Source organism: Glycine soja, chromosome 10 (assembly GCF_004193775.1).
Source record: "Glycine soja cultivar W05 chromosome 10, ASM419377v2, whole genome shotgun sequence".
In the NCBI taxonomy this organism is placed as follows: domain Eukaryota; kingdom Viridiplantae; phylum Streptophyta; class Magnoliopsida; order Fabales; family Fabaceae; genus Glycine; species Glycine soja.
Genome location: NC_041011.1, coordinates 22,173,319 through 22,245,407, shown reverse-complemented (window position 1 = coordinate 22,245,407; position 72,089 = coordinate 22,173,319). Strand labels below are relative to the sequence as shown.

The 72,089-nt window shown below is 39.0% G+C and overlaps 1 protein-coding gene and 1 pseudogene across 1 annotated transcript; both read left to right on the top strand.

The window, feature by feature from the left end:
* Nucleotides 1-18,694: 18,694 nt before the first annotated feature.
* LOC114371524 lies at nt 18,695-50,687 on the top strand (the record flags this gene model as incomplete). Its single annotated transcript, XM_028328939.1, has 11 exons — nt 18,695-19,084; nt 19,373-20,227; nt 20,537-20,685; nt 21,244-21,471; nt 26,254-26,398; nt 26,504-26,626; nt 46,715-47,779; nt 48,165-48,411; nt 48,859-49,494; nt 49,627-50,401; nt 50,558-50,687. Coding segments are annotated over exons 1-11 (4,743 nt in total), but the record flags the coding sequence as incomplete, so codon positions are not given.
* A 2,085-nt stretch (nt 50,688-52,772) lies between these two features.
* LOC114371165 lies at nt 52,773-56,708 on the top strand (annotated as a pseudogene).
* The last annotated feature ends 15,381 nt before the right edge of the window (nt 56,709-72,089 follow it).

Genomic DNA, 72,089 nt, shown 5'->3' with positions numbered 1-72,089 from the left:
AGCGGACGTACATTGAAAATTTTATAGGTGACACTAACAACAAAACTTCCATTACCGTTAAAAAATATCATCGTCCAGCGTTTGTAAAAAAGCTTGCGCAATGTCGGCTGAAAAATAGCAATCGAGGCTTTTTAACTACCGATGTCGGCTATTGTGTTTTCTATTCAATCCCTGAATAATATTCGACTGATATCTATTAGGAAATGTTCGATCGGCATCATCCGGTGATGCTTCTTTTTTAAACCTCGATCGATCATCTTTCCTGGCCGACGTCGACTAGCATGTTTTACGATCAATATCAGTGAATCATGTTATTTTGCCGAGGTTGGCTAATGTTTACCTCGCCAAGCAAATGAAAACATGCTGATGTCAGTCGAAACACAACTTCGGTTGAGCTCGAACGAAAAAACCTAGCCGACCTACATTGTAAATTTTTACCGCAGCACCGAACAAAAAAGGATCCTCTACGGTAAAAAAAAGATTATACGCCAGCGTTTGTAAAAAAATTGCGCAATGTCGGCTGAAAAATATCACTCGCGGCTTTACAACGACCGATGTCGGGTATTGTATTTTCTATTCAATCCCTGAATAATATTTGGATGATCTCAATTAGGAAATGTTCGATCGGCGTCATCCGGTGATGCTTCTTTTTTAAACCTCGATCGGTCATCTTTCCTGACCGATGTTGGCTAGCATTTTTTTCGATCAGTATCGGTGAATCAAATTTTTTTTTCCGAGGTTGGCTAATGTTTTCCATGTCGAGCAAATGAAAAGATGCCTATCTCGGCCGAAACACAACTTCGGTTGAACTCGAACGAAAAAACCTAGTCGACCTACATTGTAAATTTTAACCGCAACATCGAACAAAAAAGCATCCTCTACCGTAAAAAAATATTATACACCAGCGTTTGTAAAAAAATTGCGCAATGTCGACTGAAAAATATCAGTCGCGGCTTTACAACAATCGATGTCGGCAATTGTATTTTTTATTCAATCCTTGAATAATATTTGGATGATGTCGATTAGGAAATGTTCGAACGGCGTCATCCGGTGATGCTTCTTTTTTAAACCTCGATCGATCATCTTTCCTGGCCGACGTCGGCTAGCATTTTTTTCAATAGGTATCGGTGAATAATGTTTTCCTTGTCGAGTAAAGGGAAACAAACCAGTGTCGGCCGCAGCACAACTTAGGTTGAGCTAGCAAAAAAAAAGCTAGCGGACGTACATTGAAAATTTTATAGGCGACACTAACAACAAAACTTCCATTACCGTTAAAAAATATCATCGTCCAGCGTTTGTAAAAAAGCTTGCGCAATGTCGGCTGAAAAATAGCAATCGAGGCTTTTTAACTACCGATGTCGGCTATTGTGTTTTCTATTCAATCCCTGAATAATATTCGACTGATATCTATTAGGAAATGTTCGATCGGCATCATCCGGTGATGCTTCTTTTTTAAACCTCGATCGATCATCTTTCCTGGCCGACGTCGACTAGCATGTTTTACGATCAATATCAGTGAATCATGTTATTTTGCCGAGGTTGGCTAATGTTTACCTCGCCAAGCAAATGAAAACATGCTGATGTCAGTCGAAACACAACTTCGGTTGAGCTCGAACGAAAAAACCTAGCCGACCTACATTGTAAATTTTTACCGCAGCACCGAACAAAAAAGGATCCTCTACGGTAAAAAAAAGATTATACGCCAGCGTTTGTAAAAAAATTGCGCAATGTCGGCTGAAAAATATCACTCGCGGCTTTACAACGACCGATGTCGGGTATTGTATTTTCTATTCAATCCCTGAATAATATTTGGATGATCTCAATTAGGAAATGTTCGATCGGCGTCATCCGGTGATGCTTCTTTTTTAAACCTCGATCGGTCATCTTTCCTGACCGATGTTGGCTAGCATTTTTTTCGATCAGTATCGGTGAATCAAATTTTTTTTTCCGAGGTTGGCTAATGTTTTCCATGTCGAGCAAATGAAAAGATGCCTATCTCGGCCGAAACACAACTTCGGTTGAACTCGAACGAAAAAACCTAGTCGACCTACATTGTAAATTTTAACCGCAACATCGAACAAAAAAGCATCCTCTACCGTAAAAAAATATTATACATCAGCGTTTGTAAAAAAATTGCGCAATGTCGACTGAAAAATATCAGTCGCGGCTTTACAACAATCGATGTCGGCAATTGTATTTTTTATTCAATCCTTGAATAATATTTGGATGATGTCGATTAGGAAATGTTCGAACGGCGTCATCCGGTGATGCTTCTTTTTTAAACCTCGATCGATCATCTTTCCTGGCCGACGTCGGCTAGCATTTTTTTCAATAGGTATCGGTGAATAATGTTTTCCTTGTCGAGTAAAGGGAAACAAACCAGTGTCGGCCGCAGCACAACTTAGGTTGAGCTAGCAAAAAAAAAGCTAGCGGACGTACATTGAAAATTTTATAGGCGACACTAACAACAAAACTTCCATTACCGTTAAAAAATATCATCGTCCAGCGTTTGTAAAAAAGCTTGCGCAATGTCGGCTGAAAAATAGCAATCGAGGCTTTTTAACTACCGATGTCGGCTATTGTGTTTTCTATTCAATCCCTGAATAATATTCGACTGATATCTATTAGGAAATGTTAGATCGGCATCATCCGGTGATGCTTCTTTTTTAAACCTCGATCGATCATCTTTCCTGACCGACGTCGACTAGCATGTTTTACGATCAATATCAGTGAATCATGTTATTTTGTCGAGGTTGGCTAATGTTTACCTTGCCAAGCAAATGAAAACATGCTGATGTTAGTCGAAACACAACTTCGGTTGAGCTCGAACGAAAAAACCTAGCCGACCTACATTGTAAATTTTTACCGCAGCACCGAACAAAAAAGGATCCTCTACGGTAAAAAAAAGATTATACGCCAGCGTTTGTAAAAAAATTGCGCAATGTCGGCTGAAAAATATCACTCGCGGCTTTACAACGACCGATGTCGGGTATTGTATTTTCTATTCAATCCCTGAATAATATTTGGATGATGTCAATTAGGAAATGTTCGATCGGCGTCATCCGGTGATGCTTCTTTTTTAAACCTCGATCGGTCATCTTTCCTGACTGACGTTGGCTAGCATTTTTTTGGATCAGTATCGGTGAATCAAATTGTTTTTCCAAGGTTGGCTAATGTTTTCCATGCCGAGCAAATGAAAAGATGCCTATCTCGGCCGAAACACAACATCGGTTGAGCTCGAACGAAAAAACCTAGCCGACCTACATTGTAAATTTTTACCGCAACATCGAACAAAGAAGCATCCTCTACCGTAAAAAAATATTATACACCAGCGTTTGTAAAAAAATTGCGCAATGTCGGCTGAAAAATATCAGTCGCGGCTTTACATCGACCGATGTCGGCAATTATATTTTTTATTTAATCCCTGAATATTATTTGGAAGATGTCGATTAGGAAATGTTCGAACGGCGTCATCCGGTGATGCTTCTTTTTTAAACCTCGATCTGTCATCTTTCTAGGCCGACGTCGGCTAGCATTTTTTTCAATAGGTATTGGTGAATAATGTTTTTTTCCGAGCTGGGCTAATGTTTTCCTTGTCGAGTAAATGGAAACAAGCCAGTGTCAGCCGAAGAACAACTTAGGTTGAGCTAGCACAAAAAAAAGCTAGCCGACGTACATTGAAAATTTTATAGGCGACACTAACAACAAAACTTCCATTACCGTAAAGAAATATCATCGTCCAGCGTTTGTAAAAAAGCTTGCGCAATGTCGGCTGAAAAATAGTAGTCGGGACTTTTTAACTACCGATGTCGGCTATTGTGTTTTCTATTCAATCCCTGAATAATATTCGGCTGATATATATTAGGAAATGTTCGATCGGCATCATCCGGTGATGCTTCTTTTTTAAACCTCGATCGATCATCTTTCCTGGCCGACGTCGGCTAGCATGTTTTACGATCAATATGTGTGAATCATGTTATTTTGTCGAGGTTGGCTAATGTTTTCCTTGCCAAGCAAATGAAAACATGCCAATGTCGGTCGAAACACAACTTCGGTTGAGCTCGAACGAAAAAACCTAGCCGACCTACATTGTAAATTTTTACAGCAACACCGAACTAAAAAGCATCCTCCACCGTAAAAAAATATTATCGGCCAGCTTTTGTAAAAAAAATTGCGCAATGTCAGCTGAAAAGTATCAGTCGTGGCTTTAGAACGACCAATGTCGGCTATTGTATTTTCTATTCAATCCCTGAATAATTTTTGGATGATGTCTATTAGGAAATGTTCGATCGGCGTCATCCGGTGATGCTTATTTTTTAAACCTCGATCGGTCATCTTTCCAGACCGACGTTGGCTAGCATTTTTTTCGATACATATCGGTGAATTTTTTATTTCCGAGGTGGGCTATTGTTATGCTTGCCGAGCAAATGAAAACATGCCGGTGTCGGATGAAACACAACTTCTGTTGAGCTAGCACAAAAAAACCTTGCCAACCTACATTGAAAATTTGATAGGCGACACCAACAACAAAACTTCCTTTACCGTAACGAAACATTATCGGCCAGTGTTTGCAAAAAAAATTGCAGAGTGTCGGCTGAAAAGTATCAGTCACGGCTTTATAACGACCGACGTCGGCTATTGTATTTTCATTTCAATCCCTGAATAATATTTGGATGATGTCTATTAGGAAATGTTCGATCGGCATCATCCGGTGATGCTTCTTTTTTAAACCTTGATCGGTCATCTTTCCTGATCGACGTTGGCTAGCTTTTTTTGGATCAGTATCGGTGAATCAATTTTTTTCTGAGGTTGGCTAATGTTTTCCTTGCCAAGCAAATGAAAACGTGCTAGTGTCGGCCGAAACAAAACTTCGGTTGAGCTCAAACGAAAAACCTAGCCGCCCTACATTTTAAATTTTATAGGCGACACCAACAACAAAACTTCCTTTACCATAAATAGATATTATCGGTCAGAGTTTGTAAAATAGCTTGTGCAATGTTGGCTGAAAAATAACAGTCGGGGCTTTTTAACTATCGATGTCGGCTATTGTGTTTTCTATTCAATCCCTGAATAGTATTTGGCTGATGTCTATTAGGAAATGTTTGATCGGGGTCATCCGGTGATGCTTCTTTTTTAAACCTCGATCGATCATCTTTCCTGGCCGACGTCGGCTAGCATGTTTTACGATCAGTATCGGTGAATCATGGTTTTTTGCCGAGGTTGGCTAATGTTTTCTTTGCCAAGCAAATGAAAACATGCCGGTGTCGGCTGAAACACAAATTCAGTTGAGCTAGAACGAAAAAACCTAGCCGACCTACATTATAAATTTTTACGGCAACACCGAACAAAAAAGCATCCTCTATAGTAAAAAAATATTATCAGCCATTGTTTGTAAAAAAAATTGGGGAGTGTAGGCTGAAAAGTGTCAGTCGTGGCTTTACAACGACCGATGTCGGCTATTGTATTTTCCATTGAATCCCTGAATAATATTTGGTTGATGTCTATTAGGAAATGTTCGATCGGTCATCTTTCCTGACCGACATCGGCTAGCTGTTTTTTGGATCAGTATTGGTGAATCAAAATTTTTTTCCGAGGTTGGCTAATGTTTTCCTTGCCAAGCAAATGAAAACATGTCAGTGTCGGCCGAAACAAAACTTCAGTTGAGCTTGAACGAAAAAACCTAGCCGACCTACATTTTAAATTTTATAGGTGACACCAACAACAAAATTTCCTTTGCCGTAAAGAAATATTATTGGCCAGCGTTTGTAAGAAAGCTTGTGGAATGTCGGCTGAAAAATAGCATTCGGGGCTTTTTAACTACCGATGTTGACTATTGTTTTTTCTATTCAATTCCTGAATAATATTTAGCTGATGGCTATTAGGAAATGTTTGATCGGCGTCATCCGGTGATGCTTCTTTTTTAAACCTGGATCGGTCATCTTTCCTGGCTGACGTTGGCTAGCATGTTTTACGATCAGTATCAGTGAATCATGTGTTTTTGCCGAGGTTGGCTAATGTTTTCCTTGCCAAGCAAATGAAAACATGCCGATGTCGGCCGAAACACAAATTCGGTTGAGCTCGAACGAAAAAACTTAGCCGACCTACATTGTAAATTTTTACGGCAACATCGAAAAAAAAGCCTCCTCTACCGTAACGAAACATTATCGACCAGCGTTTGTAAAAAAAATTGCGCAGTGTCGGCTAAAAAGTGTCAGTCGTGGCTTTACAACGACCGATGTCGGCTATTGTATTTTCTATTCAATCCCTGAATAATATTTGGATGATGTCTATTAGGAAATGTTCGATCGGCGTCATCCGGTGATGCTTCTTTTTTAAACCTCGATCGGTCATCTTTCCTGGCCGACGTCGGCTAGCATTTTTTTCGATACGTATCGGTGAATCATGTTGTTTTCCTAGGTGGGCTAATGTTTTCCTTGCCGAGCAAATGATAACATGTCGTCGGTGTTGGCCGAAACACAACTTCGATTGAGATAGCACGAAAAAAGCCAGCCAACCTACATTGAAAATTTTATAGGCGACACCAACAACAAAACTTCCTTTACCGTAACGAAACATTATCGGCCAGCGTTTGTAAAAAAAATTGTGCAATGTCGGCTGAAAAATAGCAGTCGGGGCTTTTTAACTACCAATGTCGGCTATTGTGTTTTCTATTCAATCCCTGAATAATATTTGGCTGATGTCTATTAGGAAATGTTCGATCGGCATCATCCGGTGATGCTTCTTTTTTAAACCTCGATCGGTCGTCTTTCCTGGCCAACGTCGCCTAGCATCTTTTTCGATCAGTATCGGTAAAACATGTTTTTTTGCCGAGGTTGGCTAATGTTTCCTTGCCAAGCAAATGAAAACATGTCGGTGTCGGCCGAAACACAAATTCGGTTGAGCTCGAACGAAAAAAACTAGCAGACCTACATTTTAAATTTTTACGGCTACACCGAACAAAAAAGCATCCTGATATGAACCCTCATAAGGGCTGACTTAGGATCGTCTAGGATTAAACCTTGATGGAAAATGCTGAAATTGATTAAGGAAAGGATGGAAAATAAGGTGGTTAATTTCGTGGGTCTTAATAAGGTGGTTCTTGGCATAAAATGGTTGAATGGGATGGTAAAATGTAGGTTAAGTGGTGGTTGGACAGAAATATAGAAATGGCAATAACTCAAGCTACAGGGCTCCAAATGAGGTGATTCCAAAACGAGGTGAAAGACCTCATTTTGAAATTCAATTTTGGCTCAAGAATCACTTAATTTGAGTGCGTGAAATGGGAGTTATAGCCACGAGATAATTCTGGGCAGAAGTGGATTTTTTGGAATTGTGGTTTGAAAGAACATGGTTGAAGATGAAATGAAGAAAAGAATCACTCTTTCCGGCTAGGGCAACACACAAAGGTTGTGAAATTCCTTTGATACAACCAGGGTGTTCTTGAATCACTCAAGAATTTAGGAGAATCACTCTCACTAAGATAAAAGAGATAAACTCTAATTTTCTGAATAAAACTCAACTTGTGTTTATTGATAAAATGGTTCAGCTTATATAGAAGCTTTACATCAGATTTTAGTAATGACCCACTAACCTAGAATTAAAAGAACTTAATGCCATTAACCTAGGGAATTAAAGAACTTAATGGCTGAGTGTAACTGAAATTGTGGCAACCAAAAGTCACCTCCAACAGACATCAAGTCAGCCACCATTTGGTCTCCCAAAAGGCTGATGCCTAGGTTGCCAATTGGGCCCTTATTACAACTTGAACTAAACCTAACTAAAGCCCTTTTAGTTGATTAACCCAAAACATATTTTTGGTCAGCCAACTTTACAAGGATTGGGCCATTATTTAGACAAACTAAACACTTTAAAATTGAGACAAAGTGGTGTCATTTAAGCCTCCTCCATTTGGGCCATGATACAACTCACAACCTTGGACTTTTCTCCTTGAAACTTGGGCTTGTATTCAAATTGTATGGACAACACTTGTTGAAGAGCTTCCTTGGCTTTCCTTGCTCTAGCCCTTGTCATAGGTCCTCCAAGTCCTTCAAGTGGATCCTTGCCCTTGCTCTTTGTCATGTCCTCATCATTCTCTCTCTCTTGAGAAGGATTTGTCCTCAAATCGGATTCTCCATCTGCATCAAAAATACATAAGTCAGAGACATTGAAGGTGGAGCTAACATTATACTTACCGGGCAACTCAACTTTGTAAGCATTGTCATTGATTCTTTCAAGCACTTGAAATGGTCCATCTCCCCTTGGTTGAAGCTTTGATTTCCTTTGTTCCGGAAACCTTTCTTTTCTCATGTGCACCCAAACCCAATCTCCGGGTTCGAAGACAACCTTCTTTCTCCCTTTGTTGGCTTGTTTAGCATAGCTTTCATTTTTCCTCTCAATTTGATCTTTGACTCTCTCATGAAGCTTCTTCACATAGTCCGCCTTTGCTTGACCTTTTTTATGCTTAAAAACAGAAACATTAGGCATAGGCAAAAGATCAAGAGGAGTTAGTGGATAAAAACCATAAACAACTTCAAAAGGAGAACAATTAGTGGTGCTATGAACAACTCTATTGTAAGCAAACTCAACATGGGGTAAACAAGCTTCCCAAGTTTTTAAGTTCTTCCTCAAAACTGTCCTAAGCAAAGTTCCCAATGTCCTATTAACAACTTCTGTTTGCCCATCGGTTTGTGGGTGACAAGTTGATATGAACCCTCATGGCACAAGGGCTGACTTAGGATCGTCTAGGATTAAACCTTGATGGAAAATGCAGAAATTGATTAAGGAAAGGATGGAAAATAAGGTGGTTAATTTCGTGGGTCTTAATAAGGTGGTTTCTGGCATAAAATGGATGAATGGGATGGTAAAACGTAGGTTAAGTGGTGGCTGGACAGAAATATAGAAATGGCAATAACGGAAGCTACAGGGCTCCAAATGAGGTGATTCCAAAACGAGGTGAAAGGTCTCGTTTTGAAATTCAATTTAGGCTCAAGAATCACTTAATTTGAGTATGTAAAATGGAAGTTATGGTCACGAGATAATTTTGGGCAGAGGTGGATTTTCTGGAATTGTGGTTTGAAAGAACAAGGGTGGAGATGATAGGAAGGAAAGAATCACTCTTTCCAGCGAGGGCAACACACAAAGGTTGTGAAAGTCCTTTGATACAGCCAGGGTGTTCTTGAATCACTCAAGAATTTAGGAGAATCACTCTCACTAAGATAAAAGAGATAAACTCTAATTTTCTGAATAAAACTCAACTTGTGTTTATTGATAAAATGGTTCAGCTTATATAGAAGCTTTACAGCAGATTTTAGTAATGACCCACTAACCTAGAATTAAAATAACTTATTGCCATTAACCTAGGGAATTAAAAAAAACTTAATGGCTGAGTGTAACTGAAATTGAGGCAACCAAAAGTCACCCCCAACAGCCAACATGTCAGCCACCATTTGGTCTCCCAAAAGGCTGATGTCTAGGTTGCCAATTGGGCCCTTATTACAACTTGAACTAAACCTAACTAAAGCCCTTTTAGTTGATTAACCCAAAACATATTTTTGGTCAGCCAACTTTACAAGGATTGGGCCATTATTTAGACAAACTAAACACTCTAAAATTGAAATAAAGTGGTGTCATTTAGTCCTCCTCCATTTGGGCCATGATACAACTCACAACCTTGGACTTTTCTCCTTGAAACTTGGGCTTGTATTCAAATAGTATGGACAACACTTGTTGAAGAGCTTCCTTGGCTTTCCTTGCTCTAGCCCTTGTCATAGGTCCTCCAAGTCCTTCAAGTGGATCCTTGCCCTTGCTCTTGGTCATGTCCTCATCACAAGTAGTTGAAAATAATAATTTAGTGCCCAACTTGCCCCACAAAGTCCTCCAAAAATGGCTAGGAACTTAGAGTCCCTATCACTAACAATGCTCCTTGGCAAACCATGGAGTCTCACAATCTCCTTGAAAAATAAATCAGCCACATGGGAAGCATCATCAACTTTTTTACATGGAATAAAATGAGGCTTTGCCTTTTTACATACAATGCAATGTTCACAAAATTTCTGTACATCCTTTTTCATATGAGGTCAATAAAAATGTTCTTGTAATGTTTCTAGAGTCTTTTGAACCCCAAAATACCCCATTAAACCGCCTGCATGTGCTTCACAAACAACCAAATTTCTTGTAGAACATTTAGGCACACACAATTTGTTTTCTTTGAAAAGAAAGCCTTCATGTCTAAAGAAACCATTTTCTGAAAAAAAAATTGCACAATTTTTAAAAATTTCTCCAAAAGTTTCATAATTTTCATACATGCTTTTCAAGCATTCAAGACCAATCAATTTTGTTTCAAGCATAGAAAGTAATGCATGACGCCGAGAAAGAGCCTCGGCTACAATATTACCTTTTCCTTTTTTATGTTTGATAACATAAGGGAATTGCTCTAGGAATTCCACCCACTCGCATGCCTTTTGTTAAGCTTGCCTTGCCCCTTGATATATTTGAGGGACTCATGGTCACTAAGAATGATAAATTCCTTGGGATAAAGGTAGTGTTGCCACGTTTTCAAAGCCCGTACTAAGGCATACAAATCCTTATCATAAGTTGAATAGTTAAGGGTAGGACCACTTAACTTTTCACTAAAATAAGCAATTGGATGACCTTCTTGCATCAACACAGCCCCAATCCCAACATTTGAAGCATCACACTCAATTTCAAAAGATTTTTGAAAGTTTGGCAACGCAAGTATGGGGGCATTAGTTAGCTTTTGCTTAAGAACATTGAAAGCTTCTTATTGTTTCTCTCCCCATTTGAAACCAACATTTTTTTAGCACTTCATTGAGAGGTGCTGCCAATGTGCTAAAATCCTTCACAAATCGTCTATAAAAACTTGCTAAACCATGAAAACTCCTCACCTCGGTCACGGACTTAGGTGTAGGCCATTCTTGAATAGCCCTAACCTTCTCCTCATCAACTTGCACTCCTTTTGAACTTACAACAAATCCAAGAAACACAACATGGTTAGTACAAAAGATGCATTTTTCAAGATTGGCATACAATTGTTCTTCTCTAAGCACAATCAAGACAGATTTTAAATGATCAATATGCAAATCAAGTGAAGTGCTATAGATAAGAATATCATCAAAGTACACCACAACGAACTTTCCTATGAACTCTTTCAAGATATGGTTCATTAATCTCATGAAAGTGCTAGGAGCGTTAGTTAGGCCAAAAGGCATAACCAACCATTCATACAAACCATATTTTGTTTTAAAAGCAGTTTTCCATTCATCCCCTTCTCTAATCCTAATTTGATTGTATCCACTTTTTAAATCGATTTTAGAGAAGTAACATGCACCATGCAATTCATCAAGCCTAGGTATAGGATGCCTATATTTAATGGTGATGTTATTAAGGGCTCTACAATCGGAACACATGCGCCATGTCCCATCCTTTTTAGGGACCAAAATCACTGGGACAGCACAAGGACTCATACTATCTCTTACCCAAACTTTGCTAATGAGTTCATCCACTTGTCTTTGAATCTCTTTGGTTTCTTGTGGATTACTTCTATAGGATGGGCTATTAGGCAAAGAAGCTCCCGGAATGAGATCAATTTGATGCTCAATTCCCCTCAAAGAGTCCACTTGGCACATTTGATGGAAACATGTCTTGAAAATCCTGCAAAAGAGTTTTAACACTAGAAGGCACTTCAAAATCATCAAAAGTGTTAGTGGTCAAAATCTGATTTTTGCAAAACAAGATGTATAGTGACTATTTAGCACGAAACAACCTCTTGACCTCACTTTTTGTGGCTAAATAGCTCTCCCTCACTTCAAGTGTTTCACTCTTCTTTTGTTCACTCTTTTTCCTCTGTAGTGTTTTCCTCTTTTTCTCACTCTCAAGTTTTTTGCTCACGTTTTCTTTTTCTCTTTTCTCTTGAAGAAGTTTTTCCCTCGTTTTCTTTTTATGCTCACACACTTCTTGTGGACTCAATGGTTTGAGCACAATCTTTTTGTCTTGGTGCATGAAAGAGATCTTGTTGGTGTAACCGTCATGATTGGCCCTTTTATCAAATTGCCTTGGTCTCCCCAAAAGTAAGTGACTGGCCTCCATAGGAACAACATCACAAAGTACCTTATCATTGTATTTCCCAATGGAAACGTCCACTTCAACTTGTTGCTTCACTTGCACCTCTCCATCCTTACTATGCCATTGAAGTTTGTATGGCCTAGGATGTGGTTTAGTAGCTAAATGTAGCTTTGACACTAATCTAGCACTAGCCACATTGGTGCAACTACCTCCATCAATGATCACCATGCACACCTTGCCGTTGATTAAACATCTAGTGTGAAAGATGTTTTGTCTTTGGCTCTCCTCCTCATGCTTCAATTGACCACCAAGTAACCGTCTAATCATCAACAAATCTCCCTCCGGAGTCTCCTCTTCCTCTACGTACTCACTCTCCTCTTCCTCTTCAACATCGGATTCACTTATATATTCTCCATCTCTAAGAACCATGGAGCTTTTGTTAGGGCACTCATAAGCATAGTGTCCTAGGCCTTGGCACTTGAAACACTTCACATCTCTACTCCTTTTAGAGGGTTCCTCTTGGGACTTTGAGCGAGTTTTTGACGGGATAGGTGTGGAAACTACTAGAAGTAGCAGCCCCATCTTTCTTACCTTTGTCTTTCCAACTAGAAGAACCAAAGTTGGTAAAACTCCTCTTAGCCACTCTTTTCCTTTTTAATTGTTGCTCTACTTGGATTACTTTGTGAAGCAAATCATCCATTTCAACAAACTCCTGCAGCTCAACAATATCACAGATATCATTAGTCAAACCATTAAGAAATCGAGCCATAGTTACCTCCTCATCTTCTTCAATCTTTGCTTGAATCATGAGCACATCCATTTCCTTGAAATACTCCTCAACCCCCTTGTTGCCTTGGGTTACATTTTGGAGCTTGAATTTCAAATCCCTTGAGTAACTAGCCGGCACATACCGCTTCCTCACGATCCTTTTCATCTCCGCCCATGTCATTGGCTCTTCATTTCTTGCTCTCTCCTTTTGTTGCTTGTTCCACCACACAAGAGCATAGTCGGAAAACTCCGTGGTGGCAAGCTTCACCTTTTGGTCCTCCTCATAGTTGTTGCATGAGAAAGCATGCTCTATTTTCATCTCCCACTCCAAGTAGGCCTCTGGATCATTCTTTCCTTTAAAGGGAGGAATTTTGAGTTTAATACCATCAATTCGGTTTTGTCTAGGAACACCATCATTCCTTCTTCTCCTCCTTTCTTCTTCATTATGATCTCTGTTCTCCATTTGATCCAACCTCTCATGGAGTGCATCATCTCGTTGTTTCATTAACCTCTCCAAATGTTGCAACAAAGCTTGCATTTGCAATTGCGAAAGCCCCACTCCATCATTAGGATTAGTACCCGACATCTCAAACAAACAAATCAAACATAACAAGACAAATATAGTTACTATTTGAATACCTCACCCACTCAAGTGTATCACACAATTATGGCTTTTCTCTAATGAAAACACTCTTGCCTTTTACCACTCTAATTCCCCTTGAGTTCTTAGGCAATTCAAGAGATTATTATGGCCACAACAAAGAACAATTCATCAATATGTGTAAGGTAAGGCTAGAGAGACAAGGAAAAGGTTAACCAAGAAAAAGGCTAACAATGTTTTTAGGCACAATTGAAGGAAATAAAGTTCAGAATTTAGGAATTCAAGTAAGAATCCTTCATACAACCAATATATTACCTTCAATAGATTTTTTTTTAAGTTCTTCAAGCATGAACCATTCAGCCCAATTTTTTTTTTTTTTGCTTATACGAATTTCTGTTTTTTTTATATATATAACAAAGAGATCAAAAGGCTTAACTTTTGCAATGGTTCAGCCATAAAGAAAAAAAAGAACATGAACAAGAAGGTAATATAAATGGCAAAGAAAAAATAAAGAAGGATGTTACCCAATATTTCCAGCAAAGGAAGTGTTGATCCTAGAACCGGAGCTCTGATTACCAAATGATATGAACCCTCATGGCACAAGGGCTGACTTAGGATCGTCTAGGATTAAACCTTGATGGAAAATGCGGAAATTGATTAAGGAAAGGATGGAAAATAAGGTGGTTAATTTCATGGGTCTTAATAAGGTGTTTCTTGGCATAAAATGGATGAATGAGATGGTAAAACGTAGGTTAAGTGGTGGTTGGACAGAAATATAGAAATGGCAATAACTCGAGCTACAGGGCTCCAAATGAGGTGATTCCAAAACGAGGTGTGATGAGGATACAACTAAGGACAAGGACCATGAAGCACTTGAAGGGCCCATGACCAGAGGCAGACTTAAACAGGCCCAACACGTCATAGAGACAAGGCTGGTGATTTGTATAGCTGCCATTGATGATGATTGAAGGCCCAAGTGGAGAAAGATGAAGGCCCAGAGGCAGAGGCACTACCAAGACTATTAATTGTTGCTGAAGGCCCAAACTAATTTAAAGGCCCAAGTTAAATATGTTTTTAGTTATAATTTTATTTATTGTAATTTTGTTTTATCTTTTTGTTCAAATACACTATAAGTATTGGTTTTTGTTTTCAATAAAGGAACTTTTGGCATTTGATAAAATTTGGTGAGAGTTTCTCTTTGAGTTCCTTGTTGAACCAATCTCAGACTTATCAAGGTAATCCTTGTGGCGTCTATCCTAACTTATCTTCCTTCACAGGAAGTGGCATCATCCAAATCTCCGTAGCCTGTATCAAACGATCCGCTCCTACTCAGGTTCACATCATCTGGTATCAGAGCTTCGGCTCTTGATACAGGTTCTATCCTATCCTATTTTTTTTTCTTTATAACTTTTCCAGGTTCGTGTTTTCTCCTTGTTCTGTTATTTGTTTTCTTGTTTGTGTCTTTGTTTCGTTCTTGTTCTTGTTCTTGTTCTTGTCACGTTTTTTGTTCTTGTTTCTTGTTCTTGTTCTTGTTTCTTGTGTCTTTCAAACTTTGTGTAAAAAAAAAAATCTGTTTGAGTTCTGTTTGTGCCTGTCGTATTGTATTCTGTCTTCTGTTCATAACTCTTGTTTCAGCCTATTCAAATTCTATTTGGGTGAAAATTGCCTAATTGCCGAATTGCTAAATTGCCAAATTTGCCTAATGATGATTGTCTATTGAACGAATTCTAATCGCTGGACGTCTGAAAAAAAACGAAAAAAAAAAGAGAAATAGAAAACAGTTGCAAAAGAAAGAAAGACAGAAAAAAAAAAGAAACAGAAAACATTTGCAAAAAAAAAGTTTGGAAGAGATTTGAGTGTTTGATCTTTGAACACAGAATTGAGGCATTTAGAGGTGTTTTTTTGGAAAGAAAATCGTGGATCAAATCTCCTTATCTAGATTCTCTGAATTCTAAGCGATTTGATACATAGTGGGCCTCAAACGGACAACCGTAGCAAAAGTTATGAGCATTTGAAGTTTACTTGTCCTATCTGTTGTCATATCTGTTATCCTATCTAATATCTTATCTGTTATCCTATCTAATATCTTATCTATTATCCTATCTAATATCTTATTTGTTATCATATCTATTACCCAAATTAAAGCTAATCTGTTATCCAAATCCAATCTAATATATTATTATCCAAATCAAGTCCAAGTTGTTATCCCAAATCAAATCTGTCTGTGATCATTATATTGTCTGATGAGAATCATGAAACTGGCCAAATACAGGCTAAAGGCCCAAGTGGAGAAGGACGAAGGCCTAAGTGGAGAAGGACAAAGCCCCCGAGTGGAGAAGGATGAAGGCTCAAGTGGAGAAGGATGAAGGCCCAGAGGCAGAGACACTATCAAGACTATTAATTGTTGCTGAAGGCCTAAACTAATTTGAAGGCCCAAGTTAAATAAGTTTTTAGTTATAATTTATTTTTATTGTAATTTTGGCCCAAACTATTTAGAAGGTCCATGTCTATTTTTATCTTTTTGTCCAGCTACACTATAAGTATTGGTTTTTGTTTTGAATAAAAAAACTTTTGGCATTTTGATAAAATTTGGTGAGAGTTTCTCTCCGGGTTCCTTGTTGAACCAATTATCAGACTTATCAAGGTAATCCTTGTGGCGTCTACCCAGACTTATCTTCCTTCACCGGAAGTGGCGTCTACCCTGACTTATCTTCCTTCACCGGAAGTGGCGTCATCCAAACCTTCGTAGCCTGTATCAAACGATCTGCTCCTACTCAGGTTCACATCATCTGGTATCAGAGCTTCGGCTCTTGATACAGGTTCTATCCTATCCTATTATTTTTCTTTGTAATTTGTCCAGGTTCGTGTTTTGTCCTTGTTCTGTTATTTGTGTTTTTGTTTACATCTTGTTTCGTTCTTTTTTGCGTCTTGTGTTCTGTTATTTGCGTTTTTGTTTACATCTTGTTTCGTTCTTGTTTGCGTCTTGTGTTCTGTTATTTGCGTTTTTGTTTACATCTTGTTTCGTTCTTGTTTGCGTCTTGTGTTCTGTTATTTACGTTCTTGTTTACATCTTGTTTCGTTCTTGTTCTTGTTCTTGTTTCTTGTGTCTTTCACACTTTGTGTAAAAAAAAAAGATGCAAAAATTTTGAAAAAAAAAAGTGTGTATTTGATCTTTGAACACGAAATTGAGGCATTTAGAGGTGTTTAAAAAAAAATCGTGGAACAAATCCCCTTATCTAGATTCTCCTCTGAATTTTGAGCGTTTTGATACATAGTGGGCCTCAAACAGACAACCGTAGCAAAAGTTATGAGCATTTGAAGTTTACTTGTCATATCCGTTATCTTATCTGTTATCCTATCTGTTATCTTATTTGTTATCATATCTGTTATCCAAATTAAATCTAATTTGTTATCCAAATCTGATCTATTATCCAAATCAAATCAAATCAATTTTTTTTTATCCAAATCAAATCCAATCTGCTATCCAAATCAAGTCCAAGTTGTTATCCCAAATCAAATCTGTTACTCTGATAATTATATTGTCTTTCCTTTTATTTTATATTACCTTGTGTGTCTAATTCGGTCCATCTAGGAACTTAAGAGGGAACACGAGTGGTAAAAGGCAAGAGGGAATACATTACACAAAAGCCTATATTGAGAGCATCAAACACGAGTGAACTACCATCAAAGAGAGAAACACGTGAGTAGAGTGTGGTGAGGTCCTGAATTTTTTTTTTTAATTTACTGCAAAATTCTTTGTTCCTTAATCATGGCAAGAGCTGGTGACAATGGTGGTGTATATCATCAACTGGACGAATCTCAGCGCTTATTTCTGGACGCGTGGACTACACAAATGCAACGTTTGTTGAACCGTAACAAAGAAGAGCCCTACAGACGAATAGCCAAATCTTCCTCGTTTACTCTTAAACCTCTATCCCCTAGAAAAGTGTGTGATGACCAAATCAGAATGAGAGAAAAGAGAGAACAAGAGAAAGAAAATAGTGAGGCACCACAAAGGAATATGAAAAAGAAGAGTGATACACCCGAGGAAAAGAGTGATACACAAGAGAGAGAGAGAGAGTGATAATTCTAATCAGTTAACTATTTATGTTTCTCCTAGTGTTCAACCCTTATTGCAGGAATTTAAATATGTCTTTCCTAAGGAGATTCCTCATGGACTGCCACCTTCAAGAAGCATAGAACATCAAGTTGATCTCCTTCTAGAAGCTTCATTGCCTTACAAGCCAACTTACAACAGCAAGCCCCAAGAGACTCAACATAAGGATGCACAGGTCAAAGTTGAGTATGAGAAAAGATTGTATGACCAAGTGAAGGTGCAAATTGCAAAGAAGAATGAAAGGTATGCCAAGCAAGCCAACAAGAAAAGGAAGGAAGTGGTACTTGAACCCGGTGATGATCCTGGACATTTGAGGACAAATGTTTTCCAAGAAGGAGGGAATGATAAGAATCATGAAACTGGCCAAATACAGGCTAAAGGCCCAAGTGGAGAAGGACGAAGGCCTAAGTGGAGAAGGACAAAGCCCCCGAGTGGAGAAGGATGAAGGCCCAGAGGCAGAGACACTATCAAGACTATTAATTGTTGCTGAAGGCCTAAACTAATTTGAAGGCCCAAGTTAAATAAGTTTTTAGTTATAATTTATTTTTATTGTAATTTTGGCCCAAACTATTTAGAAGGCCCATGTCTATTTTTATCTTTTTGTCCAGCTACACTATAAGTATTGGTTTTTGTTTTGAATAAAAAAAATTTTGGCATTTTGATAAAATTTGGTGAGAGTTTCTCTCCAGGTTCCTTGTTGAACCAATTATCAGACTTATCAAGGTAATCCTTGTGGCGTCTACCCAGACTTATCTTCCTTCACCGGAAGTGGCGTCTACCCTGACTTATCTTCATTCACCGGAAGTGGCGTCTACCCTGACTTATCTTCCTTCACCGGAAGTGGCGTCATCCAAACCTTCGTAGCTTGTATCAAACGATCCGCTCCTACTCAGGTTCACATCATTGTCTTTCCTTTTATTTTATATTACCTTGTGTGTCTAATTTGCTCCATCCACTTAAGAGGAAACACGAGTGGTAAAAGGCAAGAGGGAATACATTACACAAAAGCCTATTGAGAGCATCAAACACGAGTGTACTACCATCTAAGAGTTAAACACGTGAGTAGAGTGTGTGAGGTCCTGAAACCCTTAATAATTTTTATTGCACATTTTTTTTCCTGTTGAATTATGGCTGTAGTAGGTGGTGGTGGTGATGAGTATCATCAGTTGGACGGAGCTCAACGTCTGTTACTGGATGCGATGAATGCACAGATGCAACGTTTGCTGGACCGTACCAATGAGGAGGTCTATGGACGACTAGAAGTTTTGGAGAACCAAGCCAATCAGAATGCTAGACGAAATATAGATGGGAATAGAGGTAACAATGGCGGTAATGACGGACCGAGGCAGAACCGGGTTGAGGGAGTAAAGCTCAATGTTCCTCCCTTCAAAGGCAGAAGTGATCCAGATGCCTACCTGGACTGGGAAATGAAGATTGAGCATGTATTTGCCTGCAATGAATACACTGGTGAGCAGAAAGTCAAGCTAGCAGCAGCTGAATTCTCCGACTATGCCCTTGTTTGGTGGCATAAATACCAGAGAGAAATACTAAGAGAGGAACGACGAGAGCTAGATACATGGACTTAGATGAAAAGGGTGATGAGAAAAAGGTATGTGCCCACTAGCTATAACAGAACCATGCGACAGAAACTCCAAGGGCTGTCCTAGGGGAATTTAACCGTGGAAGAATATTATAAAGAGATGGAAATGGCGTTAGTGAGGGCCAACATCGAAGAGGACTCCGAAGACACAATGGCTCATTTCCTGAATGGTCTAAACCCTGAAATCAAAGATGTTGAATTATAGGAGTATGTGGCGTTGGATGACTTGTTACATAGGGCGCTCCGGGTTGAACAGCAAATTAAAAGAAAAAGTGCAACAAGGAGGAACTCACCCAATACTTACAACCAGAACTGGACCAACGGATCCAAGAAGGAGGGAGGTAATTCGTTCCGCCTTGCAGCCACATCCCCGCATGGACAGTCAGCAGCGTCCAGTGTAGGTGGAAGCAAACATAACACCTCCACTTCCTCATCCAATACTGGAACCAGAAACATAAAATGTTTCAAGTGCTTAGGCAAAGGACATATTGCTTCTGAATCTCCAACCAAGAGGACCATGATCATGAAGGCTGATGGAGAAATCACTAGTGAGTCTGAAATCAATGAAGAGGAAGTGGAAGAAGAAGAGTATGAGGAGGAAGCTATGCAGGGTGATATGTTGATGGTGAGAAGGCTGTTGGGAAATCAAATGCAGCCACTGGATGACAATCAAAGAGAAAATATTTTCCACACCAGGTGTGTAATTAATGGTAAGATGTGCTCTTTAATTGTTGATGGAGGAAGTTGTACCAATGTTGCAAGTTCCACATTAGTGACCAAACTGAATTTGGAAACTAAGCCCCATCCTAGACCATACAAACTTCAGTGGCTTAGTGAAGATGAAGAGGTAAAAGTGACTCAACAGGTTGAGGTGTGTCTCACCATTGGGAGATATAATGATAGGGTGCTGTGTGATGTGGTCCCAATGGAAGCGACCCATGTGCTGTTAGGAAGACCGTGGCAGTATGATACCCAGGCAGTGCATGATGGCTTCACCAACAAAATATCTTTCAAGCAAGCTGACAAGAAAATTGTTCTCAAACCGTTATCTCCTAAAGAGGTTTGTGAGGATCAGATAAAAATGAGAGAAAAGAAAAAGAGTGAGACACTTGAGAGGAAAAAGAGTGAAACACTTGAGAAGGAAAAGAGAGGAAAGAAAAAGAGTGAAACACTTGAGAAGGAAAAGAGAGAAAACAAAAAAAGTGAAACACTTGAGGGCAAATAGCTTTGTTTAGCAACAAAAAGGGAGGTAAGGAGGGTGCTTTGTGCGAGACAACCCCTCTATTTATTGTTTTCTCAACGTCAGATGTTGCATGCTAACCCAATTGATGAATTTAAATTGCTTTCTAGTATTCAGTCTCTTTTGCAGAATTTTGATGATGTGTTTCCAGCAAGTGTACCAGATGGTTTACCACCATTGAGGGGAATTGAGCATCTCATTGATCTCATTCCAGGAGCGTCCTTTCCCAATCGGCCAGCTTATAGGAGCAACCCACAAGAAACTAAGGAGATCGAAAGGCAAGTGTCCAAACTCCTGAGCAAAGGTTGGGTGAGAGATAGTATGAGTCCGTGCGCTGTACTTGTCATTCTAGTACCCAAGAAGGACGGCTCATGGAGGATGTGTTCTGATTGTAGAGCCATAAACAACATCACCATCAAGTATAGGCATCCGATTCCTAGGTTAGATTATCTTCTTGATGAACTATATGGTGCATGTGTGTTTTCCAAAATTGATTTGAAAAGTGGCTATAATCAGATAAGAATTAGAGAGGGAGATGAATGGAAAACTGCCTTTAAAACAAAATATGGTTTGTATGAGTGGATGGTTATGCCATTTGGTTTGACTAATGCACCTAGTACTTTCATGAGATTGATGAACCATGTTTTAAGGGAATTTATTGGGAAATTTGTGGTGGTGTACTTTGATGATATTCTTATCTATAGCACTAGTCTTGATTTGCATGCTGAACATTTGCAATCTGTTTTAAGTGTGCTTAGGAAAGAAAAATTGTATGCCAACCTAGAAAAGTGCTCCTTTTATACTGATCATGTGGTGTTTCTGGGTTTTGTTGTTAGTGCTGAGGGAGTACAAGTGGATGTGGAAAAGGTTAAGGCCATCCAAGAATGGCCAACACCTAAGACCCTGAGTAAGGTGAGGGCATTTCATGGTTTAGCAAGTTTCTATAGGAGATTTGTTAAGGATTTTAGTACATTGGCTGCACCTCTAACTGAAATTGTTAAGAAGAATGTGGGTTTCAAATGGGGTAAGAAACAAGAAGAGGCCTTTGCTGCCCTCAAACATAGGTTAACTAATGCACCCATTCTTGCTATGCCTAATTTTGAAAAATCATTTGAAATTGAGTGTGATGCGTCAAATGTGGGTATTGGGGCTGTTTTGTTGCAAGAGGGACATCCGATAGCTTATTTTAGTGAAAAGTTAGGAGCCGCTGCCCTTAACTATTCAACTTATGATAAGGAATTGTATGCTTTGGTTAGAGCTTTACAAACTTGGCAGCATTACTTATTACCCAAAGAGTTTGTCATCCATAGTGATCACGAGTCCTTAAAATACTTAAAAGGCCAAGGAAAGCTTAATAAGAGGCATGCTAAGTGGGTAGAGTTTTTAGAGCAATTTTCATATGTCATCAAACATAAAAAAGGGAAAGGGAATGTAGTGGCTGATGCGCTGTCTAGGAGACATGCTTTACTTGCTATGCTTGAAACTAAACTGTTTGGTCTCGAGTCTTTGAAAGACATGTATGTGAATGATGTGGACTTTGCTGAAATTTTTGCTGCATGTGAAAAGTTTTCTGAAAATGGTTACTATAGGCATAATGGATTCTTGTTTAAAGCAAATAAATTGTGTGTGCCTAAGTGTTCCATTAGAGAGTTGCTTGTGAGTGAATCACATGAGGGGGGGTTGATGGGACACTTTGGGATTGAAAAGACCCTGGAAATTCTGCAAGAGCATTCCTTTTGGCCTCATATGAGGCGTGATGTGCATAAGTTTTATGGTCATTGCATTGTGTGTAAACAAGCTAAATCTAAGGTTAAACGTCATGGATTGTATACTCCTTTGCCTGTTCCTGAATATCCTTGGACTGACATATCTATGGACTTTGTTTTGGGGCTGCCCAAAACCAAGAATGGAAAGGATTCTGTGTTTGTTGTTGTTGACAGGTTTTCTAAGATGACACACTTCATCCCTTGCATAAAAGTGGATGATGCTTGTCATGGCACACTTCATCCCTTGCAAGAAAGTGGATGATGCTTGTCATGTGGCTGATTTGTTTTTCAAAGAAATAGTGCGGCTTCATGGATTACCGAGGAGCAATGTCAGTGATAGGGATGCAAAATTCCTTAGTCACTTTTGGAGGACTTTGTGGGGTAAGATTGGTACTAAATTGTTGTTTTCTACTACTTGCCACCCACAAACTGATGGTCAAAATGAGGTAGTCAATAAGACTTTAGGTACACTGCTTAGGACTGATGAGAATCCTGAAATTGGCCAAATATAGGCTAAAGGCCCAAGTGGAGAAGGGCGAAGGCCCAAGTGGAGAAGGATAAAGCCCCCGAGTGGAGAAGGATGAAGGCCTAAGTGGAGAAGGATGAAGGCCCAGAGGCAGAGACACTATCAAGACTATTAATTGTTGCTGAAGGCCCAGATTAATTTGAAGGCCCAAGTTAAATATGTTTTTTAGTTATAATTTTTATTTATTGTAATTTCGGCCCAAACTATTTAGAAGGCCCATGTCTATTTTTATCTTTTTGTTCAGATACACTATAAGTATTGGTTTTTATTTTCAATGAAGAAAACTTTTGGCATTTTAATAAAATTTGGTAATCCTTGTGGCGTCTACCCTGACTTATCTTCCTTCACCGGAAGTGGCGTCTACCCGAACTTATCTTCCTTCATCGGATGTGGCGCCTACCCTGACTTATCTTCCTTCACTGGAAGTGGCGTCATCCAAACCTTCGTAGCCTGTATCAAACGATCCACTCCTACTAAATAGTTTGGGCCAAAATTACAATAAATAAAAATTATAACTAAAAAACATATTTAACTTGGGCCTTCAAATTAATCTGGGCCTTCAGCAACAATTAATAGTCTTGATAGTGTCTCTGCCTCTGGGCCTTCATCCTTCTCCACTTGGGCCTTCATCCTTCTCCACTCGGGGGCTTTATCCTTCTCCACTTGGGCCTTCGCCCTTCTCCACTTGGGCCTTTAGCCTGTATTTGGCCAATTTCATGATTCTCATCATTCCCTCCTTCTTGGAAAACATTTGCCCTCAAATGTCCAGGATCATCACCAGGTTCAAGTACCACTTCCTTCCTTTTCTTGTTGGCTTGCTTAGTATAACTTTCATTCTTCTTTGCAATTTGCACCTTCACTTGGTCATACAATCTTTTCACATACTCAACTTTGACCTGTGCATCCTTATGCCGAGTCTCTTGGGGCTTGCTGTTGTAAGTTGGCTTGTTAGGCAATGAAGCTTCTAGAAGGAGATCAACTTGATGTTCTATGCTTCTTGAAGGTGGCAGTCCATGAGGAATCTCCTTGGGAAAGACATCTTTAAATTCCTGCAATAAGGGTTGAACACTAGGAGAAACATAAATAGTAAACTGATTAGAATTATCACACTCTCTCTCTTGTGTATCACTCCATCTCTCAAGTGTATCACTCTTCCTTTTCTATTCCTCTGTGATGCCTCACTATTGTCTCTCTCTTGTTCTCTCTTTTCTCTCCTTCTGATTTGGTTATCACACACTTCTCTAAGGGATAGGGGTTTATGAATAATTTTCTGGTCATGGTGCTGGAAAGAAATCTTGTTGGTGAAGCCATCATGCATTGCTTTGGTGTCCTCTTCAATGTTGGCCCTCACTAGTGCCATCTCCATCTCCTTGTCCTCAACAGTCAAACTTCCTTGGGATAACCTCTGGAGTTTCTGTCGCATGGTTCTACTGTAGCTAGTTGGAACATACCTCTTTCGCATAACCCTTCTCATCTCAGTCCATGTATCTATCTCCCGCCCTTCTTCTCTCTTCATCTCTCTTTGATTTTTCTTCCACCAAACAAGGGCATAGTTTGAGAATGTAGCTGCTGCTAACTTCACCTTCTGCTCGTCAGGATAATCATTGCATGAGAATGCATGTTGAATCTTCATCTCCCAGTCAACGTAGGCGTTTGGGTCACTCCTACCTTTAAAAGAGGATACATTGAGTTTTACTCCCTCAATTTTGTCTTGCCCCTCTATTCGGTTCGATCCATCATTGACCCTTCTGTTGCCACCATAAGGTCTCCCAGCATTTGGATTCATTTGGTGCTCTAGTCGTTCTATTCGCCTGTAGAGCACTTCATTATTACGGTTCAACAAACGTTGCATTTGTGTAGTCATCGCGTCCAGTAACAAGCGCTGAAATCCGTCCAGTTGATGATATACACCACCATTGTCACTAGCTCCTGCCATGATTAAGGAACAAAGAATTTTTCAATAATTTTTTTAAAAAAAATTCTGAACCTCACCACACTCTACTCACGTGTTTCTCTCTTTGATGGTAGTTCACTCGTGTTTGATGTTCTCAATATAGGCTTTTGTGTGATGTTTTCACTCTTGCCTTTTACCACTTGTGTTTCCTCTTAAGTTCCTGGATGGACCAAATTAGACACACAAGGTAATATAAAATAAAAGGAAAGACAATATAATGATCACAGATAGATTTGATTTGGGATAACAGCTTGGACTTGATTTGGATAATAATATATTAGATTGGATTTGGATAACAGATTAGCTTTAATTTGGGTAACAAATATGATAACGAATAAGATATTAGATTGGATATTAGCTAGGATAACAGATAAGATATTAGATAGGATAATAGATAAGATAGATAGGATAAAAAATAAGATATTAGATAGGATAATAGATAAGATATTAGATAGGATAACAGATAAGATAACAGATATGACCAGTAAACTTCAAATGCTCATAACTTTTGCTACGGTTGTCCGTTTGAGGCCCACCATATATCAAAACGCTCAAAATTCAAAGGAGAATCTAGATAAGGGGATTTGGTACACGATTTTCTGCCAAAAAAAAGCCTCTAACTTCCTCAATTTCGTGTTCAAAGATCAAACACCCCACTTTCTTTTCTTTTTTTTTTCTCTTGTTTTCTTCTCTTTTTTTTTTCAAATTTCTGCAACTTTTTTTTTAACTTGAAATAAAACTCAAACAGATTTCTTTTTTTTTTACACAAAGTCTGAAAGACACAAGAAACAAGAACAAGAACAAAAACGTGACAAGAACAAGAACAAGAACGAAACAAAGACACAAACAAGAACGCAACAAGACGCAAACAAGAGCGAAACAAGGACAAATTACCAAAAAAAAATAATAGGATAAGATAGAACCTGTATCAAGAGCCGAAGCTCTGATACCAGATGATGTGAACCTGAGTAGGAGCGGATCGTTTGATACAGGCTACGAAGGTTTGGATGACGCCACTTCCGGTGAAGGAAGATAAGTCAGGGTAGACGCCACTTCCGGTGAAGGAAGATAAGTCTGGGTAGACGCCACTTCCAGTGAAGGAAGATAAGTCAGGGTAGACGCCACAAGGATTACCTTGATAAGTCTGATAATTGGTTCAACAAGGAACCTGGAGAGAAACTCTCACCAAATTTGATCAAAATGCCAAAAGTTTTTTTTATTCAAAACAAAAACCAATACTTATAGTGTATCTGAACAAAAAGATAAAAATAGACATGGGCCTTCTAAATAGTTTGGGCCAAAATTACAATAAATAAAAATTATAACTAAAAAACATATTTAACTTGGGCCTTCAAATTAATCTGGGACTTCAGCAACAATTAATAGTCTTGAAAGTGTCTCTGCCTCTGGGCCTTCATCCTTCTCCACTCGGGGGCTTTATCCTTCTCCACTTGGGCCTTCGCCCTTCTCCACTTGGGCCTTTAGCCTGTATTTGGCCAATTTCAGGATTCTCATCAAGGACTTTTTTAAAGAAAAATCTTAAATCTAGGGAAGCATGTTTGCCTCATGTTGAGTTTGCTTATAATCGGGCTGTCAATAGCACAACTAATTGTTCACCATTTGAGATAGTGTATGGATTTAATCCTTTGACTCCTCTTGATTTGTTGCCTATGCCTAACATTGCTATGTTTAAGCATAAGGACGCACAGGCTAAAGCTGAGTATGTGAAGAAGCTGCCTAAGCAAGTGAAGGCTCAAATAGAAAAGAAAAATGCAAGCTATGCAAGGCAAGCCAACAAAAGAAGAGAGAAAGTTGTGCTTGAACCAGGTGATTGGGTTTGGGTACACCAGAGGCAGGAGAGGTTCCCAGAACATAGGAAGTCCAAGCTTCAACCTAGAGGAGACGGACCATTCCAAGTGTTGGAGAAGATCCACGACAATGCCTACAGGATTGACTTGCCTAGTGAGTATAATGTAAGTGCCACTTTCAATGTGTCTTATCTATCTCTTTTTGATGCAGATGGAGGAGCCTTGGATTTGAGGACAAATCCTTTTCAAGAAGGAGGGAGTGATGAGGACACAACTAAGGACAAGGACCATGAAGCACTTGAAGGGCCCATGACCAGAGGCAGACTTAACAGGCCCAACACGTCATAGAGACAACGCTGGTCATTTGTATAGTTGCCATTGATGATGATTGAAGGCCCACGTGGAGAAAGAAGAAGGCCTAGAGGCAGAGTCAGCTACCATTTGGTCTCCCAAAAAAGGCTGATGCCTAGGTTGCCAATTGGGCCCTTATTACAACTTGAACTAAACCTAACTAAAGCCATTTTAGTTGATTAACCCAAAACATATTTTTGGTCAGCCAACATTGCAAGGATTGGACCATTATTTAGACAAATTAAACACTCTAAAATTGAGACAAAGTGGTGCCATTTAGTCCTCCTCCATTTGGGCCATGATACAACTCACAACCTTGGACTTTTCTCCTTGAAACTTGGGCTTGTATTCAAATAGTATGGATAACACTTCTTGAAGAGCTTCCTTGGCATTCCTTGCTCTAGCCCTTGTCATACGTCCTCCAAGTCCTTCAAGTGGATCCTTGCCCTTGCTCTTTGTCATGTCCTCATCACATCCTCTACCGTAAAAAAATATTATCGGCCAGCATTTGTTAAAAAATTGCGCAATGTCGGCTGAAAAATATCAGTCGTGGCTTTACCACGACCGATGTCGGCTATTGTATTTTCTTTTCAATACTTGAATAATATTTGGATGATATCTATTAGGAAATGTTCGATCGGCATCATTCGGTGATGCTTCTTTTTTAAACCTCGATCGATCATCTTTCCTGACCGATGTCGGCTAGCATTTTTTTTCGATCAATATCGATGAATCAAAATTTTTTTTCCGAGGTTGGCTAATGTTTTCCTCGCCAAGCAAATGAAAACATGCCGGTGTCGGTGGAAACAAAACTTCGGTTGTGCTCGAACGCAAAAACCTATCCGACCTACATTGTAAATTTTTACCGCAACACCGAACAAAAAAGCGTCCTCTATCGTAAAAAAATATTATTGGCCAGCGTTTGTTAAAAAAATTGCGCAATGTCGGCTGAAAAATATCAGTCGTGACTTTACAACGACCGATCTCTGCTATTGTATTTTCTATTCAATCCATGAATAATATTTGGATGATATCTATTAGGAAATATTTGATCGGCGTCATCCGGTGATGCTTCTTTTTTAAACCTCGATCGGTCATCTTTCCTGGCCGCCGTCGGCTAGCATTTTTTTCAATGCGTATTGGTAAATCATGTTTTTTTCTTCGAGGTGGGCTAATGTTTTCCTTTCCGAGCAAATGAAAACATCCCGGTGTCGGCCGAAACACAACTTCGGTTGAGCTCGAACGAAAAAACCTGGCCGACCTACATTATAAATATTTATGGCAAAACCGAACAAAAAAGCATGCTCTACTGCAAAAAAATATATAGGCCAGCATTTGTAAAAAAAATTGCGCAATGTCGACTGAAAAATATCAGTCGCGGCTTTACAACGACCAATGCCAGCTATTGTATTTTCTATTCAATCCCTGAATAATATTTGGATGATGTCTATTAGGAAATGTTCGATCGGCATCATCCGCTTATGCTTCATTTTTAATCCTTGATCTGTCATCTTTCCTAGCCGACGTCTGCTAGCATTTTTTTCAATACGTATCGGTGAATCATGTTTTTCTTTCGAGGTGGGCTAATGTTTTCCTTTCCGAGCAAAAGAAAACATGTCGGTGTCGGCCGAAACACAACTTCGGTTGAGCTCAAACGAAAAAACCTAGCCGACCTACATTGTTAATTTTTACGGCAACACTGAACAAAAAATCATGCTCTATCGTAAAAAAATATTATCGGTCAGCGTTTGTAAATAAAATTGAGCAATGTCGCCTGAAAAAAATATCAATCGTGGCTTTACAAAGACCGATGTCGACTATTGTATTTTCTTTTCAATCCGTGAATAATATTTGGATCATATCTATTAGGAAATGTTTGATCAACGTCATCCGGTGATGCTTCTTTTTTAAACCTCGATTGGTCATCTTTCCTGGCCGACGTCGGCTAGCATTTTTTTCAATACGTATCGGTAAATCATGTTTTTTTTCCGAGGTGGGCTAATGTTTTCCTTTCCGAGCAAATGAAAACATGCCGGTGTTGGCCGAAACACAACTTCGGTTGAGCTCGAACGAAAAAACCTAGGCGACCTACATTATAAATTTATATGGCAAAACCGAACAAAAAAGCATGCTCTACTGCAAAAAAATATTATCGGCCAGTGTTTGTAAAAAAAATAGTGCAATGTCGGCTGAAAAATATCAGTCGCGGCATTACAACGACCGATGTCAGCTTTTGTATTTTATATTCAATCCCTGAATAATATTTGGACGATGTCTATTAGGAAATGTTCGATCGGCGTCATCCGGTGATGCTTCTTTTTTTATCCTTGATCGGTCATCTTTCCTAGCCGACGTCTGCTATCAGTTTTTTCGATACGTATCGGTGAATCATGTTTTTTTCCGAGGTGGGCTAATGTTTTCCTAGCCGAGGAAATGAAAACATGCCGGTGTTGGCCGAAACACAACTTCAGTTGAGCTAAAACGAAAAACCTAGCCGACCTACATTGTAAATTTTTACTGCAACACCAAACAAAAATGCATCCTCTACTGTAAAAAAATATTATACGCCAGCGTTTGTAAATAAAACTTGCGCAATGTCAGCTGAAAAACTATTAGTCGCGGCTTTACAACGACCAATGTCGGGTATATTATTTTCTATTCAATCCCTGTTTAATAATTGCAAGATGACTATTAGGTAATTTTCGATCGACGTCATCCGGTGATGCTTCTTTTTTGAACCTCGATCGGTCATCTTTCCTGGACGACGTCGGCTAGCATTTTTTTTTATACGTATCGGTGAATCATGTTTTTTTCGAGGTGGGCCAATGATTTCCTTGCCGAGTAAATCGAAACAAGCCTGTGTCGGCCGAAACACAACTTCGGTTGAGCTAGCATGAAAAACATAGCCGACATACGTTGAAAATTTTATAGGCGACACCAACAACAAAACTTTCTTTACCGTAAAGAAATATTATCGGCCGGCGTTTGTAAAAAAGCTTGCGCAATGTCAACTGTCAAATAGCAGTCGGGGCTTTTTAACTACCGATGTCGACTATTGAGTTTTCGATTCAATCCCTGTATAATATTTGGCTGATGTCTATTAGGAAACGTTCGATCGGCGTGATCCGGTGATGCTTCTTTTTTAAACCTCGATCAGTCATCTTTCCTGACCAACATCGGCTAGCATTTATTTCGATCAGTATCAGTGAATCAAATTTTTTTTTTCGAGGTGTGCTAATGTTTTGCTTGCCAAGCAAATGAAAACATGCTGGTGTCGGTGGAAACAAAACTTCGGTTGACCTCGAACGCAAAATCCTAACCGACCTACATTGTAAATTTTTACCGCAACACCGAACAAAAAAGCATCCTCTATCGTAAAAAAATATTATCCGCCAGCTTTTGTAAAAAAATTGCGCAATGACGGCTGAAAAATATCAGTCGCGACTTTACAACGACCGATGTCTGCTATTGTATTTTCTATTCAATCCCTGAATAATATTTGGATGATGTCTATTAGGAAATGTTCGGTCGGCGTCATCTGGTGATACTTCTTTAAACCTCGATCGGTCATCTTTCCTGGCCGACGGCGACTAGCATTTTTTCCGAGGTGGGCTAATGTTTTCCTTGCCGAGTAAATGAAAACATGCCTGTGTCGGCCGAAACACAACTTCGGTTAAGCACAAGCGAAAAAACCTAGCCGACCTATATTGTAAATTTTTATGGCAACACCGAACAAAAAAGCATCCCCTACCGTAAAAGAATATTATCGGCCTGCGTTTGTTAAAAAAATTGCACAATCTCGGCTGAAAAATAACAGTCACAACATTTTAACTACCGATTTCAGCTATTGTATTTTCTATTCAATCCCTGAATAATATTTGGCTGATGTCTATTAGGAAATGTTCGATCGGAGTCATCCGGTGATGCTTCTTTTTTAAACCTGGATCAGTCACCTTTCCTGGCCGACGTCGGCTAGCATGTTTTTCGATCAGTATCGGTGAATCATGTTTGTTTGCCGAGGTTGGCTAATGTTTTCCTTGCCAAGCAAATGAAAACATGCCGGTGTTGGCTGAAATACAAATTCGGTTGAGCTCGAACGAAAAAACCTAGTCGACCTACATTGTAAATTTTTAAGGCATGACCGAATAAAACAGCATCCTCTACCGTAAAAAAATATTATCCGCTAGCGTTTGTAAAAAAAAATTGCGCAATGTTGGCTGAAAAATATTAGTCACAGCTTTAAAACAACCGATGTTGGCTATTGTATTTTCTATTCAATCCCTGAATAATATTTGGATGATGTCTATTAGGAAATGTTCGATCGGCGTCATCCGGTGATGCTTCTTTTTTAAACCTCGACCGGTCATCTTTCCTCGCCGACGTCGGCTAGCATGTATTTTGATCAGTATCGGTGAATCTTGTTTTTTTGCCGAGGTTGGCTAATGTTTTCCTTGCCAAGCAAATGAAAACATGCCGGTGTCAGCCGAAACACAAATTCGGTTAAGCTCGAATGAAAAAACCTAGCCGACCTACATTGTAAATTTTTAAGGCAACACCAAACAAAAACGCATCCACTACCGTAAAAAAATATTATCGGCCTGCGTTTGTCAAAAAAATTGCGCAATCTCGGCTGAAAAATAACAGTCACAGCATTTTAACTACCGATTTCAGCTATTGTATTTTCTATTCAATCCCTGAATAATATTTGGCTGATGTCTATTAGGAAATGTTCGATCGGCGTCATCCGGTGATGCTTCTTTTTTATAGCTCGATCGGTCATCTCTCTTGGCCGACGTCGGCTAGAATCTTTTGCGATACGTATCGGTGAATCATGTTTCTTCTGAGGTGGGCAAATGTTTTCCTTGCCAAGCAAATGAAAACATGCCGGTGTCGGCCGAAATACAAATTCATTTGAGCTCGAACGAAAAAACCTAGCCAACCAACATTGAAAATTTTATAGGCGACACCAACAACAAAACTTTCTTAACAGTATAGAAATATTATCGGCCAGTGTTTGTTAAAAAGCTTGCACAATGTCGGCTGAAAATAGCATTCGGCGCTTTTTAACTACCGATGTCGGCTATTGTGTTTTCTATTCAATCCCTGAATAATATTTGGCTGATGTCTATAGGGAAATGTTCGATCGGCGTCATCCAGTGATGCTTCTTTTTTAAACCTTCATCGGTCATCTTTCCTGGCCGACGTCGGCTAGCATTTTTTTGGATACGTATCGGTGAATCATGTTTTTTTCCATGGTGGGGCAATGGTTTCCTTGCCAAGTAAATGAAAACATGCCGATGTCATTCGAAACACAAATTCGGTTGAGCTAGTAAGAAAAAAGCTTGCCGACCTACAATTAAAATTTTATAGGCGACACCAACAAAAAAACTTCCTTTACCGTTAAGAAATATTATCGGCAAACGTTTGTAAAAAAGCTTGCGCAATATCAGCTTAAAAATAGCAGTTGGGCCTTTTTAACTACCGATGTCGGCTATGGTGTTTTCTATTTAATCCCTGAATAATATTTGGCTGATGTCTATTAGGAAATATTCGATCGGCGTCATCCAGTGATGCTTCTCTTTTAAACCTCGATCGGTCATCTTTCTTGGCCGACGTCGGCTAGCATGTTTTTCGATCAGTATCGGTGAATCTTGTTTTTTTGCCGAGGTACGCTATTGTTTTCCTTGCAAAGAAAATGAAAACATGTCGGTGTCGGCCTAAACACAAATTCGGTTGAGCTCGAACAAAAAAACCTAGCCGACCTAAATTGTAAATTTTTATGGCAACACTGAACATAAAGGCATCCCCTCCCGTAAAAAAATATTATCGGCCAGCGTTTGTAAAAAAAATTATGCAATGTCGGCTGAAATATATCAGTCGTAGCTTTACAATGACCGATGTCGGCTATTGTATTATCTATTCAATCACTGAATAATATTTGGATGATGTCTATTAGGAAATGTTCGATCGGTGTCATCTGGTGGTGCTTCTTTTTTAAACCTCGATCGGTCATCTTTCCCGGTCGACGTCGGCTAGCATGTTTTTCGATCAGTATCGGTGAATCATGTTTTTTTGCCGAGGTTGGCTAATGTTTCCTTGCCAAGCAACTGAAAACATGCCAGTGTCGGCCGAAACACAAATTCGGTTGAGCTATCAAGAAAAAACCTAGCCGACCTACAATGAAAATTTTATAGGCAACACGAACAACAAAACTTCCTTTACCGTAAAAAAATATTATCGGCCAGCGTTTGTAAAAAAGCATGTGCAATGTCGGCTGAAAAATAGCGGTCGACGCTATTTAATTACCGATGTCGGCTATTCTGTTTTCTATTCAATCTCTGAATAATATTTTGCTGATGTCTATTAGGAAATGTTCAATCGGCGTCATCCGGTGATGCTTCTATTTTAAACCTGGATCGGTCATCTTTCCTAGGCGACGTTGGGTAGCATGTTTTTCGATCAATATCAATGAATTATGTTTTTTTGCCGAGGTTGGCTAATATTTTCCTTGCCAAGCAAATGAAAATATGTCGGTGTCGGTCGAAACACAAGTTTCGTTGAGCTCGAACGAAAAAACCTCGCCGACCTATACTGTAAATTTTTACGGCAACGCCGAACAAAAAGGCATCCTCTCCCGTAAAAAAATATTATCGACCAGCATTTGTAAAAAAAATTACGCAATGTCGGCTTAAAAATATTAGTCGCTGCTGTACAATGACCGATGTCGGCTATTGTATTTTCTATTCAATCCCTGAATAATATTTCGACGATGTGTATTAGGAAATGTTCGATCGGCGTCATCCGGTGATGCTTCTTTTTTAAACCTCGATCAGTCATCTTTCTTGGCCGACATCGGCTAGCATGTTTTTCGATTAATATCAGTGAATCTTGTATTTTTGCCGAGGTTGGCTAATGTTTTCCTTGCAAAGAAAATGAAAACATGTCGGTGTCGGTCTAAACAAAACTTCGGTTGAGCTCGAACGTTAAAACCTAGCCGACCTACATTGTAAATTTTATGGCAACACCGAACAAAAACACATCCTCTACCGTAAAAAAATATTATCCACCAGCGTTTGTAAAAAAAATTGCACAATGTCGGCTGAAAAATATCAGTCGCGGCTTTACAACGACTGATGTCAGCTATTGTATTTTCTTTTCAATCCCTGAATAATATTTGGATGATGTCTATTAAGAAATGTTCGATCGGCGTCATCCGGTGATGCTTCTTTTTTAAATCTCGATCGGTCATCTTTCTTGGCCGACGTCAGCTAGCGTGTTTTTCGATCAGTATCGGTGAATTTTTTTTGCCGAGGTTGGCTAATGTTTTCCTTGCAAAGAAAATGAAAACATGGCGGTGTCGGCCTAAACACATATTCAGTTGAGCTCGAACGAAAAAACCTAGCCGACCTAAATTGTAAATTTTTATGGCAACACCGAACAAAAAGGTATCCCCTCCCGTAAAAAAATATTATCGGCCAGCATTTGTAAAAAAAATTACGCAATTGATGTGAACCTGAGTAGGAGCGGATCGTTTGATACAAGCTACGAAGGTTTTGGATGACGCCACTTCCAGTGAAGGAAGATAAGTCAGGGTAGACGCCACTTCCGGAGAAGGAAGATAAGTCCGGGTAGACGCCACTTCCAGTGAAGGAAGATAAGTCAGGGTAGACGCCACAAGGATTACCTTGATAAGTTTGATAATTGGTTCAACAAGGAACCCGGAGATAAACTCTCACCAAATTTTATCAAAATGCCAAAAGTTTTCTTCATTGAAAATAAAAACCAATACTTATAGTGTATCTGAACAAAAAGATAAAAATAGACATGGGTCTTCTAAACAGTTTGGGCCAAAATTACAATAAATAAAAATTATAACTAAAAAACATATTTAACTTGGGCCTTCAAATTAATCTGGGCCTTCAGCAACAATTAATAGTCTTGATAGTGTCTCTGCCTCTGGGCCTTCATCCTTCTCCACTTGGGCCTTCATCCTTCTCCACTCGGGGGCTTTATCCTTCTCCACTTGGGCCTTCGCCCTTCTCCACTTAGGCCTTTAACCTGTATTTGGCCAATTTCAAGATTCTCATCATTCCCTCCTTCTTGGAAAACATTTGCCCTCAAATGTCCAGGATCATCACCAGGTTCAAGTACCACTTCCTTCCTTTTTTTGTTGGCTTGCTTAGTATAACTTTCATTCTTCTTTGCAATTTGCACCTTCACTTGGTCATACAATCTTTTCACATACTCAACTTTGACTTGTGCATCCTTATGCTGAGTCTCTTGGGGCTTGTTGTTGTAAGTTGGCTTGTTAGGCAATGAAACTTCTAGAAGGAGATCAACTTGATGTTCTATGCTTCTTGAAGGTGGCAGTCCATGAGGAATCTCCTTGGGAAAGACATCTTTAAATTCCTGCAATAAGGGTTGAACACTAGGAGAAACATAAATAGTTAACTGATTAGAATTATCACTCTCTCTCTCTTGTGTATCACTCTTTTCCTCGGGTGTATCACTCTTCTTTTTCATATTCCTTTGTGGTGCCTCACTATTTTCTTTCTCTTGTTCTCTCTTTTCTCTCATTCTGATTTGGTCATCACACACTTCTCTAGGGGATAGAGGTTTAAGAGTAAACGAGGAAGATTTGGCTATTCGTCTGTAGGGCTCTTCTTTGTTACGGTTCAACAAACGTTGCATTTGTGTAGTCCACGCGTCCAGAAATAAGCGCTGAGATTCGTCCAGTTGATGATATACACCACCATTGTCACCAGCTCTTGCCATGATTAAGGAACAAAGAATTTTGCAGTAAATTAAAAAAAAAATTCAGGACCTCACCACACTCTACTCACTTGTTTCTCTCTTTGATGGTAGTTCACTCGTGTTTGATGCTCTCAATATAGGCTTTTGTGTGATGTTTTCACTCTTGCCTTTTACCACTCACTCCCTCTTAAGTTCCTGGATGAATCAAATTAGACACACAAGGTATATAACAGGAAAGACAATTTAATTATCACAGACTGTGTAGCAGATTTAATTTGGATAACAAATCAGATTTGACTTTGGTTAACAGATTAGACTTGATTTGGATTTAGATTTGATTTGGATAGCAGATTGGATTTGATTTGGATAACATTAGACTTGATTTGATTTGGATAACAAATTTTGATTTGATTTGATTTGGATAACAGATCAAATTTGGATAACAAATTAGATTTAATTTGGATAACAGATATGATAACAAATAAGATAATATTGATAGGATAGCAGATAAGATAACAGATATGACAAGTAAACTTCAAATGCTCATAACTTTTGCTACGATTGTCTGTTTGATGCCCACTATATATCAAAACGCTCAGAATTCAGAAGAGAATCCAGATAAGGGGATTTGATACACGATTTTCTGCCAAAAAAAAAAGCCTCTAACTGCCTCAATTTCGTGTTCAAAGATCAAACACCCACTTTCTCTTTTTTCTCTTTCTTCTTTTCTTCTCTTTTTTTTTCAAAATTTCTGCAACTTTTTTTTTACTTGAAACAGAACTGAAACAATTTTTTTTTGACACAAAGTCTGAAAGACACTAGAAACAAGAACAACAACAAGTACACAAACGTGACAAGAACAAGAACGAAACAAAGACACAAACAAGAACGCAACAAGACGCAAACAAGAAAACAAATAACAGAACAAGGACAAAACACGAACCTGGACAAATTACAAAGAAAAATAATAGGATAAGATAGAACCTGTATCAAGAGCCAAAGCTCTGATACCAGATGATGTGAACCTGAGTAGGAGCGGATCGTTTGATACAGGCTACGGAGGTTTTGGATGACGCCACTTCCAGTGAAGGAAGATAAGTCAGGGTAGACGCCACTTCCAGTGAAGGAAGATAAGTCAGGGTAGACGCCACAAGGATTACCTTGATAAGTCTGATAATTGGTTCAACAAGGAACCCGGAGATAAACTCTCACCGAATTTTATCAAAATGCCAAAAGTTTTCTTCATTGAAAATAAAAACTAATACATATAGTGTATCTGAACAAAAAGATAAAAATAGACATGGGCCTTCTAAACAGTTTGGGCCAAAATTACAATAAATAAAAATTATAACTAAAAAACATATTTAACTTGGGCCTTCAAATTAATCTGGGCCTTCAGCAACAATTAATAGTCTTGATAGTGTCTCTGCCTCTGGGCCTTCATCCTTCTCCACTTGGGCCTTCATCCTTCTCCACTCGGGGGCTTTATCCTTCTCCACTTGGGCCTTCGCCCTTCTCCACTTAGGCCTTTAGCCTGTATTTGGCCAATTTCAAGATTCTCATCATTCCCTCCTTCTTGGAAAACATTTGCCCTCAAATGTCCAGGATCATCACCAGGTTCAAGTACCACTTCCTTCCTTTTTTTGTTGGCTTGCTTAGTATAACTTTCATTCTTCTTTGCAATTTGCACCTTCACTTGGTCATACAATCTTTCCACATACTCAACTTTGACCTGTGCATCCTTATGCTGAGTCTCTTGGGGCTTTTTAACTACCGATGTCGGTAATTGTGTTTTCTATTCAATCCCTGAATAATATTTGGGTGATGTCTATTAGGAAATGTTCAATCGACATCATCCAGTGATGCTTCTTTTTTAAACTTCGATCGGTCACCTTTCCTGCTCGACGTCGGCTAGCATGTTTTTCATCAGTATCGGTGAATCATATTTTTTTTTCGAGGTTGGCTAGTGTTTTCCTTGCCAAGCAAATGAAAACATGCCGGTGTCGGCCGAAACAAAACTTCGGTTGAGCTCAAACGAAAAAACCTAGCCGACCTACATTGTTAATTTTTACGGCAACACCGAACAAAAAACATCCTCTACCGTAAAAAAATATTATCCGCCAGCGTTTGTTAAAAAAATTGCGCAATGTCGGTTTAAAAATATCAGTCGCGGCTTTACAACGACCGATGTCGACTATTGTATTTTCTTTTCAATCCCTGAATAATATTTGGATGATGTCTATTAGGAAATGTTCGATCGGTGTCATCCGGTGGTGCTTCTTTTTTAAACCTCGATCGGTCATCTTTCCTGGCCGACGTCGGCTAGCATGTTTTCCGATCAGTATCGGTGAATCATGTTTTTTTGCCGAGGTTGGCTAATATTTCCTTGCCAAGCAAATGAAAACATGTCGGTGTCGGCCGAAACACAAATTCAGTTGAGCTAACAAGAAAAAACCTAGCCGACCTACATTGAAAATTTTATAGGCGACACGAACAACAAAACTTCATTTACCGTAAAGAAATATTATCGGCTAGCGTTTGTAAAAAAGCGTGCGCAATGTCGGCTGAAAAATAGCAGTCGACGCTTTTGAACTACCGATGTCGGCTATTTGTTTTCTATTCAATCGCTGAATAATATTTTGCTGATGTCTATTAAGAAATGTTCGATCGGCATCATCCGGTGATGCTTCTTTTTTAAACCTGGATCGGTCATCTTTCCTGGCCGATGTCGGCTAGCATGTTTTTCGATCAGTATCGGTGTATCATGTTTTTTTGCCGAGGTTGGCTAATGTTTTCCTTGCCAAGCAAATGAAAATATGCCGGTGTTGGTCAAAACACAAACTCGGTTTTGCTCGAACGAAAAAACCTCGCCGACCTACATTGTAAATTTTTATGGCAACGCCGAACAAAAAAGCATCCTCTACGGTAAAAAAAATATTATCGGCCAGCGTTTGTAAAAAAAATTGTGCAATGTCGGCTGAAAAATATCAGTCGCGGCTTTACAACGATCGATGGCGGCTATGGTATTTACTATTCAATATTTGGATAATGTCTATTAGGAAATGTTCGATCGGCGTCATCCGGTGATGCTTCTTTTTTAAACCACGATCGGCCATCTTTCTTGGCCGACGTCGGCAAGCATTTTTTCCGATACGTATTGGTGAATCATGTTTTTTTCCGACGTGGGCTAATGTTTTCCATGTCGAGTAAATGAAAACATGCAGGTGTCAGTCGAAACACAAATTCGGTTGAGCTAGTAAGAAAAAAGCTAGCCGACCTACATTGAAAATTTTATAGGCGACACCAACAACAAAACTTCCTTTACCGTAAAGAAATATTATCGGACAGCGTTTGTAAAAAAGCTTGCCCACTGTCGGCTGAAAAATAGCAGTCGGCGCTTTTTAACTACCGATGTCGGCTATTGTGTTTTCTATTCAATCCCTGAATAATATTAGGAAATGTTCGATCGGCGTCATCCGGTGTTGCTTCTTTTTTAAACTTAGATCGGTCATGATGTGAACCTGACTAGGAGCAGATCGTTTGATACAAGCTATAGAGTTTTGGATGACGCCACTTCCAATGAAGGAAGATAAGTCAGAGTAGACGCCACAAGGATTACCTTGATAAGTCTAAGATTGGTTCAACAGGGAACCCAGAGATAAACTCTTACCAAATTTTATCAAATGCCAAAAGTTTTTTTATTGAAAACAAAAACCAATACTTATAGTGTATATGAACAAAAAGATAAAAATAGACATGGGCCTTCTAAACAGTTTGGGCCAAAATTACAATAAATAAAAATTATAACTAAAACACGTATTTAACTTGGGCCTTCAAATTAATCTGGGCCTTCAGCAATAATTAATAGTCTTGATAGTGTCTCTGCCTCTGGGCCTTCATCCTTCTCCACTTGGGAGCTTTATCCTTCTCCACTTGGGCCTTCGCCCTTCTCCACTTGGGTCTTTAGCCTGTATTTGGCCAGTTTCAGGATTCTCATCATTCCCTCCTTCTTGGAAAACATTTGCCCTCAAATGTCGAACATCATCACCGGGTTCAAGTACCACTTCCTTCCTTTTCTTGTTGGCTTGCTTGGTATAGCTTTCATTCTTCTTTGCAATTTGCTCATTCACTTGGTCATACAATCTTTTCACATACTCAACTTTGGCATGTGCATCCTTACATTGAGTCTCTTGGGGATTGCTTTTGTAAGTTGGCCTGTTAGGTAATGAAGCTCCGGGGAGGAGATCAACTTGATGTTCTATGCCTCTTGAAGGTGGCAGTCCATGAGGAATCTCCTTAGGAAAGACATTTTTAAATTCCTGCAATAAGGGTTGAACAGTAGGAGAAATAGAAATAGTAAACTCATTAGAATTATCAGTAGAAATTTTACTGTCTTTGCAATACTATAGATTGAGTGGTTCATGAGCAGGTAACACTTTCCTCACTTCACTCGCCTCTGCAAAATAATTAAATTTTGTCTCATGTGTATCACTCTCTCTCTTATGTGTATCACTCTTTTCCTCGGGTGTATCACTCTTCTTTTTCATATTCCTTTGTGGTGCGTCACTATTTTCTTTCTCTTGTTCTCTCTTTTCTCTCATTCTGATTTGGTCATCACACACTTTTCTAGGGGATAGAGGTTTAAGAGTAAACAAGGAAGATTTGGCTATTCGTCTGTAGAGCTCTTCTTTGTTACGGTTCAACAAACGTTGCATTTGTGTAGTCATCGTGTCCAGAAATAAGCGCTGAGATCCGTCCAGTTGATGATATACACCACCATTGTCACTAGCTCTTGCCATGATTAAGGAACAAAGAATTTTGCAGTAATTTAAGAAAAAGATTCAGGACCTCACCACACTCTACTCACTTGTTTCTCTCTTTGATGGTAGTTCACTCGTGTTTGATGCTCTCAATATAGGCTTTTGTGTGATGTTTTCACTCTTGCCTTTTACCACTCACTCCCTCTTAAGTTCCTGGATGAATCAAATTAGACACACAAGGTATATAACATGAAAGACAGTTTAATTATCACAAACTGTGTAGCAGATTTAATTTGGATAACAAATCATATTTAATTTTGGTTAACAGATTAGACTTGATTTGGATATAGATTTGATTTGGATAACAGATTAGACTTGATTTGGATAGCAGATTGAATTTGATTTGGATAACAGATTAGACTTCATTTGATTTGGATAACAATTTTTTTATTTGATTTGGATAACAGATATGATAACAAATAAGATAATAGATAGGATAACAGATAAGATAACAGATATGACAAGTAAACTTCAAATGCTCATAACTTTTGCTACGGTTGTCCGTTTGAGGCCCACTATATATCAAAACGCTCAAAATTCATAGGAGAATCTAGATAAGGGGATTTGATCCACGATTTTATTTCCAAAAACACACCTCTAAATGCCTCAATTTCATGTTCAAAGATCAAACACCAACTTTTTTTCAAAATTTCTGCAACTTTTTTTTTTGACACAAAGTGTGATGAGGACATGACCAAGAGCAAGGGCAAGGATCCACTTGAAGGACTTGGAGGACCTATGACAAGGGCTAGAGCAAGGAAAGCCAAGGAAGCTCTTCAACAAGTGCTGTCCATACTATTTGAATACAAGCCCAAGTTTCAAGGAGAAAAGTCCAAGGTTGTGAGTTGTATCATGGCCCAAATGGAGGAGGACTAAATGACACCACTTTGTTTCAATTTTAGAGTGTTTAGTTTGTCTAAATAATGGCCCAATCCTTGTAAAGTTGGCTGACCAAAAATATGTTTTGGGTTAATCAACTAAAAGGGCTTTAGTTCAAGTTGTAATAAGGGCCCAATTGGCAACCTAGGCATCAGCCTTTTGGGAGACCAAATGGTGGCTGACTTGTTGGCTGTTGGGGGTGACTTTTGGTTGCCACAATTTCAGTTACACTCAGCCATTATGTTTTTTTTTAATTCCCTAGGTTAATGGCATTAAGTTATTTTAATTCTAGGTTAGTGGGTCATTACTAAAATCTGCTGTAAAGCTTCTATATAAGCTGAACCATTTTATCAATAAGGACAAGTTGAGTTTTATTCAGAAAATTAGAGTTTATCTCTTTTATCTTAGTGAGAGTGATTCTCCTAAATTCTTGAGTGATTCAAGAACACCTTGGCTGTATCAAAGGACTTTCACAACCTTTGTGTGTTGCCCTCGCTGGAAAGAGTGATTCTTTCCTTCCTTTCATCTTCACCCTTGTTCTTTCAAACCACAATTCCAGAAAATCCACCTCTGCCCAGAATTATCTCGTGGCCATAACTCCCATTTTACGCACTCAAATTAAGTAATTCTTGAGCCTAAATTGACTTTCAAAACGAGACCTTCCACCTCGTTTTGGAATCACCTCATTTGGAGCCCTGTAGCTTCAGTTATTGCCATTTCTATATTTCTGTCCAGCCACCACTTAACCTACGTTTTACCATCCCATTCATCCATTTTATGCCAAGAACCACCTTATTAAGACCCACGAAATTAACCACCTTATTTTCCATCCTTTTCCTTAATCAATTTCCGCATTTTCCATCAAGGTTTAATCCTAGACGATCCTAAGTCAGCCCTTGTGCCATGAGGATTCATATCATTTGGTATCAGAGCCAGGTTCTAGGATCAACACTTCCTTTGCTGTAAATATTGGGTAACATCCTTCTTTATTCTCTTTGCCATTTATATTACCTTCTTATTCATATTTTTTTTTTTTAGGCTGAACCATTGCAAAAGTTAAGCCTTTTGATCTCTTTGTTATAAAAAAAAAAAAAGAAGAAGCAGAATTTCGTATAAGCAAAATTAAAAAAAAAATAAAAATTGGGCTGAATGGTTCATGCTTGAAGAACTTTTAAAAAAAAATCTCTTTAAGGTAATATATTGGTTGCATGAAGGAATGTTACCTGAATTCCTAAATTCTGAATTTTATTTCCTTCATTTGTGCCTAAAAACATTGTTAGCCTTTTTCCTTGTTAACCTTTTCCTTGTCTCTCTAGCCTTACCTTACACATATTGGTGAATTGTTCTTTGTTGTGGCCATAATCTCTTGAATTGCCTAAGAACTCAAGGGGAATTAGAGTGGTAAAAGGCAAGAGTGTTTCATTAGAGAAAAGCCATCATTGTGTGATAAACTTGAGTGGGTGAGGTATTCAAACAACAACTATAATTGTCTTGTTACGTTTGATTTGTTTGTTTGAGATGTCAGGTACTAATCCTAATGATGGAGTGGGGCTTTCGCAATTCCAAATGCAAGCTTTGATGCAACATTTGGAGAGGTTAATGAAACAACGAGATGATGCGCTCCATGAGAGGTTGGATCAAATGGAGAATAGAGATCATAATGAAGAAGAAAGGAGGAGAAGAGGGAATGATGGTGTTCCTAGACAAAACCGAATTGATGGTATTAAACTCAACATTCCTCCATTTAAAGGAAAGAATGATCCGGAGGCCTACTTGGAGTGGGAGATGAAAATAGAGCATTTTTCTCATGCAACAACTATGAGGAGGACCAAAAGGTGAAGCGTGCCGCCATGGAGTTTTCCGACTATGCTCTTGTGTGGTGGAACAAGCTACAAAAGGAGAGAGCAAGAAATGAAGAGCTGGTTGATACATGGACGGAGATGAAAAAGATCATGAGGAAGCGATATGTGCCGGCTAGTTACTCAAGGGACTTGAAATTCAAGCTCCAAAAACTAACCCAAGGCAACAAGGGGGTTGAGGAGTATTTCAAGGAAATGGATGTGCTCATGATTCAAGCAAATATTGAAGAAGATGAGGAGGTAACTATGGCTCGATTTCTTAATGGTTTGACTAATGATATCCGTGATATTGTTGAGCTGCAGGAGTTTATTGAAATGGATGATTTGCTTCACAAAGCAATCCAACTAGAGCAACAATTAAAAAGGAAAGGAGTGGCTAAGAGGAGTTTTACCAACTTTGGTTCTTCTAGTTGGAAAGACAAAGGTAAGAAAGATGGGGCTGCTACTTCTAGTAGTTCCACACCTATCCCATCAAAAACTCGCTCAAAGTCCCAAGAGGAACCCTCTAAAAGGAGTAGAGATGTGAAGTGTTTCAAGTGCCAAGGCCTAGGACACTATGCTTATGAGTGCCCTAACAAAAGGTCCATGGTTCTTAGAGATGGAGAATATATAAGTGAATCCGATGTTGAAGAAGAAGAGGAGAGTGAATACGTAGAGGAAGAGGAGACTCCGGAGGGAGATTTGTTGATGATTAGGCGGTTACTTGGTGGTCAATTGAAGCATGAGGAGGAGAGCCAAAGAGAAAACATCTTTCACACTAGATGTTTAATCAATGGCAAGGTGTGCATGGTGATCATTGATGGAGGTAGTTGCACCAATGTGGCTAGTGCTAGATTAGTGTCAAAGCTAAATTTAGCTACTAAACCACATCCTAGGCCATACAAACTTCAATGGCTTAGTAAGGATGGGGAGGTGCAAGTGAGGCAGCAAGTTGAAGTGGACGTTTCCATTGGGAAATACAATGATAAGGTACTTTGTGATGTTGTTCCTATGGAGGCCAGTCACTTACTTTTGGGGAGACCATGGCAATTTGATAAAAGAGTCAATCATGACGGTTACACCAACAAGATCTCTTTCATGCAGCAAGACAAAAAGATTGTGCTCAAGCCATTGAGTCCACAAGAAGTGTGTGAGGATCAAAAGAAAATGAGAGAAAAACTTCTTCAAGAGAAAAGAGAAAAAGAAAAGGTGAGCAAAACACTTGAGAGTGAGAAAAAGAGGGAAACACTTGAGAGGAAAAAGAGTTATTTTAATTGTAGGTTAGTGGGTCATTACAAAAATCTGTTGTAAAGCTTTTATATAAGCTGAACCATTTTATCAATAAAGACAAGTTGAGTTTTATTCAGAAAATTAGAGTTTATCTCTTTTATCTTAGTGAGAGTGATTCTCGTAAGTTCTTGAGTAATTCAAGAACACCCTGGCTGTATCAAAGGACTTTCACAACCTTTGTGTGTTGCCCTCGCCGGAAAGAGTGATTTTTTCCTTCCTTTCATCTTCAACCTTGTTCTTTAAAACCACAATTCCAGAAATCCACTTCTGCCCAGAATTATCTTGATGAGGACATGTTCAAGAGCAAGGGCAAGGATCCACTTGAAGGACTTGGAGGACCTATGACAAGGGCTAGAGCAAGGAAAGCCAAGGAAGCTCTTCAACAAGTGTTGTCCATACTATTTGAATACAAGCCCAAGTTTCAAGGAGAAAAGTCCAAGGTTGTGAGTTGTATCATGGCCCAAATGGAGGAGGACTAAATGACACCACTTTGTCTCAATTTTAGAGTGTTTAGTTTGTCTAAATAATGGCCCAATCCTTGTAAAGTTGGCTGACCAAAAATATGTTTTGGGTTAATCAACTAAAAGGGCTTTAGTTAGTTTAGTTCAAGTTGAAATAAGGGCCCAATTGGCAACCTAGGCATCAGCCTTTTGGGAGACCAAATGGTGGCTGACTTGTTGGCTGTTGGGGGTGACTTTTGGTTGCCACAATTTCAGTTACACTCAGCCATTAAGTTTTTTTCAATTCCCTAGGTTAATGGCATTAAGTTATTTTAATTCTAGGTTAGTGGGTCATTACTAAAATCTGCTGTAAAGCTTCTATATAAGCTTAACCATTTTATCAATAAAGACAAGTTGAGTTTTATTCAGAAAATTAGAGTTTATCTCTTTTATCTTAATGAGAGTGATTCTGCTAAATTCTTGAGTGATTCAAGAACACCTTGGCTGTATCAAAGGACTTTCACAACCTTTGTGTGTTGCCCTCGCTGGAAAGAGTGATTCTTTCCTTCCTTTCATCTTCACCCTTGTTCTTTCAAACCACAATTCCAGAAAATCCACCTCTGCCCAGAATTATCTCGTGGCCATAACTCCCATTTTACGCACTCAAATTAAGTGATTCTTGAGCCTAAATTGACTTTCAAAACGAGACCTTTCACCTCGTTCTGGAATCACCTCATTTGGAGCCCTGTAGCTTCAGTTATTGCCATTTCTATATTTCTGTCCAGCCACCACTTAACCTACATTTTACCATCCCATTCATCCATTTTATGCCAAGAACCACCTTATTAAGACCCACGAAATTAACCACCTTATTTTCCATCCTTTCCTTAATCAATTTCCGCATTTTCCATCAAGGTTTAATCCTAGACGATCCTAAGTCAGCCCTTGTGCCATGAGGGTTCATATCATTTGATATCAGAGCTCCGGTTCTAGGATCAACACTTCCTTTGCTGGAAATATTGGGTAGCATCCTTCTGTATTCTCTTTGCCATTTATATTACCATCTTATTCATATATTTTTTTTTAGGCTGAACCATTGCAAAAGTTAAGCCTTTTGATCGCTTTGATATAAAAAAAAAAGAAGCAGAATTTCGTATAAGCAAAATTTAAAAAAAAAATAAAATTGGGCTGAATGGTTCATGCTTGAAGAACTTTTAAAAAAAAACTCTTTAAGGTAATATATTGGTTGCATGAAGGATTGTTACTTGAATTCCTAAATTCTGAATTTTATTTCCTTCATTTGTGCCTAAAAACATTGTTAGCCTTTTTCTTGGTTAACCTTTTCCTTGTCTCTCTAGCCTTACCTTACACATATTGGTGAATTGTTCTTTGTTGTGGCCATAATCTCTTGAATTGCCTAAGAACTCAAGGGGAATTAGAGTGGTAAAAGGCAAGAGTGTTTCATTAGAGAAAAGCCATAATTGTGTGATACACTTGAGTGGGTGAGGTATTCAAACAGAAACTATAATTGTCTTGTTACGTTTGATTTGTTTGTTTGAGATGTCAGGTACTAATCCTAATGATGAATTGGGGCTTTCGCAATTCCAAATGCAAGCTTTGATGCAACATTTGGAGAGGTTAATGAAACAACGAGATGATGCGCTCCATGAGAGGTTGGATCAAATGGAGAATAGAGATCATAATGAAGAAGAAAGGAGGAGAAGAGGGAATGATGGTGTTCCTAGACAAAACCGAATTGATGGTATTAAACTCAACATTCCTCCATTTAAAGGAAAGAATGATCCGGAGGCCTACTTGGAGTGGGAGATGAAAATAGAGCATGTTTTCTCATGCAACAACTATGAGGAGGACCAGAAGGTGAAGCTTGCCGCCACAGAGTTTTCCGACTATGCTCTTGTGTGGTGGAACAAGCTACAAAAGGAGAGAGCAAGAAATGAAGAGCCAATGGTTGATACATGGACGGAGATGAAAAAGATCATGAGGAAGCGGTATGTGCCGGCTAGTTACTCAAGGGACTTGAAATTCAAGCTCCAAAAACTAACCCAAGGCAACAAGGGGGTTGAGGAGTATTTCAAGGAAATGGATGTGCTCATGATTCAAGCAAATATTGAAGAAGATGAGGAGGTAACTATGGCTCGATTTCTTAATGGTTTGACTAATGATATCCGTGATATTGTTGAGCTGCAGGAGTTTGTTGAAATGGATTATTTGCTTCACAAAGCAATCCAAGTGGAGCAACAATTAAAAAGGAAGGGAGTGGCTAAGAGGAGTTTTACCAACTTTGATTCTTCTGGTTGGAAAGACAAAGGTAAGAAAGATGGGGCTGCTACTTCTAGTAGTTCCACACCTATCCCATCAAAAACTCGCTCAAAGTCCCAAGAGGAACCCTCTAAAAGGAGTAGAGATGTGAAGTGTTTCAAGTGCCAAGGCCTAGGACACTATGCTTATGAGTGCCCTAACAAAAGGTCCATGGTTCTTAGAGATGGAGAATATATAAGTGAATCTGATGTTGAAGAGGAAGAGGAGAGTGAGTACGTAGAGGAAGAGGAGACTCCGGAGGGAGATTTGTCGATGATTAGGCGGTTACTTGGTGGTCAATTGAAGCATGAGGAGGAGAGCCAAAGAGAAAACATCTTTCACACTAGATGTTTAATCAATGGCAAGGTGTGCATGGTGATCATTGATGGAGGTAGTTGCACCAATGTGGCTAGTTCTAGATTAGTGTCAAAGCTAAATTTAGCTACTAAACCACATCCTAGGCCATACAAACTTCAATGGCTTAGTAAGGATGGGGAGGTGCAAGTGAGGCAGCAAGTTGAAGTGGACGTTTCCATTGGGAAATACAATGATAAGGTACTTTGTGATGTTGTTCCTATGGAGGCCAGTCACTTACTTTTGGGTAGACCATGGCAATTTGATAAAAGAGCCAATCATGACGGTTACACCAACAAGATCTCTTTCATGCACCAAGACAAAAAGATTGTGCTCAAGCCATTGAGTCCACAAGAAGTGTGTGAGGATCAAAAGAAAATGAGAGAAAAACTTCTTCAAGAGAAAAAAGAAAAAGAAAAAGTGAGCAAAACACTTGAGAGTGAGAAAAAGAGGGAAACACTTGAGAGGAAAAAGAGTGAACAAAAGAAGAGTGAAACACTTGAAGTGAGGGAGAGCTATTTAGCCACAAAAAGTGAGGTCAAGAGGTTGTTTCGTGCTAAACAGTCACTCTATATCTTGTTTTGCAAAAATCAGATTTTGACCACTAACACTTTTGATGATTTTGAAGTGCCTTCTAGTGTTAAAACTCTTTTTGCAGGATTTTCAAGACATGTTTCCACCAAATGTGCCAAGTGGACTACCACCTTTGAGGGGAATTGAGCATCAAATTGATCTCATTCCAGGAGCTTCTTTGCCCAATAGGCCAGCCTATAGAAGTAATCCACAAGAAACCAAAGAGATTCAAAGACAAGTGGATGAACTCATTAGCAAAGGTTGGGTAAGAGATAGTATGAGTCCTTGTGCTGTCCCAGTGATTTTGGTCCCTAAAAAGGATGGGACATGGCGCATGTGTTCCGATTGTAGAGCCCTTAATAACATCACCTTTAAATATAGGCATCCTATACCTAGGCTTGATGATTTGCTTGATGAATTGCATGGTGCATGTTACTTCTCTAAAATCGATTTAAAAAGTGGATACAATCAAATTAGGATTAGAGAAGGGGATGAATGGAAAACTGCTTTTAAAACAAAATATGGTTTGTATGAATGGTAGGTTATGCCTTTTGGCCTAACTAACGCTCCTAGCACTTTCATGAGATTAATGAACCATATCTTGAGAGAGTTCATAGGAAAGTTTGTTGTGGTGTACTTTGATGATATTCTTATCCATAGCACTTCACTTGATTTGCATATTGATCATTTAAAATCTGTCTTGACTGTGCTTAGAAAAGAACAATTGTATGCCAATCTTGAAAAATGCATCTTTTGTACTAACCATGTTGTGTTTCTTGGTTTTGTTGTGAGTTCAAAAGGAGTGCAAGTTGATGAGGAGAAGGTTAGGGCTATTCAAGAATGGCCTACACCTAAGTCTGTGACCGAGGTGAGGAGTTTTCATGGCTTAGCAAGTTTTTATAGACGATTTGTGAAGGATTTTAGCACATTGGCAACACCTCTCAATGAAGTGCTCAAGAAAAATGTTGGTTTCAAATGGGGAGAGAAACAAGAAGAAGCTTTCAATGTTCTTAAGCAAAAGCTAACTAATGCCCCCATACTTGCGTTGCCAAACTTTCAAAAATCTTTTGAAATTGAGTGTGATGCTTCAAATGTTGGGATTGGGGCTGTGTTGATGCAAGAAGGCCATCCAATTGCTTATTTTAGTGAAAAGTTAAGTGGTCCTACCCTTAACTATTCAACTTATGATAAGGAGTTGTATGCCTTAGTACGGGCTTTGAAAACATGGCAACACTACCTTTATCCCAAGGAATTTGTCATTCATAGTGACCATGAGTCCCTCAAATATATCAAGGGGCAAGGCAAGCTTAACAAAAGGCATGCGAAGTGGGTGGAATTCCTAGAGCAATTCCCTTATGTTATCAAACATAAAAAGGGAAAAGGTAATATTGTAGCCGATGCTCTTTCTCGGCGTCATGCATTACTTTCTATGCTTGAAACAAAATTGATTGGTCTTGAATGTTTGAAAAGCATGTATGAAAATGATGAAACTTTTGGAGAAATTTTAAAAAATTGTGAAAATTTTTCAGAAAATGGTTTCTTTAGACATGAAGGCTTTCTTTTCAAAGAAAACAAATTGTGTGTGCCTAAATGTTCTACTAGAAATTTGCTTGTTTGTGAAGCACATGAAGGAGGTTTAATGGGGCATTTTGGGGTCCAAAAGACTCTAGAAACATTACAAGAACATTTTTATTGGCCTCATATGAAAAAGGATGTGCCGAAATTTTGTGAACATTGCATTGTATGTAAAAAGGCAAAGTCTAAGGTAAAGCCTCATGGATTGTATACTCCATTGCCAATTCCGGAGTATCCTTGGATTGATTTATCCATGGATTTTGTTTTGGGGCTGCCAAAAACAAGCAATGGTAGAGATTCCATTTTTGTGGTTGTTGATAGGTTTTCTAAAATGGCTCATTTTATTCCATGTAAAAAAGTTGATGATGCTTCCCATGTGGCTGATTTGTTTTTCAAGGAGATTGTGAGACTCCATGGTTTGCCAAGGAGCATTGTTAGTGATAGGGACTCTAAGTTCCTAAGCCATTTTTGGAGGACTTTGTGGAGCAAGTTGGGCACTAAATTGTTATTTTCAACCCCTTGTCACCCACAAACCGATGGGCAAACGGAAGTTGTTAATAGGACTTTGGGAACTTTGCTTAGGACAGTTTTGAGGAAGAACTTAAAAACTTGGGAAGCTTGTTTACCCCATGTTGAATTTGCTTACAATAGAGCTGTTCATAGCACCACTAATTGTTCTCCTTTTGAAGTTGTTTATGGTTTTAACCCACTAACTCCTCTTGATCTTTTGCCTATGCCTAATGTTTCTGTTTTTAAGCATAAAGAAGGTCAAGCAAAGGCGGACTATGTGAAGAAGCTTCATGAGAGAGTCAAAGATCAAATTGAGAGGAAAAATAAAAGCTATGCTAAACAAGCCAACAAAGGGAGAAAGAAGGTTGTCTTCGAACCCGGAGATTGGGTTTGGGTGCACATGAGAAAAGAAAGGTTTCCGGAACAAAGGAAATCAAAGCTTCAACCAAGGGGAGATGGACCATTTCAAGTGCTTGAAAGAATCAATGACAATGCTTACAAAGTTGAGCTGCCCGGTGAGTATAATGTTAGTTCCACCTTCAATGTCTCTGATTTATCTCTTTTTGATGCAGATGGAGAATCCGATTTGAGGACAAATCCTTCTCAAGAGGGAGAGAATGATGAGGACATGACCAAGAGCAAGGGCAAGGATCCACTTGAAGGACTTGGAGGACCTATGACAAGGGCTAGAGCAAGGAAAGCCAAGGAAGCTCTTCAACAAGTGTTGTCCATACTATTTGAATACAAGCCCAAGTTTCAAGGAGAAAAGTCCAAGGTGAGTTGTATCATGGCCCAAATGGAGGAGGACTAAATGACACCACTTTGTTTCAATTTTAGAGTGTTTAGTTTGTCTAAATAATGGCCCAATCCTTGTAAAGTTGGCTGACCAAAAATATGTTTTGGGTTAATCAACTAAAAGGGCTTTAGTTCAAGTTGTAATAAGGGCCCAATTGGCAACCTAGGCATCAGCCTTTTGGGAGACCAAATGGTGGCTGACTTGTTGGCTGTTGGGGGTGACTTTTGGTTGCCACAATTTCAGTTACACTCAGCCATTAAGTTTGTTTTAATTCCCTAGGTTAATGGCATTAAGTTATTTTAATTCTAGGTTAGTGGGTCATTACTAAAATCTGCTGTAAAGCTTCTATATAAGCAGAACCATTTTATCAATAAGGACAAGTTGAGTTTTATTCAGAAAATTAGAGTTTATCTCTTTTATCTTAGTGAGAGTGATTCTCCTAAATTCTTGAGTGATTCAAGAACACCTTGGCTGTATCAAAGGACTTTCACAACCTTTGTGTGTTGCCCTCGCTGGGAAGAGTGATTCTTTCCTTCCTTTCATCTTCACCCTTGTTCTTTCAAACCACAATTCCAGAAAATCCACCTCTGCCCAGAATTATCTCGTGGCCATAACTCCAATTTTACGCACTCAAATTAAGTGATTCTTGAGCCTAAATTGAATTCCAAAACGAGAGCTTCCACCTCGTTTTGGAATCACTTCATTTGGAGCCGTGTAGCTTCCGTTATTGCCATTTCTATATTTCTGTCCAGCCACCACATAACCTACATTTTACCATCCCATTCATCCATTTTATGCCAAAAACCACCTTATTAAGACCCACGAAATTAACCACCTTATTTTCCATCCTTTCCTTAATCAATTTCCGCATTTTCCATCAAGGTTTAATCCTAGACGATCCTAAGTTAGCCCTTGTGCCATGAGGGTTCATATCATTTGGTAATCAGAGCTCCAGTTCTAGGATCAACACTTCCTTTGCTGGAAATATTGGGTAACATCCTTCTTTATTCTCTTTGCCATTTATATTACCTTCTTATTCATATATATTTTTTTAGGCTGAACCATTGCAAAAGTTAAGCCTTTTGATCTCTTTGTTATAAAAAAAAAAAAAAAAATTGGGCTGAATGGTTCATGCTTGAAGAACTTTAAAAAAAATCTCTTTAAGGTAATATATTGGTTGCATGAAGGATTTTTACTTGAATTCCTAAATTCTGAATTTTATTTCCTTCATTTGTGCCTAAAAACATTGTTAGCCTTTTTCTTGGTTAACCTTTTCCTTGTCTCTCTAGCCTTACCTTACACATATTGGTGAATTGTTCTTTGTTGTGGCCATAATCTCTTGAATTGCCTAAGAACTCAAGGGGAATTAGAGTGGTAAAAGGCAAGAGTGTTTCATTAGAGAAAAGCCATAATTGTGTGATACACTTGAGTGGGTGAGGTATTCAAACAGCAACTATAATTGTCTTGTTACGCTTGATTTGTTTGTTTGAGATGTCAGGTACTAATCCTAATGATGGAGTGGGGCTATCGCAATTCCAAATGCAAGCTTTGATGCAACATTTGGAGAGGTTAATGAAACAACGAGATGATGCGCTCCATGAGAGGTTGCATCAAATGGAGAATAGAGATCATAATGAAGAGGAAAGGAGGAGAAGAGGGAATGATGGTGTTCCTAGACAAAACCGAATTGATGGTATTAAACTCAACATTCCTCCATTTAAAGGAAAGAATGATCCGGAGGCCTACTTGGAGTGGGAGATGAAAATAGAGCATGTTTTCTCATGCAACAACTATGAGGAGGACCAAAAGGTGAAGCTTGCCGCCACGGAGTTTTCCGACTATGCTCTTGTGTGGTGGAACAAGCTACAAAAGGAGAGAGCAAGAAACGAAGAGCCAATGGTTGATACATGGACAGAGATGAAAAAGATCATGAGGAAGCGGTATGTGCCGGCTAGTTACTCAAGGGACTTGAAATTCAAGCTTCAAAAACTAACCCAAGGCAACAAGGGGGTTGAGGAGTATTTCAAGGAAATGGATGTGCTCATGATTCAAGCAAATATTGAAGAAGATGAGGAGGTAACTATGGCTCGATTTCTTAATGGTTTGACTAATGATATCCGTGATATTGTTGAGCTGCAGGAGTTTGTTGAAATGGATGATTTGCTTCACAAAGCAATCCAAGTGGAGCAACAATTAAAAAGGAAGGGAGTGGCTAAGAGGAGTTTTACCAACTTTGATTCTTCTGGTTGGAAAGACAAAGGTAAGAAAGATGGGGCTGCTACTTCTAGTAGTTCCACACCTATCCCATCAAAAACTCGCTCAAAGTCCCAAGAGGAACCCTCTTAAAGGAGTAGAGATGTGAAGTGTTTCAAGTGCCAAGGCCTAGGACACTATGCTTATGAGTGCCCTAACAAAAGGTCCATGGTTCTTAGAGATGGAGAATATATAAGTGAATCTGATGTTGAAGAGGAAGAGGAGAGTGAGTATGTAGAGGAAGAGGAGACTCCGGAGGGAGATTTGTTGATGATTAGGCGGTTACTTGGTGGTCAATTGAAGCATGAGGAGGAGAGCCAAAGAGAAAACATCTTTCACACTAGATGTTTAATCAATGGCAAGGTGTGCATGGTGATCATTGATGGAGGTAGTTGCACCAATGTGGCTAGTGCTAGATTAGTGTCAAAGCTAAATTTAGCTACTAAACCACATCCTAGGCCATACAAACTTCAATGGCTTAGTAAGGATGGGGAGGTGCAAGTGAGGCAGCAAGTGGATGTGGACGTTTCCATTGGGAAATACAATGATAAGGTACTTTGTGATGTTGTTCCTATGGAGGCCAGTCACTTACTTTTGGGGAGACCATGGCAATTTGATAAAAGAGCCAATCATGACGGTTACACCAACAAGATCTCTTTCATGCACCAAGACGTGTGTGAGGATCAAAAGAAAATGAGAGAAAAACTTCTTCAAGAGAAAAGAGAAAAAGAAAAAGTGAGCAAAACACTTGAGAGTGAGAAAAAGAGGGAAACACTTGAGAGGAAAAAGAGTGAACAAAAGAAGAGTGAAACACTTGAAGTGAGGGAGAGCTATTTAGCCACAAAAAGTGAGGTCAAGAGGTTGTTTCGTGCTAAACAGTCACTATATATCTTGTGTTGCAAAAATCAGATTTTGACCACTAACACTTTTGATGATTTTGAAGTGCCTTCTAGTGTTAAAACTCTTTTGCAGGATTTTCAAGACATGTTTCCACCAAATGTGCCAAATGGACTACCACCTTTGAGGGGAATTGAGCATCAAATTGATCTCATTCCGGGAGCTTCTTTGCCCAATAGGCCAGCCTATAGAAGTAATCCACAAGAAACCGAAGAGATTCAAAGACAAGTGGATGAACTCATTAGCAAAGGTTGGGTAAGAGATAGTATGAGTCCTTGTGCTGTCCCAGTGATTTTGGTCCCTAAAAAGGATGGGACATGGCGCATGTGTTCCGATTGTAGAGCCCTTAATAACATCACCATTAAATATAGGCATCCTATACCTAGGCTTGATGATTTGCTTGATGAATTGCATGGTGCATGTTACTTCTCTAAAATCGATTTAAAAAGTGGATACAATCAAATTAGGATTAGAGAAGGGGATGAATGGAAAACTGCTTTTAAAACAAAATATGGTTTGTATGAATGGTTGGTTATGCCTTTTGGCCTAACTAACGCTCCTAGCATTTTCATGAGACTAATGAACCATATCTTGAGAGAGTTCATAGGAAAGTTCGTTGTGGTGTACTTTGATGATATTCTTATCTATAGCACTTCACTTGATTTGCATATTGATCATTTAAAATCTGTCTTGACTGTGCTTAGAGAAGAACAATTGTATGCCAATCTTGAAAAATGCATCTTTTGTACTAACCATGTTGTGTTTCTTGGTTTTGTTGTGAGTTCAAAAGGAGTGCAAGTTGATGAGGAGAAGGTTAGGGCCATTCAAGAATGGCCTACACCTAAGTCCGTGACCGAGGTGAGGAGTTTTCATGGCTTAGAAAGTTTTTATAGACGATTTGTGAAGGATTTTAGCACATTGGCAGCACCTCTCAATGAAGTGCTCAAGAAAAATGTTGGTTTCAAATGGGGAGAGAAACAAGAAGAAGCTTTCAATGTTCTTAAGCAAAAGCTAACTAATGCCCCCATACTTGCGTTGCCAAACTTTCAAAAATCTTTTGAAATTGAGTGTGATGCTTCAAATGTTGGGATTGGGGCTGTGTTGATGCAAGAAGGCCATCCAATTGCTTATTTTAGTGAAAAGTTAAGTGGTCCTACCCTTAACTATTCAACTTATGATAAGGAGTTGTATGCCTTAGTACGGGCTTTGAAAACATGGCAACACTACCTTTATCCCAAGGAATTTGTCATTCATAGTGACCATGAGTCCCTCAAATATATCAAGGGGCAAGGCAAGCTTAACAAAAGGCATGCGAAGTGGGTGGAATTCCTAGAGCAATTCCCTTATGTTATCAAACATAAAAAGGGAAAAGGTAATATTGTAGCCGATGCTCTTTCTCGGCGTCATGCATTACTTTCTATGCTTGAAACAAAATTGATTGGTCTTGAATGTTTGAAAAGCATGTATGAAAATGATGAAACTTTTGGAGAAATTTTAAAAAATTGTGAAAAATTTTCAGAAAATGGTTTCTTTAGACATGAAGGCTTTCTTTTCAAAGAAAACAAATTGTGTGTGCCTAAATGTTCTACTAGAAATTTGCTTGTTTCTGAAGCACATGAAGGAGGTTTAATGGGGCATTTTGGGGTCCAAAAGACTCTAGAAACATTACAAGAACATTTTTATTGGCCTCATATGAAAAAGGATGTGCTGAAATTTTGTGAACATTGCATTGTATGTAAAAAGGCAAAGTCTAAGGTAAAGCCTCATGGATTGTATACTCCATTGCCAATTCCGGAGTATCCTTGGATTGATTTATCCATGGATTTTGTTTTGGGGCTGCCAAAAACAAGCAATGGTAGAGATTCCATTTTTGTGGTTGTTGATAGGTTTTCTAAAATGGCTCATTTTATTCCATGTAAAAAAATTGATGATGCTTCCCATGTGGCTGATTTGTTTTTCAAGGAGATTGTGAGACACCATGGTTTGCCAAGGAGCATTGTTAGTGATAGGGACTCTAAGTTCCTAAGCCATTTTTGGAGGACTTTGTGGAGCAAGTTGGGCACTAAATTGTTATTTTCAACCACTTGTCACCCACAAACCGATGGGCAAACGGAAGTTGTTAATAGGACTTTGGGAACTTTGCTTAGGACAGTTTTGAGGAAGAACTTAAAAACTTGGGAAGCTTGTTTACCCCATGTTGAATTTGCTTACAATAGAGCTGTTCATAGCACCACTAATTGTTCTCCTTTTGAAGTTGTTTATGGTTTTAACCCACTAACTCCTCTTGATCTTTTGCCTATGCCTAATGTTTCTGTTTTTAAGCATAAAGAAGGTCAAGCAAAGGCGGACTATGTGAAGAAGCTTCATGAGAGAGTCAAAGATCAAATTGAGAGGAAAAATAAAAGCTATGCTAAACAAGCCAACAAAGGGAGAAAGAAGGTTGTCTTCGAACCCGGAGATTGGGTTTGGGTGCACATGAGAAAAGAAAGGTTTCCGGAACAAAGGAAATCAAAGCTTCAACCAAGGGGAGATGGACCATTTCAAGTGCTTGAAAGAATCAATGACAATGCTTACAAAGTTGAGCTGCCCAGTGAGTATAATGTTAGTTCCACCTTCAATGTCTCTGATTTATCTCTTTTTGATGCAGATGGAGAATCCGATTTGAGGACAAATCCTTCTCAAGAGGGAGAGAATGATGAGGACATGTTCAAGAACAAGGGCAAGGATCCACTTGAAGGACTTGGAGGACCTATGACAAGGGCTAGAGCAAGGAAAGCCAAGGAAGCTCTTCAACAAGTGTTGTCCATACTATTTGAATACAAGCCCAAGTTTCAAGGAGAAAAGTCCAAGGTTGTGAGTTGTATCATGGCCCAAATGGAGGAGAACTAAATGACACCACTTTGTCTCAATTTTAGAGTGTTTAGTTTGTCTAAATAATGGCCCAATCCTTGTAAAGTTGGCTGACCAAAAATATGTTTTGGGTTAATCAACTAAAAGGGCTTTAGTTAGGTTTAGTTCAAGTTGTAATAAGGGCCCAATTGGCAACCTAGGCATCAGCCTTTTGGGAGACCAAATGGTGGCTGACTTGTTGGCTGTTGGGGGTGACTTTTGGTTGCCACAATTTCAGTTACACTCAGCCATTAAGTTTTTTTTAATTCCCTAGGTTAATGGCATTAAGTTATTTTAATTCTAGGTTAGTGGGTCATTACTAAAATCTGCTGTAAAGCTTCTATATAAGCTGAACCATTTTATCAATAAAGACAAGTTGAGTTTTATTCAGAAAATTAGAGTTTATCTCTTTTATCTTAGTGAGAGTGATTCTCCTAAATTCTTGAGTGATTCAAGAACACCTTGGCTGTATCAAAGGACTTTCACAACCTTTGTGTGTTGCCCTCGCTGGAAAGAGTGATTCTTTCCTTCCTTTCATCTTCACCCTTGTTCTTTCAAACCACAATTCCAGAAAATCCACCTCTGCCCAGAATTATCTCGTGGCCATAACTCCCATTTTACGCACTCAAATTAAGTGATTCTTGAGCCTAAATTGAATTCCAAAACGAGAGCTTCCACCTCGTTTTGGAATCACCTCATTTGGAGCCCTGTAGCTTCCGTTATTGCCATTTCTATATTTCTGTCCAGCCACCACTTAACCTACGTTTTACCATCCCATTCATCCATTTTATGCCAAAAACCACCTTATTAAGACCCACGAAATTAACCACCTTATTTTCCATCCTTTCCTTAATCAATTTCCACATTTTCCATCAAGGTTTAATCCTAGACGATCCTAAGTCAGCCCTTGTGCCATGAGGGTTCATATCATATCTCGTGGCCATAACTCCCATTTTACGCACTCAAATTAAGTAATTCTTGAGCCTAAATTAAATTTCAAAACGAGACCTTTCACCTCGTTTTGGAATCACCTCATTTGGAGCCCTATAGCTTGAGTTATTGCCATTTCTATATTTCTGTCCAGCCACCACTTAACCTACGTTTTACCATCCCATTAATCCATTTTATGCCAAGAACCACCTTATTAAGACCCACGAAATTAACCACCTTATTTTCCATCAAGGTTTAATCCTAGACAATCCTAAGTCAGCCCTTGTGCCATGAGGGTTCATATCAATACCAGATGATGTGAATCTTATGGGGCGGAACGTTTGATACAGGCTAAGGAGATTTGGATGACGCCACTTCCAGTGAAGGAAGATAAGTCAGGGTAGACGCCACTTCCGGTGAAGGAAGATAAGTCCGGGTAGATGCCACAAGGATTACCTTGATAAGTCTGATGTTGGTTCAACAAGGAACCCAGAGAGAAACTCTCACCAAATTTTATCAAATGCCAAAAGTTTTTTTATTGAAAACAAAAACCAAAACTTATAGTGTATCTGAACAAAAAGATAAAAATAGACATGGGCATTCTAAACAGTTTGGGCCAAAATTACAATAAATAAAAATTATAACAAAAAAACATATTTAACTTGGGCCTTCAAATTCATCTGGGCCTTCAGCAACAATTAATAGTCTTGATAGTGTCTCTGCCTCAGGGCCTTCATCCTTCTCCACTTGGGCCTTCATCCTTCTCCACTCGGGGGCTTTATCCTTCTCCACTTGGGCCTTTAGACTGTATTTGGCCAGTTTCAGGATTCTCATCAGGTCATCTTTCCTAGTCGACGTCAGCTAGCATTTTTTTCGATACGTATCGGTGAATCATGTTTTTTTCCATGGTGGGCCAATGTTTTCCTTGCCGAGTAAATGAAAACATGCCGGTGTCAGTCGAAACACAAATTCGGTTGAGATAGTAAGAAAAAAGCTAGCCGACCTAGATTAAAAATTTTATAGGCGACACTAACAACAAAGCTTCCTTTACCGTAAAGAAATATTATCGGACAGCGTTTGTAAAAAAACTTGTGCACTGTCAGCTGAAAAATAGCAGTCGGCGCTTTTTAACTACCGATGCCGATTATTGTGTTTTCTATTCAATCCCTGAATAATATTTGGATGATGTCTATTAGGAAATGTTCGATCGGCGTCATTCAGTGATGCTTCATTTTTAAACCTCGATCGGTCATCTTTCCTAGCCAACGTCGGCTAGCATTTTTTTCGACACGTATTGGTGAATAATGTTTTTTTCCGAGCTGGGCTAATGTTTTCCTTGCGGAGTAAATGAAAACATGCCGGTGTCGGCCGAAGCAGAGCTTCGGTTGAGCTAGCACGATAAAACCTAGCCATCCTACATTGAAAACTTTATAAGCGACACCAACAACAAAACTTTCTTTACCGTAAAGAAAAATTATCGGCCAGCGTTTGTATAAAAGCTTGTGCAACGTCGGCTGAAAAATAGCAGTGCGGTCTTTTTAACTGCCGATGTTGGCTATTGTGTTTTATATTCAATCCTTGAATAATATTTGGCTGATGTCTATTAGGAACTGTTCGATCGGCATCATCCAGTGATGTTTTTTTTAAAACCTGGATTGATCATCTTTCTTGGCCGACGTCAACTAGCATGTTTTCCGATCAGTATCGGTGAATCATGTTTTTTTTCCGAGGTTGGCTAATTTTTTTCTTGCTGAGCAAATGAAAACATGTCGATGTCGGCCGAAACACAAATTCAGTTGAGCTCGAACGAAAAAACAAAGCCGACCTACATTGTAAATTTTGACTGCAACACCGAACAAAAAAGCATCCTCTACCACAAAAAAATATTATCGGCCAGCGTTTGTAAAAAAATTGCACAATGTCGGTTGAAAAATATTTGTCATGTTTTTACAACGATAGATGTCAGCTATTGTATTTTCTATTCAATCCCTGAATAGTATTTGAATGATGTCTATTAGGAAATGTTCGATCGGCGTCATCCGGTGATGCTTCTTTTTTAAACCTCGATTGGTCATATTTCCTATTCAATCCCTGATTAATATTTGGATGATATCTATTAGGAAATGTTTGATCGCTATCATCCAGTGATGTTTCTTTTTTAAACCTCGATCGGTCATCTTTACTAGCCGACGTCGGCTAGCAGTTTTTTCGATACGTATCGGTGAATCATATTTTTTTCCAAGGTGGGCTAATGTTTTCCTTGCCGAGTAAATGAAAACATGCCGGTGTCGGCCGAAACACAACTTCGGTTGAGCTAGCACGAAAAAATGGAGGCGACCTACATTGAAAATTTTATAGGCGACACAACAACAAATCTTCCATTACCGTAAAGAAATATTATCCGCCAGCGTTTGTAAAAAAGCAAGCCCAATGTCGGCTTAAAAATAACAGTTAAGGCTTTTTAACTACCGATGTCAGCAATTGTGTTTTCTATTCAATCCCTCAATAATATTTGACTCATGTCTATTAGGAAATGTTCGATCGGCGTCATCCGGTGATGTTTTTTTTTTAAAACCTCGATCCTTCATCTTTCCTGACCGACGTCGGCAAGCATTTCTTTCGATCAGTATGGGTGAATCAAAATTTTTTTCCCGAGGTTGGCTAACGTTTTCCCTTCCAAGCAATTGAAAACATGCCGGTGTCGGTCGAAACCCAACTTCGGTTGAGCTCGAACGAAAAAAATCTAGCCGACCTAAATTCTAAATTATTAATGCAACACCGAACAAAAAGGATACCTCTACCGTAAAAAAATATAATCGGTCAGCGTTTGTAAAAAAAATTTCGCAATGTCTGCTGAAAAATATCAGTCGCGGCATTACACTGACCGATGTCGGCTATTGTACTTTCTATTAAATCCCTGAATATTATTTGGATGATGTCTATTAGGAAATGTTCGATTGGCTTCATCCGGTTACGCTTCTTTTTTAAACCTCGGACGTCTTTCCTGACCGACGTCGACTAGCATTTCTTTTGATCAGTAACGGAGAATCATAATTTTTTGTCCTAGGATGGCTAATATTTTCCCTTACAAGCAAATGAAAACATGCCGGTGTCAGCTGAAACACAACTTTGGTTGAGCTCGAACGAAAAAATCTAGCCGATCTACATTGTAAATTTTTACGGCAACACCGAACTAAAACGCTACCTCTACCGTAAAAAAATATTATCGGTCAGCGTTTGTAAAAAAATTGTGCAACTTCGGTTGAAAAATATCAGTCGCGGCCATACAAGGACAGAAGTCGGCCATTCTACTTTCTATTCAATCCCTGAATATTATTTGGATGATGTCTATTAGGAAATGTTCGATTGGCGTCATCCGATGAGGCTTCTTTTTTAAACCTCGATCGGTCATCTTTCCTGACCGACGTTGGCTAGAATTTCTTTTGATCAGTAACGGAGAATCATAATTTTTTTTCCTAGGATGGCTAATATTTTCCATTCCAAGCAAATGAAAATATGTCGGTGTCAGCCGAAACACAACTTTGGTTGAGCTCGAACGAAAAAACCTAGCCGACCTAAATTCTAAATTTTTACGGCAACACCGAACAAAAACGCTACCTCTACCGTAAAAAAATATTATCGGTCAGCGTTAGTAAAAAAAATTGCGCAATGTCGGCTGAATAATATCAGTCGCGGCTTTAGAATGACCGATGTCGGCAATTGTAATTTCTATTATATCCCTGAATATTATTTGGATGATGTCTATTAGGAAATGTTCGATCGGCGTCATCCGGTGATGCTTCTTTTTTAAACCTCGATCGGTCATCTTTCCTGACCGACGCCGGCTAGAATTTTTTTAGATCAGTAACGGAGATCATAATTTTTTGTCCTAGGATGGCTAATAATTTCCCTTCCAAGCAAATGAAAACATGCTGGTGTCGGCCAAAACACAACTTCAGTTGTGCTCGAACGAAAAAACCTAGATGACCTTGATAGTAAATTTTTACGGCAACACCGAACAAAAACGCTACGTCTACCGTAAAAAAATGTTATCGGTCAGCGTTTGTAAAAATAATTGCGCAATGTCGGCTGAAAAATATCAGTCGCGGCTTTACAATGACCGATGTTGGCAATTGTAATTTCTATTATATCCCTGAATATTATTTGGATGATGTCTATTAGGAAATGTTCGATCGGCGTCATCCGGTGATGCTTCCTTTTTAAACCTCGATCGGTCATCTTTCCTGACTGACGTCGGCTAGAATTTTTTTAGATCAGTATCGGTGATTCAAATTTTTTTCCCGAGGTTGGCGAACGTTTTCCCTTCCAAGCAATTGAAAACATGCCAGTGTCGGCCGAAACACAACTTCGGTTGTGCTCGAACGAAAAAACCTAGCCGACCTTCATAGTAAATTTTTACGGCAACATCGAACAAAAACGCTACGTCTACCGTAAAAAAATATTATCGGCCAGCGTTTGAAAAAAAATTGCGGAACGTCGGCTGAAAAGTATCAGTCGTGGCCTTACAACAACAGAAGTCGGCAATTGTACTTTCTATTCAATCCCTGAATATTATTTGGATGATGTCTATTAGGAAATGTTCGATCGGCGTCATCCGGTGACGCTTCTTATTTAAACCTCGATCGGTCATCTTTCCTGACCGACGTCGGCTAGAATTTTTTTAGATAAGTATCGGTGAATAAAAAAATTTTTCCCGAGGTTAGCTAACGTTTTCCCTTCCAAGCAATTGAAAACATGCCGGTGTCGGCCGACACACAACTTCGGATGAGCTCGAACGAAAAAACCTAGCCGACCTAAATTCTAAATTTTTACGGCAACACCGAACAAAAACGCTACCTCTACCGTAAAAAACTACTATCGGTCAGCGTTTGTAAAAAAAATTGCGCAATGTCGGCTGAAAAATATCAGTCGCGTCTTTACAATGACCAATGTCGGCAATTGTAATTTCTATTATATCCCTGAATATTATTTGGATGATGTCTATTAGGAAATGTTCGATCGGCGTCATCCGGTGATGCTTCCTTTTTAAACATCGATCGGTCATCTTTCCTGACCGACGTCGGCTAGAATTTTTTTAGATCAGTATCGGTGATTCAAATTTTTTTCCCGAGGTTGGCGAACGTTTTCCCTTCCAAGCAATTGAAAACATGCCAGTGTCGGCCGAAACACAACTTCGGTTGTGCTCGAACGAAAAAACCTAGCCGACCTTCATAGTAAATTTTTACGGCAACATCGAACAAAAACGCTACGTCTACCGTAAAAAAATATTATCGGCCAGCGTTTGAAAAAAAATTGCGGAACGTCGGCTGAAAAATATCAGTCGTGGCCTTACAACATCAGAAGTCGGCAATTCTACTTTCTACTCAATCCCTGAATATTATTTGGATGATGTCTATTAGGAAATGTTCGATCGGCGTCATCCGGTGACGCTTCTTATTTAAATCTCGATCGGTCATGTTTCCAGACCGACGTCGGCTAGAATTTTTTTAGATCAGTATCGGTGAATCAAAATTTTTTTTCCGAGGTTCACTAACGTTTTCCCTTCCAAGCAAATGAAAACATTCCGGTGTCGGCCGAAACACAACTTCGGTTGTGCTCGAACGAAAAAACCTAGCCGACCTACATAGAAAATATTTAGGGCAACACCGAACAAAAGAGCTACCTCTACCATAAAAAAATATTATCTGCCAGCGTTTGTAAAAAAATTGCGCAACGTCGGCTGAAAAATATCAGTCGCGGCCTTACAACGACAAAAGTCGGCCATTCTACTTTCTATTCAATCCCTGAATATTATTTGGATGATTTCTATTAGGAAATGTTCGATCGGCGTCATCCGGTGACGCTTCTTTTTTAAACCTCGATCGGTCATCTTTCCTGTCCGACGTCGGCTAGTGATGTGAACCATACGGGGTGGATCGCTTGATACAGGTTACGAAGGTTTGGATGACGCCACTTCCGGTGAAGGAAGATAAGTCAGGATAGACGCCACTTCCGGTGAAGGAAGATAAGTCTGGGTAGACGCCACTTCCAATGAAGGAAGATAAGTCAGGGTAGACGCCACTTCCGGTGAAGGAAGATAAGTCTGGGTAGACGCCACTTCCGGTGAAGGAAGATAAGTCTGGGTAGACGCCACAAGGATTACCTTGATAAGTCTGATAATTGGTTCAACAAGGAACCTAGAGAGAAACTCTCACCCCAATTTTATCAAATGCCAAAAGCTTTCTTCTTTATTGAAAATAAAAACCAATACTTATAGTGTATCTGAACAAAAAGATAAAAATAGACATGGGCCTTCTAAACAGTTTGGGCCAAAATTACAATAAATAAAAATTATAACTAAAAACTTATTTAACTTGGGCCTTCAAATTAGTTTGGGCCTTCAGCAACAATTAATAGTCTTGATAGTGTCTCTGCCTCTGGGCCTTCATCCTTCTCCACTTGGGGGCTTTGTCCTTCTCCACTTGGGCCTTCGTCCTTCTCCACTTGGGCCTTTAGCCTGTATTTGGCCAGTTTCATGATTCTCATCATTCCCTCCTTCTTGGAAAACATTTGTCCTCAAATGTTCAGGATCATCACCGTGTTCAAGTACCACTTCCTTCCTTTCCTTGTGGGCTTGCTTGACATAGCTTTCATTCTTCTTTGCAATTTGCACCTTCACTTGGTCATACAATCTTTTCACATACTCAACTTTGGCATGTGCATCCTTACGTTGAGTCTCTTGGGGATTGCTTTTGTAAGTTGGCCTGTTAGGCAATGAAGCTCCGGGGAGGACATCAACTTGATGTTCTATGCCTCTTGAAGGTGGTAGTCCATGAGGAATCTCCTTAGGAAAGACATTTTTAAATTCCTGCAATAATGGTTGAACACTAGGAGAAATAGAAATAGTAAACTCATTAGAATTATCAGTAGAAATTTTACTGTCTTTGCAATACTGTAGATTGAGTGGTTCATGAGCAGGTAACACTTTCCTCACTTCACTCGCCTCTGCAAAATAATTAAATTTTCTCTCATGTGTATCACTCTTTTCCTCGGGTGTATCACTCTTCTTTTTCATATTCCTTTGTGGTGCCTCACTATTTTCTTTCTCTTGTTCTCTCTTTTCTCCCATTCTGATTTGGTCATCACACACTTCTCTAGGGGATAGAGGTTTAAGAGTAAATGAGGAAGATTTGGCTATTCGTCTGTAGGGCTTTTCTTTGTTACGGTTCAACAAACGTTGCATTTGTGTAGTCCACGCGTCCAGAAATAAGCGTTGAGATTCGTCCAGTTGATGATATACACCACCATTGTCACCAGCTCTTGCCATGATTAAGGAACAAAGAATTTTGCACTAAATTAAAAAAAAATTGAGGACCTCACCACACTCTACTCACGTGTTTCTCTCTTTAATGGTAGTTCACTCGTGTTTGATGCTCTCAATATAGGCTTTTGTGTGATGTTTTCACTCTTGCCTTTTACCACTCACTCCCTCTTAAGTTCCTGGATGGATCGAATTAGACACAAAAGGTAATATAAAATAAAAGGAAAGACAATATAATTATCAGAGTAACAGATTTGATTTGGGATAACAACTTGGACTTGATTTGGATAGCAGATTGGATTTGATTTGGATAACAGATTAGATTTGGATAAAAAAAAAATTGATTTGATTTGATTTGGATAATAGATCAGATTTGGATAACAAATTAGATTTAATTTGGATAACAGATATGATAACAAATAAGATAACAGATAGGATAACAGATAAGATAACAGATATGACAAGTAAACTTCAAATGCTCATAACTTTTGCTACGGTTGTCCGTTTGAGGCCCACTATATATCAAAACGCTCAGAAATCAGAGGAGAATCTAGATAAGGGGATTTGGTACACGATTTTCTGCCAAAAAAAAGCCTCTAACTGCCTCAATTTCGTGTTCAAAGATCAAACACCCACTTTCTCTTTTTTCTCTTTCTTCTTTTCTTCTCTTTTTTTTTCAAAATTTCTGCAACTTTTTTTTTTTTTTTTACTTGAAACAGAACCCAAACAATTTTTTTTTTTGACACAAAGTCTGAAAGACACTAGAAACAAGAACAACAACAAGAACACAAACGTGACAAGAACAAGAACGAAACAAAGACACAAACAAGAACGCAACAAGACGCAAACAAGAAAAACAAATAACAGAACAAGGACAAAACACGAACCAGGACAAATTACAAAGAAAAATAATAGGATAAGATAGAACCTGTATCAAGAGCCGAAGCTCTGATACCAGATGATGTGAACCATACGGGGTGGATCGCTTGATACAGGTTACGAAGGTTTGGATGACGCCACTTCCGGTGAAGGAAGATAAGTCAGGATAGACGCCACTTCCGGTGAAGGAAGATAAGTCTGGGTAGACGCCACTTCCAATGAAGGAAGATAAGTCAGGGTAGACGCCACTTCCGGTGAAGGAAGATAAGTCTGGGTAGACGCCACTTCCGGTGAAGGAAGATAAGTCTGGGTAGACGCCACAAGGATTACCTTGATAAGTCTGATAATTGGTTCAACAAGGAACCTAGAGAGAAACTCTCACCCCAATTTTATCAAATGCCAAAAGCTTTCTTCTTTATTGAAAATAAAAACCAATACTTATAGTGTATCTGAACAAAAAGATAAAAATAGACATGGGCCTTCTAAACAGTTTGGGCCAAAATTACAAATAAAAATTATAACTAAAAACTTATTTAACTTGGGCCTTCAAATTAGTTTGGGCCTTCAGCAACAATTAATAGTCTTGATAGTGTCTCTGCCTCTGGGCCTTCATCCTTCTCCACTTGGGGGCTTTGTCCTTCTCCACTTGGGCCTTCGTCCTTCTCCACTTGGGCCTTTAGCCTGTATTTGGCCAGTTTCATGATTCTCATCAGCTAGCATTTCTTTTGATCAGTAACGGAGAATCATAATTTTTTGTCCTAGGATGGCTAATATTTTCCCTTCCAAGCAAATGAAAGCATGCCGGTGTCAGCCGAAACACAACATCGGTTGAGCTCGAACGAAAAAACCTAGCCGACCTAAATTCTAAATTTTTACGGCAACACCGAACAAAAACGCTACCTCTATCGTAAAAAAATATTATCGGTCAGCGTTTGTAAAAAAAATTGCGCAATGTCGGCTGAAAAATATCAGTCGCGGCTTTACAATGACCGATGTCGGCAATTGTAATTTCTATTATATCTCTGAATATTATTTGGATGATGTCTATTAGGAAATGTTCGATCGGCGTCATCCAGTGACGCTTCTTTTTTAAACCTCGATCAGTCATCATTCCTGACTGATGTCGGCTAGAATTTTTTTAGATCAGTATCGGTGAATCAAAATTTTTTTTCCGAGGTTCGCTAACGTTTTCCCTTCCAACCAAATAAAAATATGCCGGTGTCGGGCGAAACACAACTTTGGTTGTGCTCGAATGAGAAAACCTAGCCGACCTACATAGAAAATTTTTACGGCAACACCGAACAAAAGAGCTACTACCTCTACCATAAAAAAATATTATCTGCCAGCGTTTGTGAAAAAATTGCGCAACATCGGCTGAAAAATATCAGTCGCGGCCTTACAACGACAGAAGTCGGCCATTCTACTTTCTATTCAATCCCTGAATATTATTTGGATGATGTCTATTAGGAAATGTTCGATCGGCATCATCCGGTGACGCTTCTTTTTTAAACCTCGATCGGTCATCTTTCCTGACCGACGTCGGCTAGCATTTCTTTTGATCAGTAACGGAGAATCATAATTTTTGTCCTAGTGATGTGAACCTTACGGGGCGGATCGTTTGATACAGACTACGAAGGTTTGGATGTCACCACTTCCGATGAAGGAAGATAAGTCAGGGTAGACGCTACTTCCGGTAAAAGAAGATAAGTCACGGTAGACGCCACTTCCGGTGAAGGAAGATAGGTCAGGGTAGACGCCACTTTCAGTGAAGGAAGATAAGTCAGGGTAGACGCCACAAGGATTACCTTGATAAGTCTGATAATTGGTTCAACAAGGAACCCAGAGAGAAACTCTCACCAAATTTTATCAAATGCCAAAAGTTTTTTTTTTTTGAAAATAAAACCCAATACTTATAGTGTATCTGAACAAAAAGATAAAAATAGGCATGGGCCTTCAACAGTTTGGGCCAAAATTACAATAAAAATAAATTATAACTTAAAACTTATTTAACTTGGGCCTTCAAATTAATTTGGGCCTTCAGCAACAATTAATAGTGTTGATAGTGTCTCTGCCTCTGGCCCTTCATCCTTCTCCACTCGGGGGCTTTATCCTTCTCCACTTGGGCCTTTGCCCTTCTCCACTTGGGCCTTTAGCCTGTATTTGGCCAATTTCAGGATTCTCATCATTCCCTCCTTCTTGGAAAACATTTGCCCTCAAATGTCCAAGATCATCACCGGGTTCAAGTACCACTTCATTCCTTTTCTTGTGGGCTTGCTTGGCATAACTTTCATTCTTCTTTGCAATTTGCACATTCACTTGGTCATACAATTTTTTTACATACGCAACTTTGGTCTGTGCATCCTTATGCTGAGTCTCTTGGGGCTTGCTGTTGGAAGTTGGCCTGTTAGGCAATGAAGCTTCTGGAAGGAGATCAACTTGATGTTCTATGCCTCTTGAAGGTGGCAGTCCATGAGGAATCTCCATAGGAAAGACATTTTTAAATTCCTGCAACAAGGGTTGAACACTAGGAGAAATAGAAATAGTAAACTCATTAGAATTATCAGTAGAAATTTTACTGTATTTGCAATACTGTAGATTGAGTGGTTCATAAGCAGGTAACATTTTCCTCACTTCACTCGCCTCTGCAAAATAATTAAATTTTCTCTCATGTGTATCACTCTCTCTCTTATGTGTATCACTCTTTTCCTCGGGTGTATCACTCTTCTTTTTCATATTCCTTTGTGGTGCCTCACTATCTTCTTTCTCTTGTTCTCTCTTTTCTCTCATTCTGATTTGGTCTTCACACACTTCTCTAGGGGATAGAGGTTTAAGAGTAAACGAGGAAGATTTGGCTATTCGTCTGTAGGGCTCTTCTTTGTTACGGTTCAACAAACGTTGCATTTGTGTAGTCCACACGTCCAGAAATAAGCGCTGAGATCCGTCCAGTTGATGATATACACCACCATTGTCACCAACTCTTGCCATGATTAAGGAACAAAGAATTTTGCAGTAAACTAAAAAAAAAAATTCAGGACCTCACCACACTCTACTCACGTGTTTCTCTCTTTGATGGTAGTTCACTCGTGTTTGATGCTCTCAATATAGGCTTTTGTGTAATGTATTCCCTCTTGCCTTTTACCACTCACTCCCTCTTAAGTTCCTGGATGGATCAAATTAGACACACAAGGTAATATAAAATAAAAGGAAAGACAATATAATTATCAGAGTAACAGATTTGATTTGGGATAACAACTTGGACTTGGTTTGGATAGCATATTGGATTTGATTTGGATAACAGATTAGATTTGATTTGATTTGGATAAAAAAATTTGATTTGATATTATTTGGATAATAGATCAGATTTGGATAACAGATATGATAACAAATAAGATAACAAGTAGGATAACAGATAAGATAACAGATATGACCAGTAAACTTCAAATGCTCATAACTTTTGCTACGGTTGTCCGTTTGAGGCCCACTATATATCAAAACGCTTAGAATTCAATGGAGAATCTAGATAAGGGGATTTGGTACACGATTTTCTGCCAAAAAAAAGCCTCTAACTTCCTCAATTTCGTGTTCAAAGATCAAACACCCCACTTTCTTTTCTTTTCTTTTCTTTTTGTTTCCTTCTCTTTTTTTTTCAAATTTCTGCAACTTTTTTTTTTAACTTGAAATAAAACTCAAACAGATTTTTTTTTTACACAAAGTTTGAAAGACACAAGAAACTAGAATAAGAACGAAACAAAGACACAAACAAGAACGCAACAAGACGCAAACTAGAAAACAAATAACAGAACAAGGACAAAACACGAACCTAGACAAATTACAAAGGAAAATAATAGGATAGGATAGAACCTGTATCAAGAACTAAAGCTCTGATACCAAATGACGTGAACCTAAGTAGGAGCGGATCGTTTGATACAGGTTGTAGAGTCTTTTGGATGACGCCACTTCCGGTGAAGGAAGATAAGTCAGGGTAGACGCCACTTCCGGTAAAGGAAGATAAGTCAGGGTAGACGCCACTTCCGGTGAAGGAAGATAAGTCAGGGTAGACGCCACTTCCAGTGAAGGAAGATAAGTCAGGGTAGACGCCACAACGATTACCTTGATAAGTCTGATAATTGGTTCAACAAGGAACCCAGAGAGAAACTCTCACCAAATTTTATCAAATGCCAAATTTTTTTTTTATGAAAATAAAACCCAATACTTATAGTGTATCTGAACAAAAAGTAAAAATAGGCAAGGGCCTTCTAAACAGTTTGGGCAAAAATTACAATAAAAATAAATTATAATTTAAAACTTATTTAACTTGGGCCATCAAATTAATTTGGGCCTTCAACAACAATTAATAGTCTTGATAGTGTCTCTACCTCTGGGCCTTCATCCTTCTCCACTCGGGGGCTTTATCCTTCTCCACTTGGGCCTTCGCCCTTCTCCACTTGGGCCTTTAGCCTGTATTTGGCCAATTTCAGGATTCTCATCACCTAGGATGACTAATATTTTCCCTTCCAAGCAAATGAAAATATGCTGGTGTCAGCCGAAACACAACTTCGGTTGAACTCGAACGAAAAAACCTAGCCGACCTAAATTCTAAATTTTTACGGCAACACCGAACAAAAACGCTACCTCTACCGTAAAAAAATATTGTCGGTCAGCGTTTGTAAAAAAAATTGCGCAATGTCGGCTGAAAAATATCAGTCGCGGTTTTACAATGACCGATGTCGGCAATTGTAATTTCTATTATATCCCTGAATATTATTTGGATGATGTCTATTAATGATGAGGACATGACCAAGAGCAAGGGCAAGGATCCACTTGAAGGACTTGGAGGACCTATGACAAGGGCTAGAGCAAGGAAAGCCAAGGAAGCTCTTCAACAAGTGCTGTCCATACTATTTGAATACAAGCCCAAGTTTCAAGGAGAAAAGTCCAAGGTTGTGAGTTGTATCATGGCCCAAATGGAGGAGGACTAAATGACACCACTTTGTCTCAATTTTTAGAGTGTTTAGTTTGTCTAAATAATGGCCCAATCCTTGTAAAGTTGGCTGACCAAAAATATGTTTTGGGTTAATCAATTAAAAGGGCTTTAGTTAGGTTTAGTTCAAGTTGTAATAAGGGCCCAATTGGCAACCTAGGCATCAGCCTTTTGGGAGACCAAATGGTGGCTGACTTGTTGGCTGTTGGGGGTGACTTTTGGTTGCCACAATTTCAGTTACACTCAGCCATTAAGTTTTTTTTAATTCCCTAGGTTAATGGCATTAAGTTATTTTAATTCTAGGTTAGTGAGTCATTACTAAAATCTGCTGTAAAGCTTCTATATAAGCTGAACCATTTTATCAATAAACACAAGTTGAGTTTTATTCAGAAAATTAGAGTTTATCTCTTTTATCTTAGTGAGAGTGATTCTCCTAAATTCTTGAGTGATTCAAGAACACCCTGGCTGTATCAAAGGACTTTCACAACCTTTGTGTGTTGCCCTCGTTGGAAAGAGTGATTCTTTCCTTCCTATCATCTCCACCCTTGTTCTTTCAAACCACAATTCCAGAAAATCCACCTCTGCCCAGAATTATCTCGTGGCCATAACTCCCATTTTACGCACTCAAATTAAGTGATTCTTGAGCCTAAATTGACTTTCAAAACGAGACCTTTCACCTCGTTTTGGAATCACCTCATTTGGAGCCCTGTAGCTTCAGTTATTGCCATTTCTATATTTCTGTCCAGCCACCACTTAACCTACATTTTACCATCCCATTCATCCATTTTATGTCAAGAACCACCTTATTAAGACCCACGAAATTAACCACCTTATTTTCCATCCTTTCCTTAATCAATTTCCGCATTTTCCATCAAGGTTTAATCCTAGACGATCCTAAGTCAGCCCTTGTGCCATGTGGGTTCATATCATTTGGTAATCAGAGCTCCGGTTCTAGGATCAACACTTCCTTTGCTGGAAA